The sequence below is a fragment of the Polypterus senegalus genome, chromosome 3, assembly GCF_016835505.1.
Source record: "Polypterus senegalus isolate Bchr_013 chromosome 3, ASM1683550v1, whole genome shotgun sequence".
Lineage (NCBI taxonomy): Eukaryota > Metazoa > Chordata > Cladistia > Polypteriformes > Polypteridae > Polypterus > Polypterus senegalus.
Window position 1 is genome coordinate 272,678,298 of NC_053156.1, and position 65,179 is coordinate 272,743,476.

The 65,179-nt window shown below is 37.2% G+C and overlaps 1 protein-coding gene across 3 annotated transcripts; it reads left to right on the forward strand.

Moving 5' to 3' along the window:
* Positions 1–44,213: 44,213 nt before the first annotated feature.
* On the forward strand, positions 44,214–60,196 carry LOC120526180 (sodium- and chloride-dependent glycine transporter 1-like). Of its 3 annotated transcripts, XM_039749201.1 has the most exons (3): positions 44,214–44,321; positions 45,240–45,391; positions 59,856–60,196. In XM_039749201.1, exons 1-3 carry the CDS (start codon positions 44,281–44,283, stop codon positions 59,975–59,977), a joined length of 315 nt encoding a protein of 104 aa, XP_039605135.1. In that variant the 5' UTR covers positions 44,214–44,280; the 3' UTR covers positions 59,978–60,196. The 3 variants fall into 3 exon arrangements, 1 of the variants encoding a protein (XP_039605135.1); XR_005633087.1 differs by lacking the exons at positions 45,240–45,391; positions 59,856–60,196 and adding an exon at positions 44,656–44,743; XR_005633086.1 differs by lacking the exons at positions 44,214–44,321; positions 59,856–60,196 and adding an exon at positions 46,138–46,812 and having other exon boundaries at positions 45,117–45,391.
* Positions 60,197–65,179: the final 4,983 nt, after the last annotated feature.

Below are 65,179 nucleotides of genomic sequence, written 5' to 3' on the forward strand. Positions count from 1 at the left end.
CATGCGTGTGAAACATGAGTCCAATATGTTGTGTTTAGATTTTTTTGGTACTAATGCCCCTCAGGTCCTGGTGACCATGAACATACCCCATACAATTAATCCGGTCCTGCTGTCCATGGCCAAAGTCCTCTAACTCCCTACTTAGTAAACACAAAAGAAAGTTTTCATTTGATTTTCACATATATTTTAAATCAATTAATGTCAACATTTAATTTTGTGAATTTGAACATTTGAAGTACAGCATATTAATAGTGTTTTCATATTGTATGTAAGTGCGGTAGCATCACAGCAACAGAACACCTCAGCACTTCAAGTCAAGCTGATTGCCAGTCTTGTATCTATGAAATCAGAACATTCTTAAAGCATATACTTGAGATACAGACGTCATGAATAATCAGTAAGGTAAATAACACCAATAACCACCTAGAATTCCACATCTTCATGTATAAAAGGAGAACTGTGCCGGATAATTAGAAGAAAGAAGAAAACTCCTCAGAACGCTAACAACAGACTGGAAATTGTAAGTTAAATCCTCTTCTTTCCAATGATGCTTTCTCTCTTAAATAATTACATTTTGTTCCTTAGATTTGCTGTTTTTTTTTTTCTTTCATACTAATCTTTGGTCATCTTGACACATTTTTAGGAAGACCAATCCATTCATGATGGAGAGGCATTTACTTAGTAAGAAATACAGGAATCATTCTATTTTATAGACAACTGTTGTCTAATATAATTTTTCAAAAGACAAACTTCTAAGGTTACCAAAACTGTATTTCCATCAGTTTTGTAATTATTGTCACTTCATGAGTGTTTCAGATTTATTACTTGTACCTTTATTGATAAATATCTAAAAGAAAACATATTGATGAGTCAATTAAATATATTGACAATAACAAAATATCACTTGGAGATCAATAGCAAGTCAAACAGTGATCTTATCAGTAGATAGAAACATTGAAGTATACATCAGAAGTATAATAGAATTTCAGGAGGGTGAAAATAATATATCTAAAAAGTGTAAATATATCAGGTATAGCATTCAACTTTTTTACACATTGGAATGGAACTTACCAGTTTTTTTTTAAGTAGGAAAGGTTACATGAATTTAAGCACTTGGACAGGTTACTTTTTTGTTCTGGAAATTACTTGATATTCTCGATTTTGCTTATAGAAGAAGGAGAAAGAGTAGGAATAGCAGCAGTAGCAACAAGCAAATTGTTCACCATCTGCCTATAGCTCATTAATCTTCAACAACCAAACATAGGAAGGTCCATCTGGCAAGCCTATGAACTTCCTTAATCTGAATCAGAATAGCCTGCCACGAATGCACAGGGAGTAACCAAAAGTGAAAAAACTCCACTCCATCACAGAATAGTCACACTTATTCATTAGTGGTCAGCTTACAGTCTCAACTCAATATTAGGAAAATGTGAAAACTCTACACACAATGACCAGACAGGTTTTTGAACCCAGCATTTTGAAATTGTGAGATGGTACTTCCATCCCTTGTGTGTGCAGGCCATCCCAGCAGCATAGCTCTTCATTACTTCTTTAGCTATAGAATTTAAACATTATGAAGAAATTTTTCTATTAAAATCTTTGCAATGTTTAGGATCAAGCAATCAAGCAATGTTTAGGACTTCAGAGACCTCAGTTTGATTCCTAGCCTGGTCATTGTCTGTGATGATACTGCACAGCTCCTTATAGTCTTATTTTGCATTTCCTTTTTATTCCCAAAGATTATCTGATGACTCTAAATTGGTCTAAAGTGAGTGGGTGTGTGAGTGTGCCCTTTGATGGACTGACCTGGCTAAACTCAGTTTCTTTATTGTTCTTGACATTGCCACCATAGTCTCCATCTCCACACAACTCACTAATGAAAAAACGTAGCTATGGGTGGTGGGTGAGTTTTAATCTTTAAAATAAAAACCTGCTTACATGTCTGTTGTATGCATACAGCAGCTAATAAATAATATAATTTGTTAAATCTTATGGAAAACAATGTTTATCTAAACAATGTTTCTGCACTGTACAATTAATGAGCTTCTGCTTTACTGCTGGTAGAAAACTTGTGCGGACACAGAGTGAAAATTTTTAAAACTATATTTTACTTTCAAGTTTCAGTTCCTAAGACAGCATGGCTCCTGGAAGAGTGATGGTCAGTCTACTGCTAGTGTCCGTGTTACTGGTGCTAGTTGACCAAACGGAAGGATTTCTCAGCTTTTTCAGCCCCACTGACATGAAGAAGATGCTGGTAAGACACAAACTCCTTTAAGCAAAATGTTGTCAAGATAGACTAGGATAAAATTATACAGATGATAACATGATAGTGCTGTGGTTAGTGTTTTTCCCTCACAGCTCCAAACTGCTGAATTTTAATCCCAGCTCATACGCTGCACTCTGTGAAGTTTGCAAGTTCTTTTCAGGTTCTTTATGTTTTTCTCCACATCACAAAGAAGTGCAGGTTAGGATTAATTGGCCAATTTAAACTGGCCTGGTAGGACTGAGTCTGGGTGTTTATATCAGTGTGCCCTTTGATGGACTGGTACTTTGCCAGGCCTGATTTCTGCTTTGCATCTAACACTGCTAGGATAAACTCCTGTCCCCATAAACCTGTTTAACAATGGTTGGGTGGATGACTTATTACACAGGACTTTGAACAATCTCCACAATGTCACTCAAGGCTGGATTAAGACCCTCACAGGCTCCTAGGGGACTTACCTCCTTAACAGAGAGCTGATCTTACCTTTAACAGTGAGGTGTGGTATTTCTCACTCTTGCTTTATCGTCTGCATTGTGTCCATTTGGTAATTTCTGCACTTAGTTACTGCATCATTTCATTGAACTTTGCCCTTGGTCATTTTCAATCATGGACACTGAATTGTTTCATCAAGTGGGTAAGGGTATTAGTGAAAAGAACCCTTGCCATCACAATCCCCTGGACACACACCCAGATATTGCCCTGATAGTAAATTGCCCCCTGGTGTTACTAATCAATGACTTAAGTAAAAACTATGCTTACTATATATTTATATGGATTTTAATATGAAACAATAATTCTCTCTCTACTATCTGTAGTTCCCTTCACACAGTATATTGTTTCAATCCACTTTACAAAGCAAGCAAAAAAAAACTGCTTTAAGCAAAAAGATTTACTGCAGTTCAGAATTATTTCTTTGTTATTTTTCAGGTGTTTACAAAATTAAACATAAACCGATATAACATAAGTTGACTGATACTAAGAGTTAATGCAGTAGAAGATAAAAAAGAGTCAATTAGAGAAAAAATGAGAATTTGAAGGTGATCTTTGGCAGAGCTGCAGACATACTGAGGGAGAGCATTTCAGAAAGCTACAATCATGATCCTCTAAATCTCAATTAACCTATTAAGGGCTGCATCACCAGTCATTTGGCCAGAGAGACAATCAGATATTTGGGTGAAGGTTTACGGTTGCTGCTACATGATTAGCTTTGACAGCAAAGTTTCTGTCATTCAAAAGGCAAAAAAAAATTATTTATGTACAGATATACATAGTGCGAATGTTAGAATGGAAGAGATAACTCTCTTACTAGGGGTTTTTGTTTTTCCTCCCGTGTATAGTGTGAGGTCCGCTCGTCTTAACAAGACTTTCGTATACATAAAAAATACAGCCACGACGACATGTTGGTATAACAGGTGGATCTATATAATGGACAGACAGGAAGTACAAAGGTGGATGGGAAAAATCCAAGGGACGTCTGAGTGATGTAGGAGCGTGGAACCAGAAGTGATGTCACCAGATTGGGACAGGGGTGCGCTTGTAAACACGGAAGGGAACTCGAGTGCGTGACATCTTATGGGCTTGTTTGTTTTTCAGTTTTCCTGCTAAACAAAACAGAGAGGAGTTAGCGCTCTGTTTCAATCTTTATTCCTGTGAGGTATCACACTGTTCAGCTGCTCCCTACTCGCTCATGTGTGACAATAGATATATACACACACACCCACACACACACACATACAGTATACTGTATATATAGATATACATATATACTAAAGCTGGGAATTGATTAAAAAAATGAACCAATTAATCATTTGCAATAAATAATGTCTAACATTAAAACATAATTATAAAATGAATACATAAATCAGGGCGACACGGTGGCACAGTGGTAGCGCTGCTGCCTCACAGTAAAGAGACCCGGGTTCACTTCCCAGGTCCTCCCTGCGTGGAGTTTGCATGTTCTCCCCGTGTCTGCGTGGGTTTCCTCCAACAGTCCAAAGACATGCCGGTTAGGTGGATTGGCAGTTCTAAATTGTCCCTAGTGTGTGCTTGGTGTGTGGAGGTTGGCACCCTGCCCGGGATTGGTTCCTGCCTTGCACCCTGTGTTGGCTGGGATTGGCTCCAGCAGACCCCCGTGATCCTGTGTTCGGATTCAGCAGGTTGAAAAATAAATGGATGGATGGATACATAAATCATGAAATAAATACACACTGGCTCACAATTTGAATGTAGAATCAGCACAAAAAAATTAAAAACAATAATAATTGCATAGCTTATACTTAAACAATGACCTTAAATCTGAACATTTACAAAAACACTACTTGAACAAGTACAGCATCAATCTGAATGACTTTCTGAGAGGTAAGTTGAAAAAAAGGCAATAAGAAAATGAAAGCAAGAGAGAGAGAGGTTAGGAGCACTCGCTGATACAGCGCATTGCTGCACCCACCACAAGACAAACCCTCAGGATCCCAGATTAGGACCCAAGTGCAGCCATGCGACCCCTCAGCACCACACCAGTTCAGATGGAATGGAACAGTAGGAGGTTTTTTTATGGTGGCTGGAGTGCCACTTCTGCCACCAACCCCCAGGTTTTTCCCTGCAGGTTGGAGGGCCTACATGCAGGGCTGGATGCAGATTAACGTCATACTCAGGACGGAGCAATTGCAGGTTAAGGGCCTTGCTCAAGGGCCCAATGGAGTAAGTCCATTTTGTTATTGTTTTTTTATGGGATTTGAACCAGCATCCTTCCAATTGCTGGTGTAGATCCATAGCCTCAGAGACATCACTCCACCCTCAAAAATAAGAAAATGAGGCCAGTGTATTAATTATCAAATTGTCGTAACTTATGAGACAATTAAATGATCAAAATGACTTTTGGCTTTGAATTCACTGCTGAAGATGGTCTTAACTGAAATAATAAGCATCTCTTAAATGGGCATATATTAAAACTTTTTATCTGTTTATCACCATCATCAGCTTAATAATTTTAGTCTACACTTGTGTTTTTCAACTGGTGTGCTCTGGAAATAACAGTGTAGTGCCCCTGGGTCCTGACCTGAGAGAGACACGCTCCTCAGATGGCCGAGACCTGTCTAAGGAGAATGGGACTACCTGGGGAAGCTGACATTAAAGCAGCCTTGTGTCCACCATTTTGCAGACACAACACTTATAGAGAACTTTAGCAGCCGAGAGACCCTCAACTAATGGATCCACTAGTGGAAGGTGCTTTATATAAACTGTGGACCAGGGTGGTCCCTAAGATAAGGTAAAACATTGACAATCTCATAAAACATCTAACAAAAGAACCCTTCAATTAAAACACACTTAAGGATTCTTATACTACAGTTCCAGAAGGGAAAATACAGATATGTGTTGGCCCTCAGGTAGTACAGGCAGCTACAGTCTGCCATGGAGAACATGTCCTTTAAGGTCAACAAAAGCGTCAGGGCTCTACAAACATCAGGAGCCACTAGAGGCAGTTTTACCCTGGGCTCCCTACTGAAAAGGGAAGGCATCCCCAACCCTGACAATAATTTTCAGAAATGTTCTACGAAAGGAGTTAAAGTGAATTCCAAATGCCTCTTAAGTGCAGAGACAGGAGGGCAGCGGACAAACACTCAAATGGTGGGAGGAACAAAGGCCAGAATCTGAGAAGAAGAGAGTCCAGAGTTAAAGGAAGGGATTTTTTAGTAACTTTAGTAACGAACCAGTGGTTAACAGCATGAGCCACCCAACCTGATAGTCAAAGATTCAAGACCAGTTTAGTTAGGCCCAGCAGAAGAGTAGGCTTGTTTTACTTCTGTTTAGGCTTGCTATGGTAAATATTTGTTAAAAATTAATGATCAAAATATTCCTTAAAGTTACCCCTTAACATAATGTTTAGAATTAATGAATATCCCTTTAATGGGTATACTTCTTGTCTCCTCAGGAGAAAGAAAAATTAGGAAAGAAGTCAGTAAGCTTACAGCAGCGATCAGAAGAGAGTGTACCAGGGGAGCTGCCCAGTGCTGGATGGTACATCGAGAAGACTGAGGTATGCATACTCAGCATCATTGTCACCAGCACAATACTTCTATTTTTTATTTCTAGCAAGCTAATCTTTTGCTTTGTTAGCAACTTTAAATAAAAAACTGTCTTAATTCCACTTAACACAGACGAGCTGTCCAATGGAGATTGGGGTGAGGTTGACCCCACAGCAGCTCAAGAAATATGGAGCCGTTTTAGCAGAAATGTTGAATCAGCTTCTCTTGGAGAAAGGAACAGGTAGAGTATGGCATGAAATTGACACTAAAAGGGTGCAAATTTGCAATGAAGTAATAATGCTCTAAAATGTGTTACAGGGAAATATGACAACTTTTATGAAACAAGACCTATAAAGCAGACTCTTACCTTTCATGTCCATTTAAGAATACAAATTTTATTTACATAATACAAAGCACAAGAAGTCAGTTCTGTAATCTTGTTAACTTTTGCTACAACACATAGTAATTTTCACAAAAACTAAGTACCATATTGCAGATTATTGTACCTAATATGTTTTGTTAATTTGTTTTTCTTGTTTAACAGCTGAATAGCAGGATTCTGCTTCTACGGTTCCTGGGAAACATCAGTGGAGCCCCCTAAGGAAGAAATAATTGTGACCAGAAAAACCTAACTGTTTATGTAATGCTAATTCCATGTGCTTTCAGAATTGTAATAAAATAAACTATTTTAACAATACCATGATTAACTTCTCTTAAATGAAGTGAATGATCTTATGTAACATTTGAGTCTGTGCTGTTGTCTCACAGATCCATCTTCCTGTCTTTGTCTGTATGCAGTTTACATGTTCTCCCCAGGTAGGTATGGATTTTCTTCCAAGTATCCAGTTTTCCCCCCTTTTTCTTAAATATGTATGTTTCAGGTTTATTACCAATTTCAAACTGTCCCCATGTAGGAGAGGGTGGGAGTGTTTGTGACTGCAGTTTGCTAGTTCCCCATCTAGGTGTTTTATTGAGGAAGGTTCCTAGGGTGACCGTAACCCTAACATAGCTATAACAGAGACATTCTCTTTACATTTTAGGGTGACCAGGGTAACCTACATTGATATGACATTTATGCCTCTCTCCTCCTATTCACCTTGATATGTAAATCTTCCAAATGTTAAACAGTACCAAAACCACAACATCTTATATGTTTCATAGTGGAAGGGTCCTAGTGTGACCCTATTCTCAATTCTAGACTCTTTATTACATAGACCCGAACAGTGTGCCTCCAAATCCCCACTATAGCCATTAAATTTACACCTATCAGCCATTTAAAAAACAAAACAAGTTGGAAGGAATGTTTACACTTTTATTTATGCATTACACATTACTTAAGATTCCTACTGTGAGCAAAAACAGAAGCAAAAGTAATATGAGTGTGACAAAATAATACCAATATAACCAGGTGTCCAATATGACTAGACTGCCAGGTGGCTCTTCATCTTAATGAGGTGATTGGTCTCTGATCTGGCAAAGTCTCTGATGGTGGAAAGACAGAAACACACTTGAGGCCTCATGCATAACGGCATGCGTAGAATTCACACAAAATCATGGCGTACAATCAAAAGCAGAAATGTTCGTACACACAAAAAAAATCCAGATGCATAAATCTGTGTGAACGCCAACTTCCACGTTCTTCCACTACATAAATCCAGCGTGAAAAGTAATGTACATGCACACGCCTGCTGCCACTCCCCAAACTCCTCCCAGAATTACGCCTCTTTGAATATGCAAATCAATATAAATAGCCCTTAAGCTGAGGATTCTGTGAAAAGACAATGGCAAAAGGATGTTGGAAAAATAGAAGAATTTCAGCGAATACCAAGTGGAGGCAAGGAAAAACGTACTATTTGTTAGTTTAAACAGTGGTATAAACAATAAAAGGAAGTTGATCGAGTGACATAGAGTGTCAGAGAAACTCTAAAGCTTCTAAAAGAAGCTATCAGATGTCAAAGTTGCCGTGAAAAGGCGTAGCCCACCGTCTGAGTGTCATATGAAAGCTTATTAGGGTACAGAGAATTGAAAAAAAAAAAAAACAGGAACACAGTGGGGAAAAAACGCAATTTTAATCTCGAAATTTCCACTTTAATCTCGTAGTTTATTTTGTCATTAGAGTAGAACATCATAAACTTCATCTTAAAATCTTTAATTTACTAGTTTCTCAAATACCATCGTAACTAAAGTAGCACGTTAAATGCTTTGTATTGTATTTGTTCTTCTATGTGCTCTATGTGTGTGAATCACTACGTGATTCTTAAAGGGCTTTCTCTTCCTCCGACAGGACACAGAATTCATTACATTCATGATATTAGAGTTTTCTGAATTATTTAAATACTGAGATGTATACTTGTTATCATTTTCATGATGACAGGAATTAAAGCATGTTATTAAACATGGGAACACGGTGGTGCAGTGAGTGACAAGCTAGCGCCTTGTCTAGAGATTGTTCCTACCTCCCACAAGATGCTTGCTGTGCCGTGCGCGACCTTCGATGAAATAATCTATTTCAGCAGTACTATCTCTTTCAAATGTACTAACCTCCAATTCCTGTCCTTTCTTTTATTTCTCCAATTAACCAATCGCCACACGATCAGCTGTGTAATAGACATTAGGCCATATGTAAGCTTAGAACGCCGATTCTTCGAAACTTTTAAGGAACATTGAAATATCTTCGTAGTACATGTTTAATTATTCTATCCATCCAGTGTCATGCCAGTCCCAGCAAAAATACAGTGCGAGGCAGGAACAATCCCTGAACGGGGCACCAGCTCATCGCTAGCGCTGCAACACCATGTCCTCAGGTGTTTAATTATTAACAATATAAATTATTTAAATAATGTTAACATTTTATCTTTATAATATAATAAACATATTTTGCTGCAATTCATCTTAAAAATGATATTGTCATCATATGTAAATATACGCTTTATAAAGTGGCTCAGGTTGTGCAATATTATAACTGTATCACAAGTTTACAGTGAGGTGATTGTACTTATAAGTACAAACAGTTCTACAAGGAGCACTTGATGGACTGATTGATTACGTTTGTAGTTCTTGGGATGAAACTGTTTCTGAACCGCGATGTCCCTACAGGAAGGGCTCTGAAGCATTTGCCATATGAGAGCAGTTCAAATAGGCAGCATGGCTGAGGCAGCGTATGTTTGATGCTGTACACTGATAATTCTCTTTCCAATCAGCTGCTGTAGAGATGTGATTCCACACTCAGATACAGTGGGATAAATACTCCGAGTGGTGCAGTGAGAGTAATATGGAAAAAGATGCTCTGCTGTGGCAGTCCCTAATGGGAGCAGCTGAAAGAAGACAAAGAAGAAGGTGCAGCTATGGTATTTGGAATAGTTTGGCTATTCCATGGACCATTATATTATTACAGGTTAATTACAATCAGATGCCTTAAACTAATAAACAATATGCAGTTCATTTCAGTGTATATGATAAAGCCAGGTCAGGAATGTGGATCTAAAAAAGAAAGGGAAACCACACTGGAACAAAACAACTGTTTTGATGCTGGGTGCCACCAGTTTGCAAAACCGAGCAGAGAACTTGCTTTACGCCAAGTTTAGGTTTTATACATCACGATTTGAGTGTGGGAACAGGAGTAAGCAACATTTTTGTGTGTATGCACCATTTATACATAAGGCCCCTGGTCTCTGATTCGGTGTGACCACTGGATGCATGGAAAGACAATGACACTGAGTGCCTCTATTAGCCTGAAGTTTACGCGTCCTAGATGTACCTTTTGGACTAGTGAGTCATCATAGTGTAGGTCAGACTCCCTGTTTATGCCTGACTTGGTTTAGGTCAAACCTGCCTTTGTTCCTGCATGTAACCTTGAAAACCTCAACTTAGATTAGCTCCCTGCTGCAGCCCCCAGGCAAGGTCATGTTTGCAACTTGCATGCTGAAGTCAGTTTAGACTAGTTCAAATGTTTTATTTTCTCAGTAGAAAATGCATTGTCTACTGTATTTTCAAATCTCCTTAAAATGACAAAAGCACTTTTAGAATAGAATACAACATACTTGCAACTGCTGGTTATATTGTATTTTTTGCACATTTAATATGAAAATAATTCTAAAATACTGCAACTGAACATCAGGTAAGCTGATTTGTGTTTACTATTCTAGACAATGAAGTTTAGGTTTCATGTTGCATGTCATTAGGACTTGCAAGTAAGAATTTCACTGAACTTGGTACAGATGATAACACTATTACTATTACTATCAGTGGCATCACTACTACTAATAGTATGTTTTAATTTTCATAATATTTTTTAGGGGTTTATTCTCCAAGGAAAATGTTTCAGTTATTAAATTTAACACTGCACTTTAGTTTACTGTATATTTTATTTGCATGCGTTAAATCAAAGTAAATTCCTACTTTAAACAAGTCTCATCCTTACAAATGGAGAACTGGCTTTACATACAATAGTTTCAAAATATATCAAAATGTCCTACAAGGGAGAGAATCTTTATAAATTGATTTTTCAATGAAAAATAGGAGAAAAGGCACAAAAAAGGTCAAATGGATGTAACTTAAAATCCAAACAAGTCCAATTTAAAATTAGAAAGCAAAATCCAAAGACAAGCAAATCACAAAAACAGACAATCCAAAGTAACTTGACACTCATGAAACAACTCAATGATCCAAGGCTGGATCCTTCTCTATGCCCTGAATATAAAGACAGATGGAGCATCCAGCAGGAGCAATGTCAGCTTTTTAATTCTCATTGGCATTTAAATTCTCACAGGCTTTCCTGAAGGTATGAAAATAGTGTATACATGTTTTCTGACTCATTTTGTGGTGTCAATTTTTTTTGACAGCAGTTTGTTGTTCTTCCGGGCATGGCTATGTTGTGGTTTGTGTGTTTTCCTTTGTCATGGGAAATCTTTCCTACAATGCAGCAGGGTTGCCTGACGATGACGTAATTGGTGTGACTGTGTACATTTCACTCTGTGCATCCCCGCATTGTATGAGATTAGATTCATTACTTGCAAACTGTGTGCTGTATTTTGAAAATTATTTCAGAATGTAATTTTCTTCTGAACTTCTGAACTATTTGCTTTTTTTTTCTGACCTAATCTTTTCTAATACATTTTTTCTGACCTGTTGCTGAAGTCAATACATAAGAAATGAATGAACATTTAAAGAGAGAGTACCTAAATATTAAATAAGAAACATATTAAAATAACAAAAACAACAAAGAAACAGTAAACAAACACAAGCCAGGCTGTAACACGATATTATATTTTACATTCCTCGTCTCTCTTTATTTTTTACTTTGGTGTCTCTCTCTATGTTTAACCTTCCCTCACATGAACATTTTGTTCAATGAATACTCCAACGAACTACACTTTCGACACTGAGGGATACCTCTAGGTTCAGAGACATTGCAAATCTAACCCAAACATTTATACTTCCTTAAAAAATTGGGTAAAGCACCTCAGAAACCTTATAACAGCAACATTCTCTTGCATTGTAGGTGACTGTATATAACTGGACCATGACAAAATTAAAAACATTAATAGCCTGTGAGAGAATGTTGTCCATAGATTAGCTCAATGACACCCTGTTAGACCATATAAACACAAAAACACAGTTACCAGGAAATTCCAAAAGACACCACCAAATTGCTCATCTTAAAACAAGTGGTTTTCCTGGAGGATTGCAGTTCACCGCATTAAGGGAGGCTGGTTCAAGTATACCACTAAGGTAATATTGTCTTGTTGCTGGAAAGATAAAGGATTCTCAGTTCCATGAATTTTCCACTTTTTTTACATAACCAATACATTTCTTCACTAGAAATGTGACAAGGGCCATGTGAAAAGCATAACAGACAAGCTACAGTAGTAAATGCAAGCACACACAAGGAAACCTGGATAGAGTTAAATTATCATCTGTAAGAAGAGGGCAGGCTGAGGAACAATAAATAACATCAGCACATCACTGTGATCTACGCTTTAAGTGGCCATGCAAACATACAGTATACTGTTTTTAAGGACTGGCGTTTATAAAACAGTGTACACCTCTTTCGTAAGTTTTTTCAATATGTAGAGAATGCTGCAAAAATACTTTTTTTCGAAATGTATAATTACTGAACAAATTTAGTAGTAGTAGTAGTATTGTTATGTGTACAGAGTATAATGAAATTATTACTTGCATACCCAACCAACATGCAAAATATCACCACTCCCCAGTGACATGATAAAAAAGAATTTATTAAACTCAATCAAACTGAGAATATGTAGCTGACCTTGATAATTAACAATTCCCATGACAGAACTTGAGCAGTTTTGCAAAGAAAAATGGGGAAAAATATCAATGTGCAGATATACAAAGCTGATTGAGAGAGAGAGAGACCTGTGCACACAGACTAAAGGCTATCAGTGCTGTCAATGGTGCCTCTATTAAATACTGACTTATGCAATCAATTATTTTGTGTTTATATTTGTAATTAATCTAGAACACTTTGCAGAGATCTCATTAAAGGTGTTTTTTGTCAATTAATGTTGAAAATGCCAAATTAAATCCACTGTATAACAAAAAAATGTGAAAACTCCTAAGGGCTTGAATACCTTTTATGGACATTTTTTGTGGAAAATATTTCCATACAGCATGTCTTATTGAAATGGAAAATACTGAATATACATGTTAAATGTGCTGCCTAAAACTTCATAATAGTTTCTAGAAGTTACAAATCAGGTATAATTTGTAAGTCAACTCCAAAGTGCAAACATATGATGCAAATCAGCAAGGTTAACTTTAAAGGTCACATGTAAAATCTAAAAATTGCATACTTGATATCCATGTGTATCCGATCCACCTCTTTACTTTAACATCATCTTTTTGCTCTTGGAAGGAAAATGTGTGCAAATCACCGTTTGCTTATTTGCATGATACAGTGTGCACTTTCCTGTTTACACGAGTCGAAGAAAATGCAGATGATGCTGAGCCACAAACAGATCTTCAGTACTAAATGATTCCACTTTGGAGCTGTTTAATGTTCAACCCAGCTTCAGCATAAGAGGAAGCTATTCTAATATGGAGTGGGTGGGATATTTACCATTTATACTGAATATTTGCTATATAAGCTTGAAATTTGCTATTTTGCCTTGCAAAAAATACGTTAACATTTGAAAAAGAGCTTTAATACATTCATCGTGGCACTGCAAAAAAAAAGTTCACCTTTTAACAAATGGCATCCCGTAAGTGTTCCTATTTTTAAACATATTGTAGTATTACACTTGTGCACACTGTTGCAGACCCAAGGATTTGTGCACTTTACATCGCTCTTTTAGGTTGCTCACTGTCCTTAGAAGTATGGTTCACTGCTCCTGCACCAGTTGGAATTCATATACTACTTTCTCAAACTTGTTTTTCTAGGCAGCCCTGTAAACCTGGTGGAATGCCAGCTCATTCATTAATAATGCCATCCCTAAGCTGATGAAATTTGCCAGCTAGCGCTGTTGCAATATATTTACTTTACACATTTAGGTTGTGCTTAAACAGCATTTTAATTAATTTTAGAGACTATATGGGAGTGATTTTAAGAAGATAAGGTCCCTTTCAAATGTAAACATCCAAACAGATAAATCTGAAGATCAGGCAGATTCTATTTTACAATTGTTATTTAGATAGAATGTTTTAATTACAGAGAGGATGGATTTTTAAAGTAAAGTAACATCATTTATTTGAGTAAGATGATAAAAAAGCAGCTAGCTACTGCACCCTACCATCAGGCTTATTATCAGCAATGCCATCCATCTTGTGTGGATCTTAAACTTGAAGTTTTTCTCCATGCATTATGGTATCTAGAAATTTGTCTTAGTGGTATAGCAACAAAATATAAAAACAGAAAAACCAAACCAGAATGTATTATACAATATACAGTGCCTATAAAAAGTATTTACCCCCTTTGAAAGTTTTCACATTTTATTGTTATGCAGCAACAAATCACGGTGGATTTTTTAACAATGACAGCAAAAGACTCTTTAATGTCAAAGTGGAGCCCCATATACTGTAACCAAAAAAATTACACAGGTCTTTTCTCCAGACAATATAACTTGAATGAAATTATAAGACAAAACATGGCGGGTAGGAGGGACAATATAAAGGGGCAGACCTGAAATCAGGCGTGATGGTTGCTGGGAAGGCGTGATGGTGTATGGGAGTTTGATGTCATCTTTGGGGGACCAGAGGGAAGAAAGGAACCCAGAAGTGTAGACCGTTGTTCATTCCGGGTTGTTTTATGTTGGAGTCGCTTCGTCTTTTCTATGGAAAAAAGGGAGAGAGAGGTTAATACTCTGCCTTCGTCCCCTGGCGGGTCTTATCGCAGTGCGCATCGGGTAATTCAACTGCTCCCGATGCGCTTGTGTGAATATATATATATATATATATATATATATATATATATATATATATATATATATATATATATATATATATATATATATATATATATATTTGTGGCTAGGATGAAACAAAGGTTTTCTACTGCTGACTCTACAATGAAGGTCATATTTGTTCAAGTGTCACTGCACAGTGGAACAGTGCACCACCACTCCAGAGTCTGCTAGATCTTCCTCAAGGTTTTTTGTAGTAAAACAGGGGGTTTTAGTTGCCTTTCTTGAAATCTGAAGTGCAGTTCTTTCAGAAAGTTTTCTTGGTCCTCCAGACCTCCACTTGATCTCCACTGTTCCTTTTAACTGCCGTTTCTAAATAACATTATGATCTGAGGAAACAGCTACCCGAAAACACTTTTCTATCTTCTTGTAACTTTCTTGTGTTTTGTGAGTATCAATTCTTTTATTTTTCAGAGTGCTAGGCAGCTGATTAGAGGAGCCCATTGCGGTATTTATACAGCTCTGAAATCTGCACCACCTGGGGTTACCTAATGATGACTGTGAACAAGCCATTGCCCTAACGAGTTAATTAAGGTTTGAGACCTTGGGAAAAATTATCCGAGACCTCAGATATCTTGGGATGTCCAAACTTTTGCTTTTTTCACTGTATAATTATACAAAACAAAAACAATACACTAAATCTTGCATAAAATGCTGAAATTTGTTATCTTTATTTTTATGCCTTTTGGCGATCAGGTCATCTACTGCTCACTTCACTATTCACAGCAACAAAAGACATTTTTGTGCCTAAATTTTTGCATGCTACTATAAATCACAAAATAACTGATCCCAATAAACACCAACATATGATATACTCCTCAACTTGTCTTGATTTCTAGTTATGCAAGACATCAAACTTTTCGTGGTTCTATTTTTCTCCTTCCAGATCCCCAAAAACCCCATGTTTTATGCCATAAAATGTTTTGTGCAGAAAACTACACCCCTATGATAAGACTAAACCAGACCTGTCTGATTTTGTCAGAGTGAGTTGTTGACTAGTTGAAGCGGGTTGCGGTATATGTCACATTACATGACTGTATTTCAAAGAAGCATGCCACCAACTGCCTCTGACTTGCTAAGATTATGCAAATGAACACTGCTGGAAAAGCAATCTTATGTGACAAGGCCTTAATGAGTATTGTATTTCTTATATATGTTTCTGGTTTTAGATTAATTCTGTTCTGGTTTATGCTTACATGTTGTATATTAGAACTTGTATGTTACAGATTGCCTTTTCAGGAAAATCCCTTTGTTCACTATTTTTAACATTTCTTGTCACTTTTCTGTTTTTGTAATAAACCCTCCCTCATAAAGATTGTTTTGTTTATGGTCTCTACAGGTGAAGGCTTTTAACAGTTAAAATCTGTGAGACATTTTGGGGCCTTCCAGACTGAACCACATAAGTAGAACTGGGGTTAAACCGTTTGGGGTGAGGCCTATTCTGGGCAAGCAGAGGAGGTCTGACATAGCTTGTGAAGATTTTAGAAGACCTCACACCCTCTCTACCCATGGTCCTGACTGCATTTCACAACAACAATCAATGCTAGTGCGGATAGAGTCTGTGTGTGTGTGTAAGAGAGAGAGACAGAGAGAGCCTTTCTCTCTGTGTGAAATTTCAGACACAAAAGGTAGACCAATCCAGTAGCGAACTTGATGGGATCCATTGAAACCCACTACCATTTCCACAATTTCTAGTTCATTTAGATCCAGAATATTGAGAACTAGCTAATTGGCCTGCCAAAGCACATCCATCAATAAGACACCTCATCCCATCTGTGATCAGGCTGGTCAGGGTAATGTCATTAGCAGACTTCAGGAGTTTAAAAAACAAGATGTAGCATCCCTATAGCTCTCTTGGCTTTTGCTGATGGTGCTGATCTGAGTTCCTTTGAAAATGCTTAGCCTAATAGTTCTCGGCATTTTATTTTAATCCTGCCTTTTCTTGGACTTGATAACACAATGAATTTAAAATTTAAGCACATTTACCAACACCTTAGCAAAACACAAGTGCTCTGTTCACCTCTTATATTTGTATCTAGTTAATATGAAAAATATACAATTACTCAATTGATCAGTTTAAATGTTTAAACTGTTATTCACAAATCTACAAATATATAAATATATCAATAACACACCTACATTCACAATTATTACATATTTTAGATATATACACCTTGCGAGTCACTGTCTTGCACCCCAAAAACAAGGCTGTCTCAGTCCTTTAGCAAATCCAGCTTTATTCCACTTGAAACAGGAACAGCAGGGTTATTTATTGCAGCGGGATGTACCACTTTTCTATACTCAGACACAACAAACGGGCAGGGTTGGGACCAGGTAAGTGGCCAAGTAATACTGTTCCCTGCATTTATAATGTTCCTTGCATCACCCATCGACGACAGGCACTTAGAGTGTGACTGCGATCAGCTTGCAGTTGTTTCCGCGGTGCTGCAAACCTGTGGTTGCCTCAGCGAGGGACAAGTAGTCTCCCAAAGACGCGGCAATTGCGCTTTGCAGTGTTGTGCCATTAGGGGGGTCCCAAAAGAGTTCAGAAACCTCACAACATCAACCTTGATGTAGATAAATGACCCAAAAGTTCATGAAAAAATTACCTTGTTAGTAAATACAATTAAATAAATAAGTAAATAAATACCAATTTTATACTAATACTGGCAAAATGAAAACTGAAACAAAAACGGTAACACAAATAAAACATTGCTGGTCTGGTTGACACTTGCAAGTGTTGCAGCCAAAATAAGTTTCTCCTTTGCCCCTGTAGAGCACACCGTCTGCAGTGGGTACAGGATGATCAGTTTGGCTGACGCTGTGTTAAAGATATACTCAGCTCTGGTTCATAGTTCACTGCAGGTACATTCGGTGCACCTCTGAACTTCAACCTTTACTGAAGTCCAGCCCATAAGAGACAGTTCTTGCACAGTTTGTCAAGTTGTTTTAATCAGCACAGTCCTTGAAAACAACTGTGAAACCCTATAGTGTATCAAACCAGCGTGTTGGAATAGGCTACTTAATAAATACATTTCTGGTCCATGAAAAATAACCAAATTCCCTGTAGCTTAACTTTAGTCATCTGGTTGACAACTCAACCATGTTTTCTAAATGCATGCACTGCCCGTCTAAAAACTCTTTTGTTTCCTCCGTTTCTACCTACCATACACCTTTTCTCCACAACCTTTGACCTGCTCTGTGCTTTGCTACTATTACCTTGTAGTTCAATTTTTCAAGGGCTACAAATACATCATAGGTGCAGTTGTTAGTGCAGAGGAAGAAAGGAGAGAAGAAAGAATAATCCCTTGTAACTTGTAGGGTTACACACTCTGGGTGACTGTCACCTTTACTTTCGGATGTTTGTTTTTCATAAAGTCAGGGATCCAAGGGCATGAGACATAGTACAAATTCATGCTGAAGAGTTTGCTTTAAACTGAACCAAGTCATCTTGACAAAGCTTTACAGCCAGGAACTTAGCAATATAATAAAACCCCAGCAATGTTCCACTTTTCACTGTAGACTAGAAATCTCATGGCTTTGATCGTGGTCTGCTAATTTCAAGCTTTATTCTATTTTCTTTCTTCTAACATTTAGCGCATTAACATGTGTTTTAATGACTTTGAGCCTACTTTATAACATTCCATGTAAACATTTATTCCAGTTAGAGACAGCAGATTATTGGTCTCTGAGAATCCCGATTAACAGACATAGATTTCTCTGCGAGTATCGATCTGTTCTTTAACTCAATTTTTCTTTTTGTAAAAACTTGATTGCTTTGTATGGATTGCAATAAAATTAATAAAATAAATAAAATTAAAAAAAAAGATTTCTCTGTGAGTAATGCTATTATTTCGCCATGTAAATGCTTAACTGGGTTAAAGTGAAGGACTTTGTTTTCTACTTGTGTATTCTGTTCACCTGCTTAGCTTAACACATGATTTCAGCACACCGGTTGAAGCGCCCACAAGATAAATTTCCTGTGGATTCTGCCTGGGTGATTGCATTGTTCCTTTTCCTTGTTGAAATGATCTGTCTCAATATTTCAGTAATCACTAACTTTGTGTAAGGCAAAAGGCACACATACGGCTATGCCTTTGCAGGGTTTAATCGAACAGCTAAGAAGAAAAAATGATGCTGAGTGCAATCCAGTAACAGAAATCTATAAATAAAGTGTCAGTTTAGCTTAGCTATTTGCTACAGATATACTGAAAAAGTGTGATCAGGTGACGTAGTGGCCAGTGTCCATGAAGCGAATCATTGGTAGTCTAGGATGTAAAAAGGGGATGAATGATATTTTCTTCACTGCAAATGAAGAACTAAATGTATTTATAAACCACAAGAAAACAGCCTTCATGCTGATGATGATGTTAACTCGTTTTTGCACAGTTTGAGGACGTCAGAGCGTTTCATAACCCTAGATGCTTACTTGCACGTATAAACTGAGGTTTTTAAGAATCTATCTTACTCACCTTATTCCGATTCTCTGCAAGCATGTTAATGCTGGTGGTGTTTGCCTTTCTGAGGGTCTGTATGTATTTGCATGTGTCTCTTTTTTTTTTGAATGAATAACAAAATCCAAGAGACTAACATGAAACTAGAATTTGGATTACTGTACAAATTGAATAATCTCTGGATGAGTTTAATTCAGTAAAACAAACTTCATTACTATATACAGTAGGTTTTCATTCAATGATTATTCTCATTAAGAGTTTTGAAAGCTTCATATGAACACTCCACATTTTTTAAAGCACTAAATGACACCCCAATTTAACTATTGCACACCTTCCTGAATCCTCCTCCTTACCACGGTAACCTACATTGATAGGATTTTCGTACTCCCCACCTACATACCTCAATATGCAAATCATTGAAATGTGAAATTACACCATCAGATCCTTAAAGTAGTTTGGATATCACCGATATTTTTCTTTGCAAATTGCTAGTTAGATATACAGTAAGAAGAAAATTGTTCAAATTGTCAAAATTTCCATAATAACGCTCTTTTAGAGTGTTTTATTTACTTACACAAATACTATTGAAATTTGGCATGAATGACTTCCAAGGCAAATTAATTTAAAACCTGTTTCCACTATTCTGGGTATTTTCCACAAGGTTGAAGGGCACTGGTCAGTTTAGGCTCTTCAGATAAACAATTCAGCTTTCCCCCCAGCCTTTTTCAGTTAAGTCACCCTTTACTTATCAGAACTGTAGATTTGTTTTTGTTCTATTCAGTCTTCTCACTGTTTCCGATCTATTTTTATTTGTTACCATTATTAATATATCATACTTTTGAACTGCTTATGTAGCTCCGGTTTGCAGTTTACTATACCTTTATTAAGTTACTCTGTTATGTGTGATATTTTAGTTACTTTATGTCGATTTTATGATGAGTTACAGAAGTATAATATGTAGTATTATAGAAGTATAACTACATGGTATAATATATAGTATATGTGAACCTTTATCCATCCATCCATTATCCAACCTGCTATATCCTAACCACAGGGTCACGGATGTCTGCTGGAGCCAATCCCAGCCAACACAGGCCGCAAAGCAGGAAACAAACCCCGGACAGGGCGCCAGCCCACCGTAGGTGAACCTTTATTTAAGAGAAAAATGTTTTAATATTTGAATTACAAATACAACAAATTTACTTGTACAAACTATAAACAGCCTCTTGCCAATTTTTAATTTACATACAACAAAGCATCAAATTACAAGAATCTTATCAAGTGAAAAGGAATGAATCTCTGAACGGGCCTGTTGGATACTGGGGCCCTGTGATGCAGATGAATTTTTAAAATTATGAGTATTGTTTGCAAATTGCCATATTAGAATTAATTAGTGACTTAAAACAACAAACTTATTCTCTGACATTTTCTGTCCAGTAACTGAAAACTACTGCTTAAAGTCCTTACTAAATATAAATATGTAGGCATTATTATATAGATTACTGTTTAATTAATGAATTACAAATTAATTCCAGAAATTTCTATTTAAACCAACTCTTTAAAGCTGTTTTTGTAACAATATGCTTTTAAAGTCTGATTTGTCAGCAAACCAATCGATTTGTAATATTTGCTATTGTAAGATTTTTATTTGCATCATAATATTAATAGTTTAGTCAAATTAATTCAAATGTTAAATGCCTGAAACTTATGGTGGTTTAATTTTCCAAGACTGTCCTCCTTTTTCACATTTCCCCAAATTTAAAGCTTCCTGTGTGAAGTCACACTTGTCACTTTCATCCTTTATTTCAGAACTCCTATTAAACAGCCTGTTTTTAAGGTTCCTTACATGAATGATCAGACTTTGTTATTATGACACATTAATGCCTGAGTAAAAAATCCAGATTTTGAAAATTACTCTGGGTGTCTCTACTTGTGTGTCGCTACTGTAACTTTGAGATAGCATTACATTCTTTAACATCCCATTAAAGTATATGGCATATGATTTTACTTATGGATTGCTTTCAAAAGCCAAATGAATGACATAAATTATGTTTTTGCAAATTATTATTTAGCAATGAAGTGTGCTGTTTTGCATGTCTTTCTAACTGTTTCAGCGATTACACATCTCCATTAACACAATACATACAGTATTATATTAATAGGGAGATGTCCCTTGTCCTTGGAAGCATTAAAACACTAAATAAATTGTATTTTGGTATTACCAAATGGAACATCTCGTGCTATGGCTGGTGTAGACAAGCTAAACAGTCACTTTGTTTGAATCTTCTGTCGATGTTTACAAACCCTGTTTCCGGAAAAGTTGGGATATTTTCCAAAATACAATAAAAACAAAACTCTGTGACACATCAACCTTTATTTACCTGACGAAACTATGAAGAAAATATTTTCAATAGTTTTACTGACCAACTAAATTGTATTTTGTAAATATACACAAATTTATAATTTGACAACTGCAGCACGCTCAACAAAAGTTGGGACAAAGCATTTTTACCATTATGTTATATCACCTTCCTTTTTAGTAACACTCATTAATTGTTTTGAAACTGAGGATACTAATAGCAGTAGTTATGCAATTGGAAATTTTGTCCTATCTTGCTTAATATAAGACTTTAGCTGCTCAACAGTCCGTGGTTGCCATTGTCTGATTCTCCTCTTCATGATATGCCATACAATTTCAATAGGAGAGCGATCTAGACTGGCAGTAGGCACGTCAAGCACATGCACTCTGTCTACAAAGCCACACTGTTGTAGCCCATGATGAATGTGGTCTGGCATTTTCCCCTTGAAATAAGCACAAACATCCTGTCACCTTGATGGCAACATATGTTTCTCTAAAATCCTAATCTGTAACTCAAGAGTCAATGGTACCTTCACATACATGCAACTCACTCATGCTGTGGGCACTGATGCACCTGTATAACATCACAGATGCTGGCTTTTGCACCTTTTGCTAATAACAATCTGCATGGTCGTTTTCATCTTTGGCACAAAGAATGCAACCCCTGCTTTTTCTGAGAACAAGCTGAAATGTGGATTCATCTCTCCATAGCACACAGTTCTACAGTCCCATGTGAGATGAGCTTTGGCCCAAAGAACTTCTGCATAGAGTTGATGTATTGTTTCTTCCTTGTATATTATAGTTACAAGTTGCTTTTCTGAATGCAGCGACAAACTGTCTTAAGTAATAATGGTTTTCCGAAGTACTCTCAAGCGCAGGTGGCTGTATTTCTCACAGTAGCATGCTGGTTTCTTAGTCAGTGCTGCCTCAGGGCTCGATCACACTCACTCAACAGTGGTTTCCAACTTTGCCCTTTTCTCACCGATATGTCTCTGAATGGTCTGAATCTTTTCACAATATTATGTACTGTACATGCTGAAAGACCTAAATTCTCTGCAATCTTGAGATGAGAAATAGACCTTTTGAACTGACTAACAAATCTCTCACAAATTTTGGCGCAAAGGCGTGAGGTATGACCCATCCTTGCTTGCAAAGACTGAGCCTTAGATGGATGCAACTTTTATACCTAATTATGATACCTCACTTGCTACCAATTCATTTGCTTCATGTGGAGTCTTCCAAGCCGGTGTTACCTGAGTATTCTGTGTACTTATTTAAATAAAATAATACATACTTATTATTTTAACTCCGTCCCAACTTTTGTTGAGTGTGTTGCAGCAATCAAATTCTAAATTTGTGTATATTTACAAAATACAATTAAGTTGGTCAGTAAAACTATTGAAAATCTTTTCTTTGTATTTTTGCCAAGGAAATTAAGGTTCACGTAAATTAACATATCACACATTTTTGTTTTTATTGCATTTTGGAAAATATCCCAACTTCTCTGGAAATGGGGTTTTTAGTTGCTACAACTGTTGTTTGCACGGACATTCCTCACACATCCCAAAGTCCCATATGCCCAACAGTGGATACATGTAAGTCACACCACAGTGCAACCCTGAATGGTATACATCGGTTAGAAAATGGACAGATGCGTGGACTGATGGTCATGTGTGGAAGTGCTTATTACAATCAGAGAATGAATTCAAAACATTTGTTCATTTTTTGGGGCTGTGTAGAACACTATTTAAAAGCAATTAATCTTATTATCTTTTCATCTCCACATACAATTGTGTGACAATACAATTTAAATGATTACACTTCATTTGATTGGTAATGTTATTTTGCTCTGAAAGCACGTACAAACCTGCTGCTAAATTACTGTAACTCCATAATGGGATAAAAATGGCAATAACTTGAGCACGTGTGTTTTATTTTTAAATAACAAGTTAAATTCCTCCACTCGAGTGCTGAACCACAAAGGATTTTCAGACATGACCTCAGTGTGTTAAAGACTAGCAAAATACCCGCGCTTCGCAGCAGTGAAGTACTGATTTAAAATTTTTATTAAGAAGAAAATTAAACCTTTTTAAACTGAGGGAAAATATACCAATAATTATTTGTTAAGAATCTCTTTGTATACCACATTGTGAGTTCGGCCCTCCGGTTGTAATATGACCAAGCTGTTCGCTGAGCTTACTCTTAAGCATGCAACGTACAATTGGCCATGTGAACAGTAATCTTGTTTCAAATCTCACAGCTTGGATTGCTGCTGTCATAATCGGTTTGAGTTTCATGGTTTGTTTCAATTACGACAGTATTTGTAGGACTTGTGTTGAAGAGACATTCGGCATCTGTCAAGCGTTGTAAGCATACAACCAGTTTCATCGATAACTTCACATCCACCTTTTGAGAGTTTAAATGTTCATAAGCATCAAAGTGTCCACTACTGAAATCGTCACCTGTGAATCTAAGATGTTTAAAAGGCATTGGCGGTTCTCCAAAGGTATAAAATATTTGGCCATTTCGGTACACTTGAAAGCGACAACTGTACAATTCACCGGCAGCCATCAACTCACATGCAGATGCATAGGTGAAGGGCTTAAGCATTTCACTCTTCTAGTGCTCCTGTGTAGAATAATTATCTCCTGTACCGTCATCAGTGCACACCTTGAACCTGTCCCAGTCATTCAATACATAAGACAGAATGTTCCTCCGGATATCAAGAGTGAGCCTGATATGGCCCTGCAATATGTAACAAAGAGAATGGAAAAGGTAGGTGCCATCTCCGAGCATGGAAACCACTCGGTAAGTGACAGTTCTTTGACCGATGGTGATCACCTCGATAGACATGTTAATGGGGGTACGGTTGGAATGATAAAGGAAATGGGTACCTGAACAATGTACAGTAAGTCTAAAATACCTACACAATAACTATAAGTGTAATAAATGAACAATAAAACAACGGAGAAGCCGTGGATTAAATAAAAAGACTGTAGTTATACAATACAATACAATACAATACAATACAGTTTATTTTTGTATAGCCCAAAATAACACAGGAAGTGCCGCAATGGGCTTTAACAGGCCCTGCCTCTTGACAGCCCCCCAGCCTTGACTCTCTGAGAAGACAAGGAAAAACTCCCAAAAAAACCTCAGGCAGTTCAAAGAGAGACCCCTTTCCAGGTAGGTTGGGCGTGCAGTGGGTGTCAAAAGAAGGGGGTCAATACAATACAATACAATACACAGAACAGAACAAATCCTCAATACAGCATAAAATAAAAATTTTAGAAGTACAGAATTTAACAGTAGATGATATCACATAATAGGTTTGGATATTTTTAGAGTCCTGGAGACCTCATCCATCAAGCTGCCTCCCCATTTGGCCATTCCACGGCTGAAACGTTGCTCCAGCCATCCATGAAAGGACCCTCTTTCCCATGATTCCTGTGATCCTCCATCAGGGATGACTTTACCATAGGCAGGCAAACAACTTGGCAGGTGGGCGTGGCACCAATGCCACATTTGAGTACCGAGAAAGAAACAGAATAGGTGAGGGTTAGTATTCAAATTATAACAACCATGTTACTAGTGCTAATGACTAACAACAGAGATGCAGTCTGTACAGTTAATCAGCAGCTCTAGTCAGGATATGCTAAACTGAAGTAGTGAGTCTTCAGCCGGGATTTAAAGGCTGAGACCGAAGGGGCATCTCTTATGGAAGCAGGAAGACCATTCCACAGTTTAGGGGCCCTGTAACTAAAAGCTCGACCTCCCACTGTTATTTTATTAATCCTTGGAATCCTAAGCAGACCGGCATCTTGAGATCTTAATGTGTGCTCAGGTTTGTAAGTCATGATAAGTTCAGACAAGTAAGCGGACCTTGGCCATTTAATGCTTTATATGTTAAAAGGAGGATTTTGAAATCTGCCCTAAATTAACTGGGAGCCAGTGTAAGATTTAAGAACTGGAGTTATGTGTTCATATTTTCTTGTTCTTGTAATAATTCTTGCAGCGCATTTTGGATTAACTGGAGGCTGTATAAGAACAGTTTGAACAGCCAGTGAACACCGCATTGCAGTAGTCAATCCTACTAGAGATAAATGCATGAATTAATTTCTCACAATCCTGTTTATTTAGAAAGCGCCTTAATTTCCTAACATTTTTAAGATGGAAAAACATGTTTTGGACACTTTGTAATATGCTTTAAATGACATGCTAGAGTCAAAGATAACTCCTAGATTGCGGGCTGATTCAGTAAAATTAATTGGGATTCCAACTGAGTTAAATGATGACAAAATATTGCTGTGATCAGCGTCATTCCCTCCAACAATTAACATCTCTGTTTTATCTGTATTTAAAGACAAGTAGTTCTCATTCATCCATTCCTTTAATTCACTAACACAACTAATTAAAGACAACATCGGAGAAACTTCATTTGATTTAAATGAAAGGTATAACTGGGTGTCATCTGCATACGAGTGAAAATTAACATTATGTTTCCTAATGAGAGATCCCAGTGGAAGCATGTAAAGTGAAAACAGTAAAGGTCCCAGTACTGAGCCCTGCGGACACCATATTGAACTTCTGTGTATAATGATGGAGTACTGTCAGCACATTTCTGTACATATTGGAATCGATTTGATAAATAAGAACTGAACCAAGCGAACACGGGCCTGTAAGCCCAACATCGTTTTCTAGCCTGTGCAGTAAAATAGAATGGTCAATGGTGTCAAATGCTGCACTTAAGTCCAACAACATAATTACAGTGGAGTTTCCTTCATCAGAGGATATCAGAATGTCATTTACAACCCGTGTTAGTGCGTTTCTGTACTATGACCAGTGCGAAAACCAGACTGGAATTTCTCAAATAAATTGTAATGTGTAAGGTGTGACTGAAGCTGACTGGCGACTACTTTTCTAGTATTTTAGAGAGAAATGGTAAATTTGAAATAGGCCTATAATTATTTAGTATGTGTGGGTCTAGGTCTGACTTTTTAAGTAAAGGTTTAATGACTGACACTTTTAGTGCATCAGGTATGTGCCATGCAGTAATGAACTATTGATAATGGTTAGAATAGGCTGCAAGAACATCCATTGCACTTTTACTAGTTTTGTTGGCACTGGATCTAGGGAACAAGTAGTGGGCTTCATTTTAGTAATTAAAGTTAAGACTTCCTGCTCAGTTACAGGATTAAAATTACTAAAGTGCTGAATGCAATGTGTGCAGGGTCTGCTAAGCTAGTATTTGGTTTGTACTGTGATGCTGAGATCTGGGATCTTATATTTTTAATTTTCTCATTGAAGAAGTTCATAAAGTCTGTACTGCTAATATCTGTTGGTATTTTGCACTGTTGATCTGAATTCCATTTGTTAATTTAGCCACTGTTCTAAAAGTACCCTAGGATTTTTATTATTGCTATCTATTAATGTAGAATAGTATTCTGAGCGAGCTTTAAAGAGGGCTTTTTTATATTTATTAACACTCTCTGTCCATGCAATTTGAAAGACATGTAGCTTTGTTGTTCTCCATCTGCGCTCCAGTTTTCGACACTCTAATTTAAGAGCTTGAGTATTTTCATTAAACCAGGGAGAGTTTCTATGTGCTTTGATCACTTTTGTCTTTAGGGGAGCCACTGTGTTCAGAGCATCTCTCAAGGTCACATTATAATGTGATGTTAGCTGATCTAAATTGTATTCCGCATTTACATTTCATGTTAACTGATCTAAATGGTTTTCCACAATTACACTCGACTTACTCAAGGTATCTATAAATTTTGAAGCAGAATTACAATCTAGATGTTGCACTGTCTTTGTTTTAATCTGTGAGTGCGTTGGCATGGGCAGAACTAAATCAAATGTAATTAAGAAGTGATCGGAAATAACTACATTTAATGGAGTAATATTTAAATTTTGAATTTCAACTTTGTAAGTTATAATTAAATCTAATGTGTGGTTATGATTATGAGTTGGACCTTTGACAATCTGACAAAATCCTACTGAATTTAACAAATAAGTAAAACATTTGCTAAAAGTGTCAGTTTCCACATCAATGTGTACATTAAAATCCCCCATCAGAACTACGTGATCATAATTTATAGCCAAATCAGATAGAAGGTTGCTAAATTCAGTCATGAACAAGCAGGGAGACGTGAATCCCGTGGCGAAGCAAGGAAGGGAATGTAGAGAATGGAGTGACGGACGGCCTTATATAGGCAGGCAGCCAACAACGTGGGAGGCGTTGGGATGGGGGACCCGCCGCCTCACACAGTGACCGAGCTGCAGGCTATGGACGTATATATGTACGTAAGTAGGATTCAGTTAGCGTTGAAGATGGGCCCATAAGTAACAAAGACCATTGAAAAGTTCAATATGGCGGCCGACAGTGGCATCATACCACCGAAATAAGTACCAAATTTCAGCCTTCTACCTACACAGGAAGTTGGAGAATTAGTGACGTTGGAAAGTTCAATATGGCGGCTGACAGTGGCGTCATACCATCGAAATAAGTATGTACATTGGTTTCAGTTAGCACAGGGAAGCCGCCTACCAAATTTCGTGAAGATGAGGCCATGAATAAGAAAGTTCAACATGGCGGACGTTGTTGACCGTTATGACCGTTACGCGTAGAATTTCAAAATGAAACCTGCTTAACTTTTGTAAGTAAGCTGTAAGGAATGAGCCTGCCAAATTTCAGCCTTGGACCTACACGGGAAGTTGGAGAATTAGTGACGTTGGAAAGTTCAATATGGCGGCCGACAGTGGTGTCTTACCACCAAAATAAGTACGTACATCGGTTTTGGTTAGCACAGGGAAGCCACCTACCAAATTTCGTGAAGATAGGGTCAGCCTTCTACCTACACAGGAAGATGGAAAATTAATGCCGTTGGAAAGTTCAATATGGCAGCCAACAGTGGCGTCATACCATTGAAATAAGTATGTACATTGGTTTCAGTTAGCATAGGGAAGCCGCCTACCAAATTTCATGAAGATGGGGCCATAAATAAGAAAGTTCAACATGGCGGACGTTGTCGACCGTTATCGACCGTTATGACCGTTACGTGTAGAATTTCTAAATGAAATCTGCTTACCTTTTGTAAGTAAGATGTAAGGAATAAGCCTGCCAAATTTCAGCTTTCTACCTACACGGGAAGTTGAAGAATTAGTGATGAGTGAGTGAGGGCTTTGCCTTTTATTAATATAGATCAGATCTTTTAATAATAAAAAAAAGACTTAACTTCTATCTGTCATGGAAGACATGAAAACTCAGGATTTGGGTAAATGGACAGTCCATCATTAAGTAAGTTTTGCACACATACATGTAAATAAAAATCATTTAAAGGAGTTCTTATTTCCAGAAATGTACTTGGATGAAATATGGCAGACACTGATTGAAAACTTGTGACAAAACATTCACAGAAAGATCCTGACTTGAATTCTGTCACATCACTTGTTTGCCTTTATGTAAAGTTCACTGCATGGTTAACTTTTTTAATATATTTGCTCCTGAAATTGCCGCATTACATCAATGTTTAGGACTATTTTCACCAAACAATTGAAAATGTCTTGTTATATTGTGATTTCCATCTAAAGAAACCTAAATACTACTACTACTTGTGCACATTTTACTTTAGAGCTGCCAAGTACATACCTAGCAGCTATTCAAAAGCACTTTTTCATTTGGAGGAAAGAAAAAACTTTGTGTTCTCCACCTGTCTATTAGCCAATAGGGAATGTGCAACCCTAGATATCAAAAAATCTAAAATGGGATTAAGTAGTAAAGGTGCAACAGTCTGACAATAGAAATTAATTTTATCTATTCCATTTTGATCAAACAGTCAAAGCTGAAGTTTACATGAACTCCCACTTGTTTCCTAAACCAACCAGGTTCAGGTTTGACAAAACTGTTTGCTCATTGTAACCTAAGTAATGTCTATGATTAAATGTTACTAGAAGAAGAAGGATTCATAACAAAATACCAAATACCCTTTTCTTCCACCAAGGTGTCTTCTTAGTTCCATATTTATTTTTCTTGGTGACCTATGGTGTTCCTCTCTTACTCCTGGAAACATCTCTGGGACAATACATTTGTAAATCTGGTGTCAGATGTTGGAAGAAAATATGCCCATTATTTGAAGGTAAGAATCACAGTCTTTATTAATAATTTTTGCATATCTACTCTAAAAATGACTTGTCCAAAATTGTTTATAACATGAAAATTAAAATAACATTCTCAAATCAGCTTAATATAACTTAGGATCACAGGGGGTTCTCACTCACACACACTTCTCATTTCACACAGGTCTTCAGAGTCACCATTGAATCTTTCTATATATTCTTAGGGCAATAAAACATTAAAAATTGGAGTATCGAGAGAAAAAAAATCCCATGTAAATATGTGGAAGATATTACTGGGATTCAAACACTGCTGAAAATGTTAGGCAGTAACTTTAAGCACTGCCATTTTAGTATTGACATTAATTCATTCCATAATTATTCAAGCAAATATAAATGTTTATTGAGCGTCATACAATGCTGTTTCAACTTGACTTTTTCAGTGTCCTGGTAGTGAAAATAAGAAACATTAATAGTTCACCTGTGGTCATCTACAAATTGTACTGTTACATAAGCATTATCATCATCAAATTAAACTTTTTAATAGTTCTAGCAAAAATCACATCGACATTTTTAACTAAAGTGATAGACGTGCTAGATGTTGTATATGTTACCGGCAATGTATGAAATTCAGGCATTGTATAGAATGCCTAGGCAATACAGTATTATGAAAAAGTTAGGGAACCCGTCTTAATTTTTTGGATTTTTGTTTGTCATTGGCTGAGTTTTCAAAGTAGCAACTTCTTTTTAATATATGACATGCCTTATAGAAACAGTAGTATTTCAGCAGTGACATTAAGTTTATCGGATTAACAGAAAATATGCAATATGCATCATAACAAATTTGCATAAATTTGGGCACCCCAACAGAGATATTATATCAATACTTAGTTGAGGCTCCTTTTGCAAATCTAACAGCCTCCAGACGCCTCCTGTAGCCTTTGACAAGTGGCTGGATTCTGGATAGAGGCATTTTTGACCATTCTTCATTACAAAATCTCTCCAGTTCAAAAATTTGATGGCTGCCAAGCATGGACAGCCTGCTTTAAATCATCCTATAGATTTTCCATGATATTCAAGTCAGGGGACTGTGACGGCCATTCCAGAACATTGTACTTCTCTCTCTGCATGAATGCCTTTGTAGATTTTGAACTGTGTTTTGGGTCATTGTCTTGTTGGAGTATCCAACCCCTGCATAACTTCAACTTTGTGACTGATGCTTGAACATGATCCTGAAGAATTTGTTGATATTGGGTTGAATTCATCCGTCCCTCGACTTTAACAAGGCCTCCAGTCTCTGCACTAGCCACACAGCCCCACAGCATGATGGAACCTCCACCAAATTTGACAGTAGGTAGCAGGTGTTTTTCTTGGAATGCGGCGTTCTTCTTCCGCCATGCAAAGTGCTTTTTGTTATGACCAGATAACTCAATTTTTGCCTCATCAGTCCAAAGCACTTCGAAAGTCATGTGGCATTAGAAACGCCATTAGCGGGAGTATTTTATACTTTTCCGGTTTGTCTTTTGGCATCGCATAGAATGCCTAGGAAATGTGTGAAATGTTAATCGTTTCATACTTTGACATCCAATTTTTGGCATTCTATATATTGCCTAGGCATTCTGTACAATGCCTACATTTCATACATTGCTAGTAACATATACAGTTTACACTACATGAACAGTCTCAGAGCATAAATGTGGTCCTTCTTGCAAGTACATGAAAATTCAGGTACCTGAGGGTGACACTAATTTAGTCATAAATTTATAATGTTCGCAAGTCTCTGTGAGTCCAGGAATACTCAAACTTCATAAGTATTCAAACAATGTCATCAGTATGAAGTTTCCATATGATAGATGCTCTAGGTGTTGGTGTGTTTACAACTTCTAAGCATCAAAGAGTGGAAATATACTAGATAAGAAGACCCTGCTCACGGAAACAAAATAGAATTAGTATGTAAAATGTCTGTTGTATTAGGTCTTTCTCCTAGAAAGACAGTGAAATAAATGAAAAATAAAAATGTAAATCTGAAGCCATGTCTTCTTATATGGTTTTCTTTTACTGGCTTAATATAAAAACTAAATGCTAATTGCATTTCTGCTCATTTATTAAAACTAAATAACATTCCTTACAAACAAGTCAAACCTGACAAAACTAAAATAAATTCATCCCCAACCCATGATTTTGCAAATAATTAAATGTTGTTATAATGATGAATACATGAACTTAGGAGACACTTCCTATATAGCAAACCATCTATTACACACACTGAGACTAAGTTTAAGTGCAGGTCCATGTTTATTTTTGTGTGGAAAGAATACAATGAAATTCTTACTTGCAAGTGTAATCAGCACACAACTTGTCTCCACTCTCTGGCAGTGCATCAGTGAGTATACAGTGTGATAAAATAAGAGCACACAGAGACAAGATAAAGAGTTGGAGATCCTCCTTATATACTGGCTGTGTTCCAGTAAGGAGTATGGTCAAAATAATAAGAATAATAAGAAACATTTGACAATCACAGAATGAATTCAGTGAGCTTTTATGGCAGTTTTGCAGGAAGTACAAATGATGTAGAGGAAATGACATTCATTATAGAAGCCAGGGATGATGTCAAAATCAGGGGACGGAACTGAGATCATTATGCAGAGACCAGAAGTGAAAGAAGGGAGTCTTCAAGTGTGAAAGGGATGGAGGATTTGTGCACGTTGTACCAGGCATTTGTGTTTTATTCTGTGTTTTTTCTGTTAATGAGTTGAGAGAGGCATTAGTGCACTGATCCAATCCTCTAACCTTCGGTTTTCCATGCTCAACCGAGCCCTTTGGCTGTCCCCTATTTGTGCGTGTGTGACAACAGTAACTAGCCAAACATGGACCCTACCTTTAAAATCTCTGAATTGTTCCTTATCCAAAATGATTTGTTTCGATATGCCCAAAGGATGTTGGCCACCGTGAAATGTACGTCATGGTCCATGTTTTCATTTAACATTTAAAAATATTAAAGAATTCATAATTTCTTAACAATTTTGCATTTGCTGGTAAAATAATCACTCTAACATTTGTGAAGTGTGAAACAATTCACATGAAACTAAATTGGCATAGAAACTTATGAATTTGCTTTGCAAAACAAACAAATTGTTTTTTTCATAACATGCAAAATATGTGCCTCCAGCACATATATTTTCATCTGGTCTACAAAATCTTTCTCCATGTGCAAAAGAATAGAAAAGCTTAGTATGGTGCAGAGCACAGATATGGAGGTGCAGTTAGTTGGACTAGCCATGTAGCATTGACTTATGGAGTTGAGGAAACAAAAAGCAGATGGTGTTAGCGGAACTGGCAGTGTGAGTGCAAAGGCAGGCAGTACAATTATATTTTACTGTACATCTGCATGTAAGAAGCAGTGAACTTTGGGGTGGTACTGTAGGAAAGAGAGACCTTTGGGGAGCAAATGCCTCACTTTCCTACCAAAGAAACGTGAAAAACCCAGGGAATTTCATTTTAGTGAGCTTAACAAAATGCAAACTGACATGCGATGCAAACTTAACATCCAGCATTCTGTATTCATTTGCTAACATCATATGTGTGGTTTCAAATGATTCTCTTATTATGTCTTTGTCATTGCAGGTATTGGCTTTGTCAATCATTATCCTGGCCTGGGCATTTTTCTACCTGTTCCATTCCTTCAGCAAAGAACTGCCATGGAGTAGCTGCAACAACACTTGGAATACAGGTGAGCAAAAGGCAAAAATGTGTGTCCATCCATCCATCCATTTTCTAACCCGCTGAATCCGAATACAGGGTCACGGGGGTCTGCTGGAGCCAATCCCAGCCAACACAGGGCACAAGGCAGGAACCAAAAAATGTGTGTGTGGTGAGAAAATCAAACAAACATTAAATCATTATTTAGTGGAGATAAAGCGTATTTCAAACTGAAACTGCCCAAGTATAAGTATGGCACATGTCCAACAGTCTACAGTAACTATAAACTATCAAAGGAGTGGTGTACTCTAGGGCATAAACCACTTATTCTGACAAACAAACTGTACACACAACACAGGCCTTGAAGTGGATGAGGCCCCCTTAAAAAAATAATTATTACATAAGACATAAAATGCAGATGGCTGCATTGACCTCAGAAAACATGAACATTTGATCAAAATAACTACCATTACTTGTAGCCTCAGATGTTTACAACAGTGAAGCTCAAGCCAAAGGAGACAGTGCCAGAGTAAATCTGCACATAGTAAGCACTGCCTTTTCAAGCATCCCAGGTCCTGTGGTTGTCTATGTGGAGTGTGCGGTTTCTCCCCGCGTCTATGTAGGAAGTTGTCATCACACCCTGTGTAAGTTTTTCCATTATGTTTTATCCCGATTAAATTAAACTAAAAGTTTTATTGTGGCTCATTATACCATAAAGGGAAAATTGATGCAAAAAATTCAAAAAGAACCAAAATTTGTAAAAAGGTTGCTGAGAAAACTCAGAATTTCAGTAATGCAAAAGAATGGAGTTGAATCAAAATTATAACTTTTAACTTGGACACAGTCTTCATTTGCAAATGAACTGAGTATTTTCTTTGATTTGCTTGAGACATGCAAACCCTACATTAATAAACCACACTAATGCTTATTCATTCATTTAAATTTAAATACAGGGTTATTGGGATGGAGCAGGCAAAGCCTTTCCAAGCTCCACTGGAAGCCAGGAAGGAACCAGACCTGGATGGCATGCCTGTGTAGTGTAAGGCACACTGACTCAAATTTGGCTACCGTGGCTCTCCGTTTTTTCTGTCCAGGATTTGAAATCACCTGCAGCTCGCAAACCGTTTGAACTCTTGACCTGAAATTTGGTACACATATGTGATGTCTTCTATCCGCTTTCGGTATGATGACTGACATCCAAGGTTATTCCTCTTTTTATTTTTATTTTATTTTATTGTAAAATCAACTCTCGACAGCAGACAGCAGGGCCGCCATGCGGCACATGTCTACTTGTGTACTAATTAACACAAAAACTGACTAAATCAGTTTTAACATGAAAAGATGCCAACGAAAGAAGATAACAAGCGGGCTGCAAGGGTGGAGTAAAGAAGAGGTGCCCATGAAGGAGCAAGTGCATCAAGCTCTGAGCAAAACCAATGCTAAACGTACAGCGTGCGGAAGAAGCTCCGGACACAGACAGGCAGAAATGTTGCAAAGCACCATCACACGTTTATTTACAACTATTATTTACAGTTCAAGTGCATACACAAACACCCAAGACTCCCCAAAGTCCAGGCCTCACACTATGCCTTTAGTCTTCCGGCCACCTCCACTCCTCTCCACCAAGCTCTGTCCTTCTCCTCACCTGACTCCAGCCATCGAATGGAGGGAGGCGGCCCCTTTTATATCCACCCGGATGTGCCCCAGGTGTCCTCCAGTAATCTTTCGGTGGCACTCCCCTGTGTGGCAGAAGCACTCCAGATGTCCCCGATCCTCTTCCCCCCAGCACTTCCGGGTCTGGCGGAAGTGCTGAGGCCCAGGGCTCTCTAGGCATTGTGGCGCCCCCTGGTGGTGACCACAGGCCCCTACAGGGCCTACAGGGTTAAACTTCCAAGCTCTCTACCCGTGGTCCCCAAAGTAACCAGGGCAGTCACCCCCTTGTGGTCTGGAGGAGTCCCAGCTGGGTAGCAGCCCCAGTCACTCACCACAAGAGACAGAGGATGAAAACTAGGAATGCTCAAGTCAAGTGTATTTGTGCAGTGCACCGTTACTAGTATACAGTATATAAGGAACAAAAGAAAAGGGTGAACCTCACAAATGTGCAAATTCTACATAGACAGAGCCAGTTACTGAATTACTTGCACCTCAGACTCTAAAGCTATATGGGAACAGCACTAATCACTGTTCTGCAAATCCATGCCAAAAATAATATAAGCAATTGTCAAACACCCTCCCCAGATACAAAACAGATAAAAGTACTATCTACCAACAGCTTTGCAGATCTGCACGCTGACCTTCTTCCCCATTGTCCTAGGCAAAATTCCTCAGTTTCTGTCAGGCAGCAGGGCAGCCTTGGTCAAGTCCAGCCACAAAATTTCACAGCCCAGCCAGTCTGCGAGGACTTAGCATATTCTCCTCGTGCCCACATCGGTCTACCAATAGTTTTCTTTAATAACTTAACAATTTGTGTATTCGGTCAAATGAAAACTCTGATTTTTCCTGCTATAAGTAACCATGGAAGTATTTGTGTGGATAAGTCTGTATTTTTGAAGGCCAAATTGGATTTCACAGTTTTTTTTTTACAGCTTACACATGAGTTCAGAAACTATGCCTCATTTTTAAAAAAAATACTCACAATCCCCCAAAAAAAAGTCACACAACATGGAAAATGTCAAAACTTTATTTAAAATCATACAACACTGTTTCTAAAAAAGTTGGGATGCTGTGTAAAACGTGGATAAAAACAGAATGTGATAATTTGCAAACCATTTAAACCAATTTTAAATTGATAATAGAAAAAAGACAACATGTCACATGTTGAAACTGAGAAATGTTATTGTCTTATGACAATCATATGCTCATTTTGAAACTGTTGGAGTAAGGTAACACATGTTTGATGCAACAACTACAATATATTTAGTTTAGCAGTACTAGGGTGTTGAACCGTGTTAGCCATTATGAATGTAGTGAAATGTCAAACAAAATGACACCTTTAATTGGCTAACTAAAAAGATTACATCTTGCCTGAAGAAGGGGCCTGAGTTGCCTTGAAAGCTTTCATATTGTAGTCTTTTTAGTTAGCCAATAAAAGGTGTCATTTTGCTTTAGTTTAGCAGTTACTGTTTATCTCGTCACTAGGTGGCAGTGTATTATTGCTGTTTGCTGGAAGAATGTGGAATGTTCCTGTTTAATTCTTGTCGTTATTCATCCTACTATTTGTAATAAAAACACACATGGTAGGCTGCAGCCATGTTTAGTTAAAAATAATTGAGACTGTTACACTTTATTTTCTGTATTGTTTCAAGAATTCCCAATAGGTTATGGGCTCAGTCACAATCAGCTACAGTAAATAAGAGCAAAGTATAGCAACATATAAGGATTATGGCAGAAAACGGTAAAAATGGCAACTAACACCGCTTCAGCGAAGCTTTCAATAGAAAACCTGATGAACCAGAGCTATCAGTCTTGGATGTTGAAGATGAAAATGCTGCTGATAAGAGAAGGTACATGAAAGTGTGTAAGTGAAGCTAAACCAGCAGCATCCACGAATGAGTGGATAGAAAATAACCAGAAAACGCAGAGCATTATTTAACTTTTCATAGATGATGATCAGATTATGCATGCTGTATATGTAACTGTGAAACCAATAAAGAAATGTTGGAAGAATTATAAAAGGTGCACGAAAGAGCTAATCTCAGCAGTAAACACTGTTTAATTAGAAGGCACTACCAGACCAAGATGATGAAAGAAGAGGATATGCAGGATTATTTAAGGCATACTTTAGAAATGGTTGAATGGCTGAAAGACTTAGGAGAAGAAATAAAAGACTTTCATATTGCAGCGCTGCTGCTTAGTGGTCTACTTGAAAGTTATGAAACACTTATTACAGCATTTGATGCACACCCAGATGATGAACTGACACTTGAATATGTTAAAGGCATGCTTGTGGATGAATATAAGCGTAAAACAGAAAGTATGAATAGTGAAAGTGCTTCCAGTGCAGAATCTGCTTTAAAGACGAAAAACAGCAATTAGAATAGTGATGTGCAGGAGGAAACCTGTAAATACTTCATACACAAAAGGCCAGGGCATATAAAAGTGGATTGCAGAGTCCGGAAACTAAGAAAACAAAAGGCAAAAAAGTGTAAAAGAAGAAATAGATGCCGTTTCGGATACTGAGTATGCTTTTCAATCCAAAAATGGCATGGTGTGTTAATGCAGGAGCTACAAGCCATGTGATCAATGACAAAAATGTCTTTACTCAGCTTGATTGAAGCAAGAGAGAGAAAATTACCACAGCCAATGTACAATTAATGAAATCAGAAGGAATGAGAGATGGTTTTCGAAATTGTCCTGTCTCTCAAGATATCACCAGAAAGATACTCATGGAAAATGTACTGTATGTGCCTACTTGTTTGTCAGTAAAGAAGCTCACAAAGCAAGGCAATGTAGTGACATTTTGAGGTGACAGATGTGTCATTACAAAAGGGGATCGCTTACTTGCAAAGGTTGAAATAACAGATGAGCTGTACTAGCTGAGCTGCAGAGAAATGGTTAACACTGACAAAGAAGAAAAACATTCAAACTGCATCCATATATGGCACAGATAGTCTTTGGCACAGAAGTCATGATACAATAAAGAAAATAGTTGAGGATCAGTATGCAAGTGATATAAAAATGAATCTTTGTGATCAAAGCTTGACAGCTGCATTAAGGGCAAAATGATAAGAAAACCTTTTTCAAAGCAGAGTAAACCGCAGAGTTCAAAACCCCTTTGACTTAATTCATTCAGATCTTTGTGGTCCAACGAAAAACTTGACTCCAGGAAAAAAGAGGTATTTTCTCACATTCATTAATGATTATTCCATACAGTATATACCACAGTAAGCCAATTGTACAACAAAGATGAAGTACCAGAGAAACTTGATCAGTATCTGGCTCAAGTAAGTAATACATTTAGGAAAATGCCAAGAGTGCTATGAACAGACAATGGAACTGAATATACAAGTGGCACTACACAAGCTATTCTCAGAAAGCATGGAATTATGTTCCAGACCACTGTACCATACAGCCCAGAACAAAATGGAGTTGAAGAAAGAATAAACGATACTTTATGTGAGAGTGGAAAGTGCATGCTTATATGCCAATAACATATTGAGGATAGGCAGTTATCCCAGCATGCTATCTCCAAAACCACTTACAAGGAAAAGTCCCAAAAAGGGGTACAGAATATTATATCACGACATCATCTTCAGACATGGTTACCGTCACAGCTACCTCAAGGTAAGCATATAATAAGATCTAAATGGGTTTTAAAACCAAATATATCTCAGAAGGCAAAGTCTGTAAGGACAAAGAAAGGTTAGTTGCTAAAGGGTACTCACAAAGATTTGGCAAGGATTATAATGCTACTTTTGCTCCAGTTGCCAAACAAAGTACTTTCAGAAATTTGATGACAGTCCAGCTCAAAGAAAAATTATTGTGAAACATCACAATATCAAAACAGCCTTTCCTAATGGTGATATTGAAGAAGATAATATATACAGTATGACACAACCAGAACCATATGTAAGAAATGGAGAAGAGCATCTTGTTTGCAAACTGCAAAAATCCCTCTATGGACTTAAGCAATCAGCTCAAACATCAAACTAAAAAATAAACAAAGTTCTGCTAGATGAAGGATACATACGAAGCAAAGCTGATCCATGTTTATACTCTAAATGTATAGATGAACAATGAAAGTATGTATTGCTCTATGTGGTTGATTTGATTATTGCTCACAAAAAGGATGAGGAAGTTGGAAAGTTAACTGCAGTACTTAACCAGCACTAAAGACCTTGGGGATGTGACATATTACAGCAACTTCCTGTTGAAACAGAGTGCAAAAATTGATGTAATTCTTCAGCAGTTGAACATGACTGGAGCCAAAAGAGCAAGCACACCCATGGACACAGTGTATCTAAAGTTGGAAGGAGAAGGAGCTCAGTCTCCCTACTAATGAACAGTCCAGACAAGCAGTCGGGGCACTTCTATATATTGCAACCACCACGTGTCCAGACATGGCAGTTGCAATATCACTACTCTACAGATGTGTAAGTAAACCCGCGTCCAAAAGACTGGAACTCAATCAAGACAGTAATGAGATATTTCAAGCAAACAAAAGACTTGAGTTTAAAATTGTCTGCAACTGGTAATATCAATCTCATAGGACATGTGGGCACTCTCAAATCTACAAGCGGTTACTTAATCAAGTTAGGAGAGAGTCCTATATCCTGGTCCAGCAAGAAGCAAATCTAGGTGGCTTTATCTTCTACAGAGGCAGAATACATTTCAGCTGCCTATGCCAGAAAAGAAGTTGTTTGGTTGCACCAGTTACCAGAAGGTCTTGGAGAGTCGACATCCCATCCTACAGTCTTAAATAAGGACAATTAAGGTTGCATTAAACTTGCAACCAGTGAAAAAATCAATGCAACAACAAAGCATATTGTTGTCAGACACCATTACATTCATGATTTAATACAATGAAAACTGATTGCATTTTCATATTGTGAGACTGAGAGAATGATTGCAGATGCTATGACAAAGCCACTCACAAGAAACAAATTTCTAGAGCTAAGATCCAGAATGGGACTGATATACAGGGTAGCTGTATATATATATATATATATACTGTTTATCTCGTTACTAGTTGGCAGTGTATTATTGCTGTTTGCTGGAAGAATGTGGAATGTTCCTCTTTAATTCCTGTTGTTACTCATCTTACTGTTTATAACAAAAACACACATGGTAGGCTGCAGCCATGTTTAGTTAAAATGATTGAGACTGCTTCACTTTATTTTCTGTACTGTTTCAAGAATTTCCAATAGAATCCTCGCACATCCCACAGTACCATATGCCTAACAGTGCATACATGTAAGTCACACCACAGTGCAACACTGAATGGTATACAGTACATCGGTTTGAAAATAGACAGATGCGTGGGCTGATGGATATAGAAATGTTCATTACAATCAGAGAATGAATTGCAAAGCATCTGTATGTTTCTTGGGGCTGCACAGAACACTATGTAAAATCAATTAATATCATTATCTTTTCATCTCCACATACAAATGCATGAGAATACAAGTTAAACGATTATACCTCACTCAATTGGTAATGTTATTTCACTCTCAAAGCATGTACAAACCTGCTTCTGGGTTTTTTTTTTTAAATAAGTATAATTCCTACTTGCATGCTGAAATACAAAGCATTTCCAGAAATTACTTCTGCTCTTTTTCTTTTCGACATGTGTTGATGTGGTGCTGTATTGTCACCAGAGTGATACATGTTTACATATAGTTTTTACTCACAATTTTCACATGTATTATTGTGCCGCCTGGAGTAATTTATCTATTTTCAGTTATGCACGAGTGCAGTACCTACTATCTCACTACTACTGATAATGTAAAAAAGATGGTAGGTCTACCATTATGCTTTTAGAACTTTAGTACCGAATTAGTACCGAGACATCAGTTCTTGTGACGTTCGTTCGTAGTTCTGCATATTTGAGGGAACTGAAAGCTGACAATTCACTCCGTTTTATGTTATCTGAAAGCCAAGGATCTGTTCTCTTTGGGGAAGCTGACGAGCTACTCTCGTTGGACTAAAAACCCATCCACTCTCTGTGGATCAGAGAGCAAACAAACTTCATTTGGCCTGGAAGCTACTCTCCATAGAGCCTTGGAGCCAGATGCCCCAAACTAGCTCTAAGATCCACTCTGTGCGAGTGACTGAGCCCAGTTTGAGAAGACACATTACTTCAAGAAGGGAAATTCAGTACCTATACTCTTCATTCAAAAAGAGTAAGGATTTTTTCCTATGAAGTTGGAGAGGTCACAGCAGAAAGCCTAACAATGAGCTGGAAATACCACACTATAATATATGACCACATAGCAAACACCAAGAGTGCACTCCAGTGCCAGCATAGTCCTAAAGCAACAACAGCATCAACTCCACACAACATCCGACATCATCTTTAAAGACACTTTATATAGTAAAACTGCTTATCTTTGCCAAGATAAATTAGGACTCTAAATAGCCTGTAACCAATCAGCCTGTTCTTCTTTGTATGTCTCAACTATCTTGCATCTAACCTTTTATGTCAATATATATATATATATATATATATACAAATATCATATTTTCATTATTCTTATGTTTATCAATAAATTGTATTTTTCTATTTATTAAAACAAGTGTTCTTCGTTTACCTTGATATAAATTTATCAGCCAAAAAGCACCTCTTAGGTAGGTAATAAAGTAGGAGTCATACCAAATATTTAACTAATTACTGATATTGTCAAAGGGAAGACTGATAATTAACATCAATCAACTCTTTTTCTCGCATCAATGCAATAGAAGTTAAAGTTCCTCACCATGGTATAACAGATTACTTCCACTTGTTAATCTTTTACACTCTTCTTCTTCTTAATAATATATTGAATAGTATATACTGCTCCAACAGCAAAATAAAAAATTGAAATACACAACAGAGGGTTCTCCTAAATGTTTTCTTTGATGTAGCATTCCATTTCGAGTTAATTTACTGTTAAGTAGTGCTTACTTTTCTAAAACATTTTCAAACCTGTTACTCCAATTTAGGGTCACAGGGAGCAAAGCCTGTTCTGGACTAACGTGTATGTTAACTTATGAGTGCCAGCTGGACATAACTTTTGGAAATGCTGGGAGAACAAGAGTTGATGAGCTAAATTGGGCTTAATGACCTGTCCCATGTACAGGTGCTGGTCATAAAATTAGAATATTATGACAAAGTTAATTTATTTCAGTAATTCCATTCAAGGAGTGAAACTTGTATATTAGATTCATTCATTACACACAAACTGATGTATTTCAAATTTTATTTCTTTTAATTTTGATGATTATCACTGACAACTAATGAAAGTCCCAAATTCAGTATCTCAGAAAATTAGAATATCAATTAAGACCAATGCAAAAAAAGGATTTTTAGAAATGTTGGTCAACTGAAAGGTATGAACATGAAAAGTATGAGCACGTACAGCACTCAATATTTAGTTGGGGCTCCTTTGGCCTGGATTACTGCAGCAATGAGGCATGGCATGGAGTCGATCAGTCTGTGGCACTGCTCAGGTGTTATGAGAGCCCATGTTGCTCTGATAGTGGCCTTCAGCTCTTCTGAATTGTTGGGTCTGGCGTATTGCATCTTCCTCTTCACAATACCCCATAGATTTTCTATGGGGTTAAGGTCAGGCAAGTTTGCTGGCCAATCAAGAACAAGGATACCATGGTCCTTAAACCAGGTACTGGTAGTTTTGGCACTTTGTGCAGGTGCCAGGTCTTGTTGGAAAATGAAATCTGCATCTCCATAAAGTTCGTCAGCAGCAGGAAGCATGAAGTGCTCTAAAACTTCCTGATAGACGGCTGTGTTGACCTTGGACCTCAGAAAACACAATGGACCAACACCAGCAGATGACATGGCACCCCAAACCATCACTGACTGTGGAAACTTTACACTGGACCTCAAGCAACGTGGATTCTGTGCCTCTCCTCTCTTCCTCCAGACTCTGGGACCTTGATTTCCAAAGGAAATGCAAAATTTACTTTCATCAGAGAAACATAACTTTGGACCACTCAGCAGCAGTCCAGTCCTTTTTGTCTTTAGCCCAGGCGAGACGCTTCTGATGCTGTCTCTTGTTGAAGAGTGGCTTGACAAAAGGAACGTGACAGCTGAAACTCGTGTCTTGCATATGTCTGTGCGTGGTGGTTCTTGAAGCACTGACTCCAGCTGCAGTCCACTCTTTGTGAATCTCCCCCACAGTTTTGAATGGGTTTTGTTTCACAATCCTCTCCAGGGTGTGGTTATCCCGATTGCTTGTACACTTTTTTCTACCACATCTTGTCCTTCCCTTCGCCTCTCTTATTAATGTGCTTGGACACAGAGCTCTGTGAACAGCCAGCCTCTTTAGCAATGACCTTTTGTGTCTTGCCCTCCTTGTGCAAGGTGTCAATGGTCGTCTTTTGGACAACTGTCAAGTCAGCAGTCTTCCCCATGATTGTGTAGCCTACAGAACTAGACTGAGAGACCATTTAAAGGCTTTTGCAGGTGTTTTGAGTTAATTAGCTGATTAGAGTGTGGCACCAGGTGTCTTCAATATTGAACCTTTTCACAATATTCTAATTTTCCGAGATACTGAATTTGGGACTTTCATTAGTTGTCAGTTATAATCATCAAAATTAAAAGAAATAAACATTTGAAATACAACAGTTTGTGTGAAATGAATGAATCTAATATACAAGTTTCACTTTTTGAATGGAATTACTGAAATAAATCAACTTTGTCATGATATTTTAATTTTATGACCAGCACCTGTAATGCTTTTTTAGGTTCAATTAAAATAAAAAATGAAAAAATGATGTAGACTGAGCGATCCTAAATGTAGAAATAATGAAAATACAGCATGGATAGTTGACTATGACTGTAGTTTCACAAAGAAAAAAAAAGGATTGTTCTTTCACAATTGTGATTTGTTTAAATGTATGCCTTTGTTTAATTACAGTGACCAGGACAGTCCTTATTTTTGGATCACCCGTCCCGGCGTCCCCGAAAGATCAGGAAATGTCCCGGCCTGTGGCGTTTTCCGACAAAATGCGTACTTTTTCCTAGAGGCCTAGACCCCATTCAGTCTTTCTGATTCCAAATCATACTTTCTACCTATCATGATGTCAGACGGTTAGTCGACCTTCTTCTGAGTCTGACGCCTGCTGGTGGCCATTTTTTGCAGTATGAAAACGCACGGAAAGTGAGAAGGCGGAAGCGGACGCATCATCGGATGGTATCGGCGTGCCTTGTGATACGACACGTTTTGGCTATGCTACGCTCTGAGCCAGGAATTATCTTATTATTCCTGCTCTGAGCCTGATATAAGAGCTGATGCCTGATTCAGTCAGTCACTCGTCAATACGGCGTTCGAGGTGAACCGTTTTCACTGAAGTTAAAGCTTAAACTTAAAAGTGTTAAACTTGCCAATTTATTTTGTAGGACAAAATTGAAAGTGCTGACAAAGTTTGTTTTTTTTTTTTACTTTAATTTTAGCTCTTTTTTCTTTAAGTACTGCTGTACACACTTTACTGTATAGTCTCAAGTCCGCAGACTGTACTCTCTGTAATTTTCGTCATAGTTGTGAATCTGATAATATTAATTTATACATTAATAGTGAATGAATATTTGACATAATTCACAACAACATTTGCGGATGCTTGCCTGTTCCTTACACTTACAGCTGTATTTTACTTTGTTTTCCTTTAGTTTAGAGTGCAGAGTGACATTGCTTCTTCCCTTGCCTCCTTGGAATTTGGTTTGCTGTTTCTTCATTTGAAGTCGGGACATGCACTAGCAGTAGCACATGTACGTGGGATGTAATATTGTGAATGAAGCACGTTTATCCTGCAAGTGTAACTGACCTAATAATGTACACTAATGAGTTTATTTGCTCTTCAGGAAAGCGTGTCTTTCAGTCAATTTTCACGAACTGTTTTTGGCAAGATCTAGCCTGTAATTTCAAGAAAAATAGCATACAATGGTATAGAACCCTACTTTGAAAATGGGTATATGTTTGTGGTTTAATAATATGAGTGTTTCAAATGGAAGAAACTCGTACAGAATAAGATGCAGAGAACACCAAAATAGGCATTTCCGTTATTAAAGTATATCTGGTTTCTGTGGGGCTCCGCCCCCCTGGCCCCCCGCCTGGTGTTCCAGGTTGCCCCCGGAAAAATCTGGTCACTGTAGTTTAATATGCTTTTCAGTATAGTAAGCATGAAGGCTAACGGTGGCATCCATTTACAATTTTGTGAAATATAAATTTGTTTTGTCCTTCTCTGCCACCGTAGGATTAACAAACTGAAACTTACACCAGGAAAGATGGTGCTTCAGAGAGACCATTGGGCAAGAAAAGCGGAGTATTTTCTGGCTGTCGGAGGAAATATTGTTGGCTTAGGAAATGTCTGGAGGTTCCCTTACCTGTGCTATAAAAATGGAGGAGGTGAGAGCGCATTTTGTATTTTTTACTAAAGATCAGAGGCCTCATGTATAAATGGTGCGTACTCGAGTGAAGGACCGAACGATACAGAGATCTGAACACTGCGTCGAGCTTTCCAAGTACGGGTGAGCGAAGCGAAGCTTCGAGGTTTGTTTCAAATGCGCCGGTCACGTGATTTTGAGGCACAATCGCGTAATGACATCATTATATCTGCGCAGTCAGTAGCCGATTTGGTCAGTCACTCGTCGACTCAAAGCGTTAATGCATTGTCCCTGCTGCCTCGATAAGGTGTGCTGACGCGAGTTCCAATCCTAATTGGGGCTCGTATACGGTCCTTGCCTAAAGTTAAAATGAGGATTTTGTAAAAAATAATTGTGTAGCCTGTAAATTAACAAATATATTTTGGGGACATTATGAACGATTCACATGGGCCACCGCTTTCCTTGCTGTGGAATTGTGTCCACCTAGAATCTATAACAAATCGATGGGCATATTTTGTGTAAGGCAGGACGTATTATAACAATCCAGAATCTATTCTACCCCATGTCGATCACATCAGAGAGATTAAGAAACGCTTCACTAAAGCCGACATGGTCATTACACCAGTATATGCGCAAGACTCTTCTCATTAAACGTTTTTACTATTCATTGATTCCCAGATCTGTAGCTGATTTGTATTATTGATTTCCAAAAAGTAATGTGAGTAAAAGCGTGTGCTGCATAACTAATCACAACTGTCTTTAAAACAGAATCAGCGTCTTCTACAATTTAAGGAAAGCCTCGGGATTTCTGCTTTAATGAGACAAAAATGCTGAAAAGAAACTTGACGAATTCATCCAGAGCTGGACATAAAGATCACTGAATTACTGACAAGAATGAACAGCTGGATAAGCACATCTGGAGCCAAACTTTCCTTATGAATGCATCTTATCAAAGGCTGTGGTGGAGAGTAAATAAGTAGTCTTCCGAACTGCAGCACAACAGTGTAAATCATTGATGTAAATAGAATTATTGAAAGACTAAGCTTTTGTCATTTCTGTGTTCATAAACTATCTTCCAGTTCCACAATCCCCCACAGTCACTGTCACATTTAACGTTCCGTGCTCCTTACCTGTCTTGTTACCCAAAGCATTAACACTGATTTTCATTCAAAGCTTTACCGTCCTTCCTTTCATACACATAAAATAAGGCACACAGTTCCTCTACATATGTGTCCAGTAATAATAATAATAGTAAACTGTCAGGAATGAGAAAAAGCACAAAATGGGAATATTCATGAGAAGAGCCTGGGGATCAGGGTGAGGAGGTGCCTTATCTCCCATTACATAAGCTCATCTGCTGCTCCTCAATTACACTGGCATGCGTTACACTAGTGGCAAATGCAATGGAGAATACCGACAATGTACACCTTCAGAAGTGGAATAAATCGACGTATAAGTAGAACATTTCAGATAAACAATGAGTTTTGCTAATCATAAACAATGCAATCTATTATGTGTGTTACTTTTTTATTTATTCTCACCAAACGTTACATATCTGCATGGGAAATGAACACGGGTAATATGTTTATAATAATTCTCAATAAAATACACTGTCAAAATATATTAATGAGCAAATTGAGACACATTGGCCTTTAGGAAATATAAAAAGTGTGTGCGCTGTCATTTACGACAGAATGTATTGTCACGCACTCTCTACTGACACGATGTCACAAAAAAACACTGTACAGTACATGTAAACTCATATCCTCCTTGATTTTTGACCTTATGATTAATTGTCAATATCAAATAAATAAAGTCCTTTTAAGAAGATGATAAGTCTGCTGTAGTCAGTTCAATTAACACTCCTTTTAAAAAGTTTCGAAGTGGGGTTGGATTGCCATAGGTGGCCAAGTTGCACACACCCCTAGTAAAGATATATCAAACACGTGTGTGTGTATATATATATATATATATATATATATATATATATATATATATATATATATCAATGGGCATCTTGTTGCATGTTGATAACAAAACAAATTATTTGAGTGATGATTTCAACTGTTATTGTAATTGTTGATGGCAGGTTTAGGGGTTTAAATTTTTAAACATTAAATTAATCAGGTGGAATGTGTCCTTACTTTGGGTGGGAAGACTACACGCTAAATGTGTTAGTGACTGGGACTGCGCCTCTGTAACTAGACGATTGTTTAGGAATGATACAGACTGGACAACTGTTATATTTTTTAGGAAATGTTTTATTATTGCACTGTGCTGTGAATAAGACAACTTTTTACTGATCGTCTGTCTGGACCTTGAACAATGTGCTCTCGAGGGAGGGATGCTACTGGTAAAGGCAAATGCTTTTTCGACAGCAGGTCCAGATGTGTTTATCATGCCTGTTTGTTGCCTCAGCACTCAAGAGGATCTTTAATGCCGACCTTGATAATGTTGAAGGAAAATTTTTTATATTAAAATAGAGAATAGCAAATTAACATAGAGAGCCATAAAAAGTAATTAAAAGCTTCTAAAACATTAGATTAAGCATAAATTAGAATGTTAAGCAAATAAGATAGGTCAAGCAAATACTTAACTAAAAATCAGTTATATTGCATTTCGCTGGCCCCGAAAAAGTTAATTTAATCTGGAACTGTGAGAAGAATTGATAAATCACATAAATAATTATAAAATAAAAGATGTCAATGAAAAAAAAAGAGAGGGGAAGAGAAAAGTGGAACTAAACTTTGCTACTGGTAAAGGCAAATGCTTTTTCGACAGCAGGTCCAGATGTGTTTATCCTGCCTGTTTGTTGCCTCAGCACTCAAGAGGATCTTTAATGCCGACCTTGATAATGTTGCAGAAAGGAAACTCAGTAAAATAGTTAATTCAGGTGCGATTGGAGACCTATCATTACCACCCCGGAGTAGAGACGGGGGTCTGACATGCTAGGTAAAAATTCCTGTTTAGGTACCGCATCCAAACTTGTCATAGAGAGCAAGTGGAAGGTCTGCTCGATGGAACAGGTGGAGTGAGTGTGCTAGTACTAGGGACAGATAAGGGAATTAGAACTTTATTTTATTTTATGATTTCTCATTTGGATAAAAAAGAAAAATAGTATAGGAGCTGTAGATCAAATTACAGGAAGAGTGCTGTGCAAATACGGGAAGGTTGAGACTCGGGAGAAAGATAGTACAAGATTTATTACTGTGGTTGTAAGTTGTGGAAAAGTTAGGCAGCAAAATCTATGGCACAAGAAAGAATCCTGAAGATTAGCAATAGGAAACCCATGGCTACAGGGAGTTAAAATGAGTGCGAGCAAGATGCCCGTGGATATATTGGGGCGAAACGATCTCCTCCACAAAGAACTCATTGAAAAATTATCTCAAAAATGGCATAAGAGAACAAAAGGTTTCAAAAACCGCTGGCCCCGAAAAAGTTAATTTAATCTGGAACTGTGAGAAGAATTGATAAATCACATAAATAATTATAAAACAAAAGATGTCAATGAAAAAAAAGAGAGGGGAAGAGAAAAGTGGAACTAAACTTTGCTACTGGTAAAGGCAAATGCTTTTTCGACAGCAGGTCCAGATGTGTTTATCCTGCCTGTTTGTTGCCTCAGCACTCAAGAGGATCTTTAATGCCGACCTTGATAATGTTGAAGGAAAATTTTTTATATTAAAATAGAGAATAGCAAATTAACATAGAGAGCCATAAAAAGTAATTAAAAGCTTCTAAAACATTAGATTAAGCATAAATTAGAATGTTAAGCAAATAAGATAGGTCAAGCAAATACTTAACTAAAAATCAGTTATATTGCATTATTTTTTAAACTTACAGCAAAATTTCTAGTGTGAGAAAGAACAGAGACTGACGTACAGAAACCAACTTAGAACAGGATAAGAGTTTGAGAACACCTGTGTCCAAGGCTAGGAAGCTAAGGAAACGATACCTCAGACAGAAGATGGCTCTGGGAGGCACATAAAGAAACCAGCTGGATTGGGGAATCAGCAGAAAGGAAACTCAGTAAAATAGTTAATTCAGGTGCGATTGGAGACCTATCATTACCACCCCGGAGTAGAGACGGGGGTCTGACATGCTAGGTAAAAATTCCTGTTTAGGTACCGCATCCAAACTTGTCATAGAGAGCAAGTGGAAGGTCTGCTCGATGGAACAGGTGGAGTGAGTGTGCTAGTACTAGGGACAGATAAGGGAATTAGAACTTTATTTTATTTTATGATTTCTCATTTGGATAGGTTAGGGAGGCACTCAAGTGCTGTGTGTATAGAGCGTTTTTTTTTTTTTTTTTAAAAAGCGTCATGGCAGTTGTTGAAGCACGTACAGGTGCGCAGAATGCTTGGAGCGCTTTAAAAGCGGCATAGCAGTGAAGCACACAAGTGCAGATTGGAGAAGAACAAATGATACAGAGGTACAAAACTAGAATAAGGAAAGAATAGGGCACTAGGGATTAGCACACTAGGTGCTAAAAAGTGTGATTGAGTATGAATGTGGATTTTTAGGGTCTAACTTTTTATGTGTAAAATAAACTATATTGACTTAGAGAATATAGAAAACACCTGCGTGTGAAATAACTAAAAATAAATTTCACCTGATGGGAGGAGCAGTAGAGCAGGAAAAAGGGCTATTATTCAGAACCATAATTGTGACTTTATACACTGTTCGTAGACGAGTATAGAGAAAGTATTATTGCAGAAGATATAAGTTGTGAGATAAAAAAGAATAAGATGCAACATTTTTACAACGTGTATTCAAAGGAGAGTAAAAGAACAGTGCTAAAAATAGATAAATATATATGTAAGAGTGGAGGAGAAATAAAAATATTACAGATTATTGAGGAGAAACAAGAAAAATAGTATAGGAGCTGTAGATCAAATTACAGGAAGAGTGCTGTGCAAATACGGGAAGGTTGAGACTCGGGAGAAAGATAGTACAAGATTTATTACTGTGGTTGTAAGTTGTGGAAAAGTTAGGCAGCAAAATCTATGGCACAAGAAAGAATCCTGAAGATTAGCAATAGGAAACCCATGGCTACAGGGAGTTAAAATGAGTGCGAGCAAGATGCCCGTGGATATATTGGGGCGAAACGATCTCCTCCACAAAGAACTCATTGAAAAATTATCTCAAAAATGGCATAAGAGAACAAAAGGTTTCAAAAACCGCTGGCCCCGAAAAAGTTAATTTAATCTGGAACTGTGAGAAGAATTGATAAATCACATAAATAATTATAAAACAAAAGATGTCAATGAAAAAAAAAGAGAGGGGAAGAGAAAAGTGGAACTAAACATAATGCAAATGTTTATGGGGGAGGCAATGAAAAGAAGCACATTAGAAAGAGAAAGTCGGTACATTGGTTACGGAGGGATAGGGGGTGGAACCCCATTAACCCTGCCTTTTAGGTGTGTCATATGAGTTCCTACTGATAGAAGGAAAAGGAAAATTTAAAGGACAAATATTGGTGAAAAATGAGGAGGAAGAATCAGGAGAAAAAGAAACGGGACAGGAAGAGCATTTGAGTAAAGTGGATGAAATTGATTTTTGTGGTCGAATTTGAATAATAAAAAATGAAAGAGCAGTACAATAATTAGGTTTGCACCTTTAAATAATAAAAAAAAACAGTTAGGTGAAGTGTAGGCAAACACACACACACACACACACATATATATATATATATGTTTTAAATAGCCCCATCCCCAAATAAATTATTGTGTGAGTGATTGCATGAGCTCCGTGCTCGCTTAGTGGTAGTAAAATGAGCCACAGGTACAGAGACAAGTGTGAGTGCGAGTGAGCGCCGGACCCAGATAGTGTGTACTGGGAGACACAATAAAGTAATCAAGCACATAATGAGTGTGAGTGAGATTTTGTAATCAAAGCATTTCTTCATGGAAGATACATTGAGAAGATTTTTATCAAGACGGTGTCACTGTTAGGAGGTACAACAGATAAATTATATGAAAGCCAAAGTAGTTAATTAAGATGAATATAAATTAAAGATCAGAGAAAGAATATATTACAAAAATATATCCGGGAACAGCATTAACATGGTTCACTTGACATAATTTCTTAAAATAAATTTAATACCACGATTTAAGTACTTTCAGTTGGCATGGGTTTCATTCCTTGCAGCAGTAGGATTACGGTAAAATTATCAAGAAGCATAATTAGGGTAAGCACAAGAAAATTAGGAGAAGTGCGAACATTTGGGAGAATGGAAACATATTATGATTAAAATGTAAAGTTTTGAAAAAGTTAACTTGATTCAAAAATTTGTGCCTCATGTTACTCACCGTCAAAAACAATTCAAGCCGTATTTACAGTCTGATAGATAAAGCAGCCTTCAGAAAAATGTATGAGGAAAGCACCAAAAGAAAAATTAAGCGATAGAAAAATGTGTGAATATATAGATTTATGTGTTGAAATATGTATATATCAGTACATATATTTGTGGGGAAAGAATAAGATGTGCTAAAAAGAAAAGCAGGCCCGTCGCGACAAGGCAGGCAAACCAAGCAATTGCTTGGGGCCCCGAGCTGGCCTGGGGCCCCAAGACAACGACTGGTTAAGAATAAAATGCAGCGACAAACTGTGTGAGCGCCCCATTGATAGTGAAAGCAGTAAAGTGCAATGACACTGTTATTGGGATCCCCCTCAAGGGGGCCCCCCTCGCTGACAGCAGCCAGCCAACCACGCGATCTCTGCTGCCGGCAAAATACAAAACTTCCTCGGCAGTCATGAAGCGGAATTATGCTTCAGGAAGCCAAAAAAGAAAGAAGAGAAAGGAAGAGGAGGATAAGAAAAAACAAGACAGTGGTAAGTGATAAATTACACACATAAAATAGCTCTACTTGTCTTGTACAAATGGTGCAATTTTGTAGCAGGTAGGCTAGCAGAAATATGTTTACAGTATGTATCATACATAAATGACATGACATTGCTATAGCTTTGTAATAGGTTTTGATGAAAGTGGCATAGCATGCTATACTAACTATTCCACTGTGATAATCTATTTAGGAAAACCACACAATAAATTCTGTGCATCAAACATTAGCTTGGGATGTTTTTAAGCATTGGTAGTCGACTCACAGCACTACTAATAATTAGTAAACATTTAATTACAATTTCATTGTTTGTTAACAGTAAAACGTTTATATAGCACATTTCATACACAATGGCAATTCAAAGTGCTTTACATAGAAGAAATTAAAATAAAAAGAAATAAGAATAATTGGCCTCCTGTGAGAGGAGCTTTTCAGCTTTGAAGCTGATAAAAAATTACATGAGGTCCACGGTGGGCCAAGAAAGGCTCACAGGACTGGCACTTATGTCAATTGAGCGGGATGTTCGCCAGTCTTTGGACATGGAGGACATTGTGATTGCCTTTGCAGAAAACAAGGCTCGCAAACAGCAGTTTTAGATAATTTGCACATGTTTGAGAGAACTGAAAAATGTTAATGTGAGTATGTATGTGTGTGTGTGTTTTTAAGTATGTTGGATTTAGTTATTGTGCACTTTTTTAATGTATATTTGATTTTATGGTACAGTGGTGTTTTTTGCAAATGTTCAATTGTTGAAAATGTTCAAATTGTATGCACTTTATATGCAACAGCAGTATTTGCACTTTAAACATTTTTTTATTTATGCACAGTATATGCAACAGCAGTATTTGCACTGTAAACCTTTTTTATTTATATAAAGTGTGAGTGAATTTAAACTGTATGGCTATGCTGTGGTTCCTTTGCGTGCGTGCGGGGGGCCTCCATGTCCATTTTGCTTGGGGCCCCCAAATTCCTTCAAACGGCCCTGAAGAAAAGTGCACTGTATTTAACTTCAAAGGTACCTGGCGCTCGCTGATGTCAGTGTATGTGAATATGTCTGTGCCGAACTTATTAAATGTGTGTGTGCGTGTATATTATGTGTGTGCGTGAGCATTAATTGTTCTGTGTGTGTGTAAATATGTTTGTGCTAAAAATATGTGAGCGTGCGCGTTGTTTGTTCTTTGTGTGTGCGTGTGTGTGGAAGTAAGAAAGCGGGAACATAGAGACCTCTGGGTAATGTAGTTCAAGTATGATTTGCTGAAACTGCCTTGTGCATCTAAATTTCCAGAGGCCGTGACTAAAAAATGGGTTAAAATGAATGTTGTATATAAATTTCCAGGGCTCTGAGTAAATATGGATTAAAATAAAATTGAGTATGTGTAACATTTGATAAAATGAAAACGTATCTACTTTTAATTATATAAATGGTTATACAATATGTGAGGCATTTTTCCTTCGGACCCTGATGAAGTCTTAAGGAAAAGTGCACTCTTGATAACTATAGCATATAAGGGAAACAATGTCTTTCAATTTCCTACTGTCCATTTCTTTTTCTTGTGATGTGTGTATGTGAAATTGTGCATTATGGGGATTATTACAGTGGAGTGTGTGGTGGCGCAGTGGTTAGCACTTATGCTAAGATTCAAGCCTAAATGTGATTTTTGTTGAAGCTTACATGTTATTTGTTTTGAGTTAATATTCTCAATGACAGTTTAGCTGTTTTTCTAGGGAGTGCCATCTTGCTTGTGATATTGAACCGCGTGATTTCTCGATAGTTGGAATTGCCCTTATTGTCGCAGGAATGGATTGCCACGGAAACGATTCTTCGTTGTCGTTGAGTCTTTTCGCCAATAGACTCTCCTTGATGTAGAAACCAGCGCCATTTAGAGCTGAGCAGGATTGTGTTATGTTCCCTTGGGTTAACACCAGCTAACGTAATGAGAGGCTGTTTTATGCTCATTTGTCCTGATTGGTAATGTTAAGTGAGAATGGAACTCCCTCTTCTTCAGAATTCATTTTTTCTTTCTGATTCCTTTGCTGCATTGTTTCCAAATATAGTGTGTAATAATAAATAATAAGTAATAAAACTGGGATAAGGTTGAATTTGTTAAAACAATGGTTTGGGTGATTTTATGTAGTAAAGGGATTCCTGTGTGTGCATGTTAAATAAATTTCAGTGAGTTTGAGAGTGTGTGTAAAAACACATGATGTTGTTTAAAAGGATGGAATAATTGATATCAATGTGTCTGAGAATGTAAATGTTTGTTGAAATTAAAAGAGCTCTTAATTCTAAATTGAAAAAAGATATGAACAGGTGGTGTAAAAGTCTCCAGATTAGGCATGATATTATATGAGCACCCCTTTCATTTCAGCATTGGCCAGACTGTGGTGTAAGGAAGAATTTAATTAAAAAGAGTAAATTTCAATTGCAGGAGACATTCTTTAAAATAGCAGTGAAGCTGAAGAAAAACAATGGCTTCCAGTCCGGATAGTGGTCCATGCTAAAATATGCTATAAAAAATAGGGAAAAAGGGGGTTTAACTAAGAGAAAAACAGACTGCTCTTTGGAGTCAACATTCTGAAAAACATGTAACAAACATCTGAAAGATTATAATGAAAGAACTTGCAAGATCAACTGTCTTTGACAGGTTATGGGGAAAAGAAATCAGTGTACATAATAGAAATAGATTTAAAGTACTTCCTTAGTTCAAAATTCTAAGAAAAATTACCTAACAAAGAAGTGGATTCTTCATTCTAAAATATGGATGGGAATGTGCTAATTTCCTAGAGGGCATCATAATAAATAAATTGCATTATAGGGCATTCTGATATATTGATTTCTTTCCCCATTTCCTTTGTGTGTAATATTGACATGTTTGTGTGAAATATAGTGGAATACTGGTATCACAACAAAGCTAATGAAATGTTTACTTTTATATTTTTTGATGCATTAATGAAATATTGAATGAGACATTTAATTAAGATTCTAAAAACTATGATCCAAATGTATGTGGTACTTTAATTAAATAATTAGTAATAAAAGAAAGAAAGAAATATTACTTGGGAAATGTATAAAAAACTTTAAGCTTTTAGATAACAAGTTATAAGGGGTTAGAGATGGAGTCCAAGATTATTTTTGCTGCTAAATAATCTTTGAAATAATTTAAGGGACTTTAAATGGGAAGGGATAAAATATTTTACTTTACTGACATTGCTAATCTTAGATATGGTCCAAATATACTCAAATGTGAACACCTTGTGTAAACAGAAAAATGTTCTTAGGACTTTGCACAATTGAACAATGTTTTGTGATTAGATACATGGGGGAAGGAAATGTGGAGCCTAACTATTTTTGTTATATTTAATGTCAAAAAGGAAAAATGATTAAGAATTTACCCGTCCAGATTGTGGATTTCTTTCTTGACTCTGCTTGCCATGCTAACTATGAGATGTTCTCTGGAGGTTGCTGGAATACAGTGACGTTCATTTATGGGAGGTGTACAATGAACACAAAGACAAATTTATTATAATTGGCTTCACGGAGCATGGCTCTTTATCTAATAAATACTCAACCTTCTCTTTGCTTCTGTTTGTTCTCTATCCGTGGATGTATTTGTCTTCCCTGTAAGAGAGCTATACAATTTGGCTTTTATTAAATTATTATATTACTGGGATCAGTTTCAAATACCCTCTTCCTCCACATCTCCTCTACTTGTAAGATATTAACAGCAATATTGACACAAGTGTCAATAAGGGGAGGGTTTGTATAATAAGTATTGGTATAAATATGTTTAATTTTGTTAATTTTGTTTCAATTTTGAAACCATTTTTTCATTTTTGAAGCTATTTTTCAATTATCATGGAACAAATGCAGATAATTTGAATAGTATGCCAATATTATTGGGACCAATTTGTTGTAATGATTTATGATTAGGTACATTTTCCTTTGTAATACATTAAGATTGACTTTATTTTTATAATAACTTGGGACATGTTTTCAATTGAGTGGAAATTGCAACCGTAGTCAAATTGGAAACAGCTATAAAGGAGGACTTGAACTTTGAGCTTATCAAATTTAAATTTTACTTCGACTGTTTAAAGGCAAATTGACTCAGACAAGCACAGACTGGATTGAAATGACCGTTTGTTTTACTGCTAGCAATATTTTTAATAGGGGTACCCCCAATGAAACTGATCTCAGATCTTATGACATATTATTTTTTGGATCCATAAGTAGCTACCGCTGAAGAAATAACATGCTGACTATTTAAATGAGCGTTTTTTAAGTCTTTACATCTGCAGGTGAAAGCTGTTTTTTCCTAGTAAATCGTAGATGACAGCAGTTGAAGTTGAACCAGAGTTTGGGCTGTGATAAAGGTCTGCAGATAAACCAACCGAAGACTCCAAGGAGAACCCAGCCATACCAGAGATGGAATCAAGTCGTGGATCAGGCCATCGATCAGCTCACTACTGGACAACGCACTTCAATTCCAGTCCAGGCATCATGGATCCCTGCTGCCAAGAGCTCAACTATGCTGGTGACGTTTGAGCCAAAAGATCATCGTGGATTCTGAATCATAGATGACATCTGCCTGCTTTGGTCCAAGACTTCTAGACGTGGTTCTTTTTACCTGGGATATTGGACCCCAACACCTGCTTTAATCCTTATCGGAGAAGAAAATTTGTCACACTTTTACTCTGCAGAGCTCGATGTTCTTTGCCAGAGCCTACTTTGACTGTCCACTTGTTTGACAACTAGCAACATCTTTTATATTAAAAGTATTGATATTTGATCAATATAAGTATTGATCGATATAAAAGAGAAAGCTAATTATTTGCAAGCAAAGCAGAACATAGGGACTCCTAAATAATATGTATTAAATGAATGTTTGCATTAATGGGAATACTACATGATTATTATGAATTCAAAGTGGTTAAGAATAGATATTTTTAGATAAGTGTTTGTTATATGCCTTTTGATATTTAGTATGAGATAATAAGTTATCTTTAAGGACCAATGATTTATGGTATCTGAAAAGTTAATCAGAATCAAATCCAATATAACATATGGGATCTATTAGAGATTGTTAAGTGACTGTCATTGCAAGGGCAGTCCACTATTAATTACTAGTTAGGGTCAGTCCAGTTCAGATATTCAAGGTTATTGATTGTAGTATTATAACAAATAATGTAGAGCTAAACATTTAGGTACATTTAATTAACTTAAAAAATAATAGTAAGCCTATGGGATGGCACACAACTAATATTTTGGAAATATGGGACACTTACTATAGGTCAGAACATCCATAACCTTTAGAATAGGATGATGCAGTTCAAGCTGGCATGTTGATGGCAATACAGTTCAAATGATTAACATTATTGCTTGTTAAGTATATGTATTGTAAAATTAGTGAAATGAAGTAATAATTCGGCCCATAGGAGATGGAGTGTCTTATACATACAGTGGTGAATGTGTGGCCTGTGAATTAAAAAGCCCAGATGAAGTCTGAACATCTCTGAACATTTGAATCCTTAATGAGAAGCTTGGGTATAACCCTTGAAATTTGAATGTGACCTTGGAGATAACCCAGTGACTTGCACTTTGGAAGGTAGTGCTGACGTCTTCCGAAGGGAGGATTGACACCTACTGTCCATAAAATAGCTGCATTAATATGGTAAAGGTGGCTCAAGATTGAGATCACAACTGGGTGTATATTTGGGCAATTTTATGAATGAATGTGTTAAGATGAGAGCATGGTGAGGTGTATAAGGACTTTATCTCTTGTTATTATTGTGCACCCCAGTGGCAACATAAAACTGAGAACTTTTGAGTTATTTAAGATAAATATTTATGGCTTCTGTATCGCCACCAACAATATTATTAATAAGTCTGATTGTAGATGAACACACAAAACTAGGTATATTAATTAGTTATTTCACCATATTTAGGAATTGGGACAATTCTGACATTATCTGTAAATTCATCTTAGAAACAAAAGGTAAAATCAGTATACTTTATATTGGCTTTATTTGAACCTGGAAAACACGGGGGGGTCATGTTAGTGAAGCAGAAATTACTCTCTTAATGGTATTGTTATATTCTTGAATGGTATTTTGCTGCTTATTACCAGTTTTCTAATTAATTATTACTAGAGTTGCTGTCAAACAAGTGTACATCCAAGTTCTTGAACCATGGACATCTTCAATTACAGATTTTTATTCTCTTCTTGATGACAATGTGGATAATGAAATACTAAACCAGAAGAAACTCCTTGGGTGAAGTGCTAGTAACTGCTCCCCAGGGAGGTGACCCTCTATGGTGCGCAAAGTACCTGGGTTGAAGAAAAAATGATTATTTCACTGGAAATATATTTTTTCCAAGCGAAGAAAAAGCCCTTATTATGGACAATTGTTTTATTATTTTAAGCCTTCTGTATTATTTTGTAAACATCATGGATTGTTATATTCCCTTATTGTTCAATTTTATCTGCACTGTGATTGATTATGCACATTTTTGACTATTAAGGTAGGGCCAGGAAGTCTTTTACTTCTCCTTTATTGATTGATGGGGGATGTTTAGCTCCTGTGCCACCAGAAGAGGGGTATGGGTGTTGAAGATTAAGAAGAACTGTGAGGGGGTCCGTATTGGGCCCCAAAGAAGAATTTAACCAACATCCCCTACCTTTCTTTTGGAATCAGGCTAGATGTTGAGACTTGATTAAGCCTCAAAAGGGAGGAATGTAGAAGGAAATTTTTTTATATTAGCATAGAGAATAGCAAATTAACATAAAGAGCCATAAAAAGTAATGAAAAGCTTCTAAAACATTAGATTAAGAATAAATTAGAATGTTAAGCAAATAAGACAGGTCAAGCAAATAGTTAACTAAAAATCAGTTATATTGCAATATTTTTTAAACTTGCAGCAAAATTTCTAGTGTGAGAAAGAACAGAAATTGACATACAGAAACCAACTTAGAACAGGATAAGAGTTTGAGAACACCTGTGTCCAAGGCTAGGAAGCTAAGGAAACGGTACCTCAGACAGAAGATGGCTCTGGGAGGCACGTAAAGAAACCAGCTGGATTGGGGAATCAGCAGAAAGGAAACAAAAGGCTTTTGCTGTAAGCAAGGTCACACTGACGTAATGCATGAAGTGAAAATCTTAGTAAATTCAGGCATTAGCAAAAATATTAAAATAATATATTAGAAATTAACTTTAGTGTTGAAATTAGGACAAATCAAGCATGCCAAGCAATGATTAAATGAAAGCATATACTATATTTCTTTTTAATTAAAGCTTAGCTTTAGACCACCAATATAGCATAGCATGAAAGGCTAGAAAAGGAAGTGACACCACGAAAGACCAAATATGGAATAAAGAACATCTGCCTAGTTGAAGAACCAATCAAGAATAAGAAAAACAGAAACTGGAGTGAACAATAGACAGTATAGCCAGGTGCAGAATGAGTTAATTGAACAAGGTTAAAGTGATAAGAAATTGTTATAAAAACTTCGATTGCTGCAATGTTCAGGGCTCAGCTCAATTTGGCTGTATTGGATTGAGTCCTTGTTGTTTTTTGTGTTGTTTTATTGCAATAAAGCTTTAAAACTCTGTCTGTCTATCCCAAGTCCTAATAGCCTTTATTTTTAGGTAAAAAGCCTTCTGATGATGAATGTTTCGCCAAGACAATACTTGCAATGCTCACCTTGGAGTGTCCCTTGTGTGCCTGTGTGTCAGTGACTGATCGGCGCCGTGTCTCTCAGCCACTCTGATGTGCTCTGGATTGACACCTTTGAATGTTTGGTGGAGCAGAGCAAATTCAACCTGATCAACCACAGTGGGTTTGTAATCACCTTATTCAATGGTGGGATTCATGGATGTCAAATGGTAATGAATAGAACTTTGATTAATGTAAATATGTGAGCTGCCTTCCGCAGTTAGTCATCGCATTTTGATGGTGATTCTAAGTGGGGATGATTCCCGAGCAGATCTCTTATGCGATCCTTCCAAAGTATCTCTCAAAATTATTCAGTACAAATTAGTTATAAAGATTTCACTCCTGATTTTTTTTTTTTTTATTACTATTAATTTATTAATTTGGATTGAACTCGAGCTTTGCACTACGCTCAAAATTTGAAAAGCAACCACCTTAGTTAGTTGAGCAACAATCAACTGTGACTGCATTTTTTCTTCGTAGCGAACTCGTTACTTTTGTGCTCCACAAAATATTGTAAAGTATTAATAAATTAAATATCTCTACTTGATTGAATAATAACATCTGTGATTGAAGGATTTCACCATTTCTTTCTCAAATGTGCTTACCTATATCATGGCAAAGTACAGGGATAAACATTTATTTTCCATCTACTCCATTTTAATTAAGTCAGAATAAAGGGTAAATGACAAGGCTCGTTTTCAATTTATGTTTTTTAAAACTACAACATTAGGGCCGTGGAACCCCAAATGTCAGGCTATTAAATATGATCTCAAGAAAAGATTAGGGTTAATTATAATAATAATAACAAGAGCGATAATAATGATACAGTGCAAAAGTGAATATCCATTCAAAGAGCAAGGATCCAAGAGTAAGGCGTCTTATTTTGTTTAACTCTTGCTATTGTATAGTATATTCTGCCTGTTGGTGTTAGTTATATATATATGCTAGCAAAATACCCGCGCTTTGCAGCGGAGAAGTAGTGTGTTAAAGAAGTAATGAAAAAGAAAAGGAAACATTTTAAAAATAACGTAACATGATTGTCAATGTAATTGTTTAGTCACTGTTATGAGTGTTTCTGTCATATATATATATATATATATATATATACACACACACATATAAACATATATATATATATACATATCCATACATATATACATATAAACATATACACATATATATATACACACACACATATATACACAAATACATATATATATATATACATACATACACACACACACATATATATATATATACACATATATACAGTCTTTGGGGTGCGAGCAACTGTTGCTGGTGGTGCCAGAATCCATGAAGGAAGAAAAATGAAAAACATTAGTTTAGTTTAGTTGGAGAATTAGTGATGAGTGAGTCAGTCAGTCAGTGCTTTGCCTTTTATTAGTATAGATATATATATACACTAATAAAAGGCAAAGCCCTCACTGACTGACTGACTGACTCACTCACTTACTGACTGACTGACTCACTCATCACTAATTCTCCAACTTCCCGTGTAGGCAGAAGGCTGAAATTTGGCAGGCTCATTCCTTACAGCTTACTTACAAAAGCTGGGCAAGTTTTATTTCGAAATTCTACACGTAATGGTCATAACTGGAACCTATTTTCGTCCATATACTGTAATAGACTGCAGCTCGATGGCCGTGGGAGGTGGAGTTGCATCTCGCATCAGCACGTCTCCCACGTAATTGAGTGCCTGCCCATATAAGGTAAATATTAGCGGGTGAAGGACTGTGCTTAGCATATTCATAAGTAAAAATATCTGAATCACAAACTGATGTTAATTATATTTTGTCCATGAATACTTAATAATTCCAAATAGTCTGTTTGCTTCCTTTCATAGCTTTTCCGATGGTTGTGCTGCTTCCAGGCATGTATTTTCGCATTAAAGCATTTAACCAATCACATTTCAGCCATCATTTGTTGCCAGGCAGAGAGGCCTTCACAATCCATTGTGCAGGCACTCTAACACAGAATAAATGTCGATTAACCTGTTGCTTCAACCAATCAGATTTTGAGTTGGTGTCAGTACGGCCTTCTAGCAGGCGTACAGCAACGTCACCGTATTCAGACCCATTGATTGGATAGAAGACAATATGATGAACTCTATGAGTCCACTGAATGCACTGCAAGTGCTCCGAGCGCAAGATCCTCGCACGCACTACGGCCAACTCCATGGCAGGATTCTGGACAATATTATTTGCCAGACACAGACCAGATTTCAAGACCACGAAAACCTAATGTTTGTCACACTCCTCGAGCCCCAGAAGTTTCAGAAATACAAGAAAAATTTCCCGCATGCAGCCTTCTCCAGTTTAACACAAGAGCCACGGAGCGGTTTTTGATCTGTCTCGGCAAAAAACAGAACTGACTGTAATGTATGCTATTGATGATTTTGCAGGAAAATCTCCCACTGATCTCCTTGACTTCCTTCATCAGAAAAATCTGAAGAAGAGCATAGAGCAGCTGTTCACATTGGTATATTTGGCGATGACCATTCCCGTGTACACTGCTTGTGTCGAGCGGACATTTTCAGCCCTAAAGCGAATAAAAATTTATGCCAGAAATATGACAGGGCAGGTTCGCCTTTCAGCATTAGCTTCGATGTTGATAGAAAGGGACTTTTTGATGGAACTGAATTGCATGGATAATCCGTACGACAGAGTAATTGAACTGTTTTTGAGGAAAGAGAGGAGGATGGATTTTGTTTACAAATAATCTGAATTTTTGGTAAGTAAAATGTTGCGATTTTCCTAACTAATATTGCAAGTTTATGACTTATTATTGATGTTTTTTTATGTGTGCCATGGCTGTGGCTGCACTAGAAAGGAACTTGTTCATCCCTGGTTTGTCTATTCAATAAAGGCATTTATTGTGGCTACAGGAGTTATCTGCGATGCAGCGGCTCTTTATACTGTATTTCTGCATATTAAGATGGTTTTTATAACCATAAATTAGTTTTTGAGGGGCGGGTTGATTCAGACGGAGCACTACTGAAGGCCTAGGTGTGAAATGCACGGTCCGCCAATGGACCAGATGATACGTAAATTTGATAAACATTACAACCCGAAAATTAACAAAACTGTAGAGAGGCCCATGATTAAATGAACGGTAAAAAAGTTGGGGGCGGGCACATGAGCAGGCAGTGTGTACTGAACGAGTGCTGTCCAGCCCCGTCCCTCGCTCTGGAACAACGCTTCCCGATTCATTTTACCCTCGCACCCCCTTGGTTTGAAAAGTAGTATGAAAAACATATGAGGTTAACGCAGAAAAACAGATTACCAATTGAAGCTTTATGAATAATGGATACTTTATTCTCCACCAATAATTGTTTTGGTAAAGCCATACTCAGTGTAATCCTCCTTCCATTTTCTAATTTTTTCGTGACTAGCTATGATTGATGAACGGTAAAAAAGTAAGAGCGAAGTGACGGTGACTTATTGCGGCAGGCAGGCAAGAGCACAAAAGAACGTGGGCTTGATGTAGTGGGCGTCAAGTCGATCTAAAATGCGCGGTCAGATTCGAAAAAATATATCTTTTCAAGTTCTATTTGGATATAAGTAGGTTCTATTTAGTCGACAGAAATCTTTGGTAGGAATGTAAGTTGAATTTAGTCTTTACATTTCTATGGTGAAGAAAAATGTATGCAATGATGACTAAATTTAACTTACATTCCTACCAAAGAGATTTCTGTCGACAAAATAAAAATTACTTATATTTAAAATTTAAATAGAACAAAACAGATACGATGGTTCATAATACCCACGCAGCACTAAGTGCACGTAAGAGCGGAAGTCATCCGTTTTAACAAGCAGCGTATTGCACTGATACGAAATAGCCTGCTCATTTAATTATTTAGGAATGGATAGATAAAGATTTTGTACAAATAATGTTTTTCATTTTTCTTCCTTGATGGATTCTGGCACCCCCAATCGGGAAGCGCTGCTCTGCGAGGAGAAGGTGTGACGGCACTTCTCCAGTTTTCAGTCATGGGCAATTGTTTGTTGGTTTGTAGCGTGCTTTGTTGCAATGTTACTTTTCTTGGTGGTTTATTAAATTACAGATTTTTCAAATGTTCACTTTTTCCCCGTGCTTAAAAATCAGAAAAGAGGCGTGATTATGCGGCGTATGCTACGCCGTGGGTTGGCTAGTATATATATTAGACATCAGACTCTAAAAGCCACTGACGAACCCTTTTTGTTGTCAGTCTGTATCAGCGAAAAAGTAAAAGCAATAAGAGTTTTAATAGACGTCATTGATGTGGATCATGAGTTTGTGTAACGTTAATGAAAATGGCCAGGAGGTGTCACTAGAGAGGCGAGTGTCAAATGCTCCAATGCTTCGATAAGATTTCCGACACAATTGCTTTGAACGTTTTGACACTTTATGAGGCTTCAATCTGCTCGTCACTAGCATACTCCCGTTTCCACACTCAAATCACAATGTATAAAACTTAACTTGGTGTAAAGACACGCACATTTTCACGTTAGCTCAAACCCTGGTGTAAGGAAGTTCTCCACATGGTTTTGCAAACTCGCGACACCCAACGTCAAAGCAGTGCTACTGTCCCTGTGTGGTTTCCCTTTCTTTTTTACATCCCCATCCCTGACGCATCTTTATCATATACTGTACACTGAAATTAACAGCATATTGTTTATTAGCATTTATTAAAGCATTTGATTGTAATTAACCTGTAACAATATAATGGTCCATGGAATAGCCAAACTATTCCAAATACCATAGCTGCCTTAGCGTTGTTACTCTCACTGCACGTTCTTCTTTCAGCTGCTCTTGTTAGGGGTTGCCACAGCGGATCATCTTTTTTCATATTACTCTCACTGCACCACTCGGAGTATTTATATCACTGAGTGTGGAATCATAGCTCTATAGCAACTGTTCAGAAAGAGAATTATCAGTATACAGCATCAAGCATACGCTGCCTCAGCAATGCTACCTATTTGAACTGCTCTCATACAGCAAACACTTCAGAGCACACACACACACACACACACACACAGTAAAAGAACGAGTCTCAACACTCTTAAAAAGGTTTGGGGCAGCCACCCGTATATTGTTCCTAGCTGCAAAAGGATTATATTTATACAGCAATTTTGCTTCTTTGAGTTCCACACTGAACTGCTTGAGTTAGCCAAGATAGAGGCTTTTATATCTTGTAACCCGGAAGTAATGTCAGTCTGGGTGCCGGAACAGGAAGGGACGTCAGGTCAGGCAGGTT

Excerpts from the sequence above, each read along its gene's own strand:
- LOC120526180 (XM_039749201.1), top strand. The coding sequence starts at position 44,281 with ATGCCTGATTCAGTCAGTCACTCGTCAATACGGCGTTCGAG. Across the intron at positions 44,322-45,239 it reads TCGTCAATACGGCGTTCGAG|GATTAACAAACTGAAACTTA; the intron begins GTGAACCGTTTT and ends CTGCCACCGTAG. Across the intron at positions 45,392-59,855 it reads GTGCTATAAAAATGGAGGAG|GTAAAAAGCCTTCTGATGAT; the intron begins GTGAGAGCGCAT and ends CTTTATTTTTAG.